General features: G+C 40.4%; 1 protein-coding gene across 3 annotated transcripts; it reads left to right on the top strand.

Moving 5' to 3' along the window:
• Nucleotides 1-10,269: 10,269 nt before the first annotated feature.
• Nucleotides 10,270-60,378, top strand: TMEM87B (transmembrane protein 87B). Of its 3 annotated transcripts, none has more exons than XM_030311140.1 (19): nt 10,270-10,549; nt 14,144-14,204; nt 19,147-19,238; nt 22,217-22,354; nt 23,553-23,606; nt 25,197-25,287; nt 26,679-26,740; nt 26,976-27,159; nt 31,329-31,428; nt 35,531-35,624; nt 41,163-41,234; nt 43,135-43,243; nt 43,331-43,389; nt 45,453-45,556; nt 46,913-46,986; nt 51,219-51,292; nt 52,969-53,021; nt 55,902-55,932; nt 57,093-60,378. In XM_030311140.1, exons 1-19 carry the CDS (start codon nt 10,358-10,360, stop codon nt 57,150-57,152), a joined length of 1,704 nt encoding a protein of 567 aa, XP_030167000.1. In that variant the 5' UTR covers nt 10,270-10,357; the 3' UTR covers nt 57,153-60,378. The 3 variants fall into 3 exon arrangements, with proteins under 3 accessions (XP_030167000.1, XP_030166998.1, XP_030166999.1); XM_030311138.1 differs by lacking the exon at nt 41,163-41,234 and adding an exon at nt 37,206-37,277; XM_030311139.1 differs by lacking the exons at nt 41,163-41,234; nt 51,219-51,292; nt 57,093-60,378 and adding an exon at nt 37,206-37,277.
• The last annotated feature ends 2,508 nt before the right edge of the window (nt 60,379-62,886 follow it).

The raw sequence follows: 62,886 nt of genomic DNA, 5'->3' as shown, positions 1-62,886 counted from the left end.
AATTAGAAGCTTCTCCCAATTTCATTTTTTATGCAGTACAAACTCACCATTTGTCATACTAGAAATCTTTTCCCTGATTATGTTATCAACTCCTTCCAAAATAACACAAACTAGCTCAAAAATAAAATAATTTCGTCATCGCCAGGGATGCACACAGTTGCGGAAGTTGGCAGAGTGAAGGAAGTTGGCCATCATCCCTCACCTCAAGTGGCTCTTGGGCTCAAAGGCAACTCTCTACATCCTGATGCCCAGAGGTTCCTCTTCTGTCCATCTCATCCTGGAGTTTGGTTACTTGTGAGCCTCGGTGCTCATCCCTCCCCATATATGAGTATGGCAAGCAGTAGTGGCCTTATGGACAAGATTTGGGGACCTGGGGTGGGTCCAAGTGCCCTCCGGGGATGGAGAGACTCTTCCTCAGCCTCCGTGACTCCAGACCAAGCAGAAGTTCCTGCTCAGGAAACAAGCCAAACCACAGTCTCTTATCCTGCAAATCAGAATGACTGTGGCCAGACTAATCCTGATTCATGAAAGTTAAGACCTTTGTGACTTCTGGTCAATGGCAAAAACAAGTAGGAACTTCTGCTGAGTCAATGGGAAAATAATTGGCCCAAAAGTAAACCAGCTATGACAGCAACTTAACTTCTCTAAAGACATTTAGTTACCTTGGATGACAAGTGGGAAAACGGGAAGTTTTGTTTTCGTTAACAAACATTTCAGTCATGCCCAGTGTTTCTATATGTAGGTTTTATCTTCTCTCTTTTAAAGCTCCCAGAACAGAAGTGAAACTGCCCATCATCTATTTAACTTAAGCATGTCTTAATTGCTTAAATTAATTGTATTTAAATGTAATGATTATTTCTAGAGGCTGTAACCCCAAGACCACTACTCAGAATATTTTCATGTACAATATCTTCTATTGAAATGGGATTCCATGTATAGATACTTGAAAGACCAACTTGAGAGTTCTATATATTAACCCTTCCTACCTCAAGGGTACAAGCATCTTAAATTAATTAGTGGATTTATTGAAACTGCATAATTATAAATTCTAACCAAGACTGTGTTCTCAAACAAGTGTCCGGTGAGGACGCATATAATAAATTCATCCATTTACTGATATTCACTGAGAAGAAGGCTCTTTTCTGGACATTGGGATTTGCAAGGAACAGCCTTGCTGTCTTGATAACAGTCCAGGGGAGGGAACGCATGGCTTCAAATGAATACTTTCTTTTAAAGAATATTCTTCAGAATGCTCTGACTTGCACATTTTGTTGAAGCCATGCCTGCAGATGTTGTTTGGGCTCTAACAAACCTAAGAACTAGAGAGCAAGGGCTTTCCCTGGAAGTAGGCTCTAAGGCCCTGCCCCTTAAAACTTAAAATTAAAGGGCCATCCATTGGAGTTTGAAAACCAAAATTCCATTATACCACAAATGGTCTGAGCAGTTCAAGGGAACGTAGGCTGCTTCTCTAATGCCATGAGTACTATGGCCTCTTTTAACATTGTTTCCCCAAAGATAGAAAATAATTTCTTGTGACATAATTTTGTAGTTCTCTAAATCTTTTTCTTCCTGTACTTCAGATTAGACTGTCTCTAATGATCTATCTTCAAATTTGCTGATTCTCTCTTCTGCCAGCTCACATCTGCTGTTGAGTCCTTCTAGAGAGTTTTTCATCTCAGTAACTGTACTTTTTATTTTATTTTATTTTTAAATGTTTATTTTTTTGAGAGAGAGAGAGACAGAGACAGAATGTGAGCGGGGGAGGGGCAGGGAGAGAGAGAGAGAGACAGAGAGAGAGAGAGAGAGAGAGAGGGAGGCACAGAATCTGAAACAGGCTCCAGGCTCTGAGCTGTAAGCACAGTACCTGATGTGGGGTTTGAACTCACTAACCATGAGATCATGACCTGAGCTGAAGTCAGAGTCTTAACCAACAGAACCACCCAGGTGCCCCTTATATTTTTGAAGTAAACCCTACCCCCAACGTGGGGCTCGAACTCACAATGACTCTGAGATCAAAAGTCACATGCTCTATAGACTAGGCCAGTGAGGCACCCCTCAGTAATCTACTTTTAACTCCGGAAGTGCCATTTGGTTCTTTTAATAACTTGTATTTCTTTGTTCATATTCTCTATTTGATTTTGAGTTTTATCTAAATAGACATTTTTTTTTAATTTTTTTTTTAACGTTTTTATTTATTTTTGAGACAGAGACAGAGCATGAATGGGGGAGGGGCAGAGAGAGAGGGAGACACAGAATCGGAAACAGGCTCCAGGCTCTGAGCCATCAGCCCAGAGCCCAACGCGGGGCTCGAACTCACGGACCGTGAGATCGTGACCTGAGCCGAAGTCGGACGCTTAACCGACTGAGCCACCCAGGCGCCCCTAAATAGACATTTTTTAAAATAATAAAGTGTCTGCTAAATTTTTTGTCTGGGTCTCTTTAGGGACAATTTCTATTGACTACTTTTTTTTTTCCTATGTATGAGCTAACTTTATTGTTTATTTTCATGTTTCACATATTTTTTATTGAAACTGGCTATTTCAGATCATATACTATAGCAACTATAGATTCTAATTTGTCCCTCCTTCCAGAAGTGATTGTCATCACTGTTTTCTTTTTTCTTTTTTTTTTTTTTTTTTTGATGTTTTATTTGTTTAAGTAATCTCTGCACCCAGTGTGGGGCTCAAACCCACAACCCTAAGATCAAGAGTCACATGCTCCTCCAACTGAGCCAACCAGGTGCCCCTGTTTGTTTTCTTATTTGTTTTTGGTTTTGTTTTTTTTTAGTGGCTTGCCTGAATTAATCCTGTAGACTGTATTTCTCCTGCAGTGTTTGACCACTGATGTCTCTGCTTATTTACTTTTTAAACATTATTCTTGTTTTCATTTTTAAGCCTGGCTTTTAAGAGATCACCTCTGAGTCAGCATGGCTTAGTAATAAGCCAGCCTTTGGTCAGTGTTGTACTTGAACATCTTGAGCCATTAAAGCCTCCACCTTTTGTTTATTGATTTGTGTGCAGCTTGGAGAATATATTCCAAGTTCAGGAAATTTATAAGTCTGCCCTGCATTCACAATGTTTCTTGTTTAGCCAGTGATAAGGAGTTCACTAAATGTGAATGGATTAAATATTCTGATTGAAAGACAGAGATCATTATGCTGGATAAAAAGGGACCTGTATCTAGAAATAGAAACAATTCTTATAATTCAACAATAAAAAAAAATTCTAACTTTTAAAAGGGAAAGAAAACAAGTTTTAAAGGGGCAAAGGATTTGAATATATATTTTTCCTAAGAAGATATATAATGATCAATGAGCACATGAAAAGATATTCAACATCTTTAGTCATGGAAATGCAAATCAAAACCACAGTGAGGGGTGCCTGGCTAGCCCTCTTGGTGGAGCATGTGATTCTTGATCTCAGGGTTGTGAGTTCAAACTCCACATCGGGTATAGAGATTACTTACAAATAAAATCTTTAAAAACAACAACAGTGAGATACCACCTTGCAGCCACTAGAATGGCTATAATCTAAAAGAAAGATAATAACAAGTGTTGGTAAGGATGTGGAGAAATTGGAACCCTCAAACATTGCTGATGAGATTACAAAATAGTACAGCTGCTTTAAAAAATAGTTTGGCAGTGCCTCAAAAAGTTAAAACATAGATTTACCATATAACCCATGAATTGCATTCCTAGGTGTATACCCAAGAGAATTGAAAACATGTTCACACAAAAACTTATACATAAATATTCATAGTAGTGCTATTCATGATAGCCAAAAGGTGGAAACAACCTAAATGTTCATCAGTGTATGATGAATGGATAAACAAAATGTGGGATATCTATACCATGGAATATTATTCAGCCATAGTATACTGATACATGATGCAGTGTGGATTAACTCTGAAAATATGCTAAGTGAAAGAAGCTAATTACAAAGAACCACATATTGTGTGATTCCATTTATGTAAAATATCCAGAATAGGCAAATCCATAGAGACAGAAAGTAGATTAATGTTTGTCAGGGGCTGGGGGAGGAGGAAACAAAAAGTGACTGCTAATGGATTCAGGGTTTCTTTTTTGGGATGACTATAATTATGGATTTTTATAGATTTCCAACTGGTTTTTCCTTCACTCATCTTATAACTCTGTTATTAGGTGCATAAGTATGTACAATTGTTGTGTCTTTCCAGTGAAGTGACCCCTTTATCATTATGAAATTACCTTCATTATATCCCTCATAATATGTTCTGCTGTGAAATCTACTTTGCCTGATGTTAATATAGTCATTCCAGCTTTCCTGGAATATCTTATAATTTTTCATTCTTTTCAATTTTAACCTATTTGTGTTTTTATATTTAAGGTGCCTCTCTTATAGGCAGCATATAGTTGGATTTTTTTCAACCAATCTGACATCACTATCTTTTAATTAAAATAATTAGACCATTAACATCTAATATGATTATTGATATGGTAGAGTTTCAATCAGCCATCTTGCAATTTGTTTTGTATTTGTCCTACCTGTTCTTTATTCCCTTTTTCTACTCTTTCTGCCTTCTTTTGGAATAATCAAACATTTTTTATGATTCCATTTTACCTCTCATCATGATTTATTAGCTATAACTTTTTATTCTTCTAGTAATTATTTTAAGATTGGTAGTTATATGTATAATTTATCACAGTCTCTGTTCAAGTGATATATCATTTAAAATATAGTATAGGGGCGCCCGGGTGGCTCAATCGGTTAAGCGTCCAACTTCGGCTCAGGTCACGATCTCATCGTCCGTGAGTTCGAGCCCCGCGTCGGGCTCTGGGCTGATGGCTCAGAGCCTGGAGCCTGCTTCCGATTGTGTGTCTCGCTCTCTCTCTGCCCCTCCCCTGTTCATGCTCTGTCTCTCTCTGTCTCAAAAATAAATAAACGTTAAAAAAAATTTTTTTTAAATAAAATAAAATAAAATATAGTATAGGGGCACTGGGTGGCTCAGTCGGTTAAGCGACCGACTTGGGTCAGGTCATGATCTCACAGTTTGTGATTTTGAGCCCCACATCAGGTTCTGTGCTGACAGCGCAGAGCCTGGAGCCTGCTTCAGATTCTGTATCTCCCTCTGTCTCTACCCCTCCCCCTCCCCTGCTAATGCTCTCTCTGTCTCTCTCAAAAATAAATAAACATTAAAAAAATTGTATTAATGTAGTGTAAAACCCATACAATAATATATTTCCATTTCTCCCTTCTTATGCTACTTTATGCTACTACTGCATGGATTTTATTTCACACATGTGATAAATCCAAGGTGACATTATTATATTTGTTTAAATAGTAAAATAACTGTTAAAGATATTCCAATAATACGAAAAGATCTTACATATTTACATGTTGTTACCATTTCCACTGCTCTTTATTCCTTTGTGTGAATCTAGTATTCTATCTGGAATCATCTTCTAGACATTTTTTCTCAGGCTGGTCTTCTCATGATGAATTTCTACAGCTTTTTAAATCTGAAAATGACTATTCCTCTTGTTTTTGAAAGATATTTCTGCTGAGTACTGACGTCTAGATTAAAAGATGTTTTTTCTTTCAATTCTTTTAAAAATGTTTCTCCATTGTCTTTTTGTTTTTATTGTTTCTACAAGAAATTTGTGTCATTCTTATCACTTTGTTTTTTGTATTTAACATGTCCTTTTTTTTCTGCTTTTAAGATTTTTTTTTATCACTGATTGTATGCAATTTGCTTATGATATGCTTTGGTGTCATCTTTGGATTTCTTTCGTTTGGCCTTAATTGATCTTCTTGGATCTGTGAGTTTATAGTTTTTACCAAGTTTGAGAAAACTTCAGCCATTATTTATTCAAAAATTTTTTCTGACTCTCCCTTCTTTTGGGATTCCAATCGCACATATATTGGGCCACTTGACTACTCACTGATGCTCACTGCTTACTGATGTTTAATTTTTTTTTCATTCTTTTTCTTTTCTGAGATTTTGATTCGTTTTTATTCCTGTGTCTTCGAGTTCACTAATATTCCCTTCTGCAGTAGTCAATATGCCATTAATCCCACCCAGTCTATTTTTTTTTATCTCACATGCTGTATTTTGCATTGCTAGAAACTTAATTTGGTCTTTTTTCTATTTTCCATGTCTCTACTTAACTTTTGAACATATGGAATTAAGTTACAATGACTTTTAATATTCTTTTCTGCTCATTCTGACATGTGTCAGTTCTAGGTCAGTTTCAATTGATTTTTTTTCTCCTTCTTACATCTTATATTTTCCTAATTCTTTGCCAAGAATTTAGTTGGATGACAGATATTGTGATTTGACCTTCTAGGGTGCTGGAGATTTTTATATACCTATAAATAATCCTTGAGCTTTGTTCTAGGATACAGTTACTTGGAAACTAACCTTTTGGGTCTTGCTTTTAAGATTTGTTAATTGGGCTGAAGAACCATGTTTAATCTAGGGCTAATTACTCCCCACCATTGGGGCAAAACACTTTTGAGTACTCTAGACAATTGCCCTATAAATTATAAAATTTCCGAGGTTAGCTGATCAGAACAGGCACTTTTCCCAGCCCTTTCTAGTACTGTTCCTTCTTATTCTTTTTGGTGAATCTTTCCTTGGCCTCAGGCAGTTTCTTCATGTGTAGAGCAGTTCTCTGCTGAAGATTTGAGGGAGGACCTTCTCTAGATCTCAAGATTCCCTCATTGTACAGCTGTCTCCTCACTATATTGAGTCCTGCCAACTAACTGCCTTACTCACATTGGACTCCTAGCTGAGTCTTCTAAACTCTGAGAATCTGCCAGGCTCTGCTTTAGTTTCTCCTCCCTGTATTGTGGCCTGGAAACTTTCTTAAGCTAGTAAGCCAAACCAATCATAGGGCCCACCTTTCTTTTTTTTTTCCTTAGGAATAATTGTCCATTGCCTGATGTCCAGAGTCTTGGAAACTGTTGTTTCATATATTTGGTCTGTTTGTTGTTGTTGTTTTAGGCAGGAATGTAAATTTGGTCCCTACTGCTCTAGCTAGCAGAGGTCTCTAATGTACCTTTTACAAAACGTTTTATTAGGGAAAATTTAAACTTACACAAAAGTAGGCAGGAGGGTCATGCATCATCTCCACGTTTTAGGAAATGGTCTACTCATGGCCAATCTTATTTTATCTGTATCCCCACTCATTTCTCTTCCTCTTGTATTATTTTAAAGCAAATCCCAGACATCATGTACACTGATGTTAGTATTTTAGGGTGAATTTCTGCAGTGATCCCTGTCAGTGCCCTCCCCATATTCCTCCTATCTTTTCACTTCAGTGTGCCTGAACTGACTCTAGCATCTCTTTGCTTAAAGGCTTTCCTCAAAAGTGGGGAAAACTGTGCCCCGCTCACAGCAGCCTGGAACTGCAGTCTCTTTGGTGCCCTCCCAGGGGCAGACCCTAACCAAAGACTAACAGGTGTAAATATGTAAATATCTCAGCTCCTTCATCCCTTGTGTGAGGTGATTCTGAGGCTTGTGCTTCACATCTTTGTCCCAAGTTTCTCAATGGGACTGTGTTCCCTTTGCCCACGGTAGTAGCTGATGTGATAATGCCCCATTTATTAACTATATCCCCTCCCTGGCAGATTTGCTCACTCCCTGTATCAGTTTTCCAGGGCTGCCATAACGAAGTACCACAGACTGGGCGACTTAATGTATTTTCTCATGATTCTAGAAGCTAGAAGTCTGACATCAAGGTGTCAGAGTTCAAGATGTCAGCAGGGTTAGTTTCTTCTGAATCTTTCTTCTGGGCTTATAAAAAAATTTTTTTTAATGTTTATTCATTTTTGAGAGACAGAGAGACAGAGCATGAGCGGGGAAGGGGCAGAGAGAGGGAGACAGAATCTGAAACTGGCTCCAGGCTCTGCACTGTCAGCACAGAGCCCGACACAGGGCTCTGACACGGGGTTCCGACACGGGGTTCCGACACGGGGTTCCGACACGGGGCTCAAACTCACAAACTGAGAGATCATGACCTGAGCCGAAGTCAGATGCTCAACCGACTGAGCCACCCAGGCGCCCCTCTCTTCTGGGCTTATAGATGGCTGTCTTCTCCCTGTGTCTTCACGTGGTCTCTGTGTGTGTGTGCGTGCGTGTGTGTGTGTGTGTGTGTGTGTGTGCTAATCTCTTCTTATAAGGACACCAATCATACTATAGTAGGGCCCACCTATACAACCTCATTTTTACCTTAATTACCTCTTTAAAGGCCCTATCTCCAAAGACAGTCACGTTCTGAGGTATTGGGGTTAAGACTTTAGCATATGAAATTTGGATGAAAAATTCAGCCCATAATACTCCCCTGCTGGTGCTGCACCTCCCAAATGAACTACTACTCATATTTTTATCTCAGGGTCTGCTTCTGGGCAAACTCGTATGAAGGAAATCGCTAAAAGATAAGGACTCTTGAAAAAAATAACCAACTTACCCCTGTACACCTTTGATATCCACAGTTCAAGGCTTTACCCATTCTGCCTTGTATTATTGGCTTTTTACATGTGCACATCTTTTTATATTTTTACAGCCTCACAGTGATGACAGAGACTATGCCGTACTGATCTTATCCCTGACCAGGTAATGCCTTGGATGTAGGAGATACCAGTGCTGCTTGATTTGCTCAAGTCAATGACAGTTCTAATCTGCCTTGGAAACTAGGTTTTAATAGAATAGCCACAAAATCTAAATGACAAATAAAAGTACTTGTTCTTTAATAATGTAAAATCCTTGCTAAGTCAATTGCCAGCAATCTGTACAAATGCACAATACCTAGCACTAAGGTACATAATATATGTTGCCTGAATTAAGGTTCTAATGATTTAAATTAGAGGTATCTATAGCATCATCAATTGGACACTAAAAACTCAGGATTACAAAGCCACGATTTTTATGTAAAATATCTTCAAAATGCTAGTGCCACCTACTGGTGAGGATTGGCTAGTGTTCTAGGAACCTATTTCTTAGGGCCCTTGAATTTTGATGGTTGTATAACAAGGGGTCTGTCTATACAAAGCATTAGTAAACAATAAAAATTTGACACAATAAAAACATATGACATATAATCACAAGATTCTTGTGAAAAGGAACTGTCATACATTCAATCTTCACATTTATCGTTTTTTTTTTTAATGTTTATTTATTTTTGAGACAGAGAGAGACAGAGCATGAACGGGGGAGGGTCAGAGAAACAGACACAGAATCTGAAGCAGGCTACAGGTTCCAGGCTCTGAGCCCGACGTGGGGCTCGAACTCACGGACCGTGAGACCATGACCTGAGCCGAAATCAGATGCTTAACCAACTGAGTTACCCAGGCGCCCCTCAATCTTCACATTTATAAATACACAAGACTCTCAACTCAAACCTCTCTAGACTAGACCCTCAATAATGATTGGCTGAATAAGTGACTAGGGTGAATGAGGGTGACTGATAAGGCAAACAGAACCTCTTGACTGTAAATCAGTCCTATTTTACATTAGAACAGTATTAATCGAGGATTGTATTCTCCCTCTAGACATTATTTACATTTGATAATAAAGCAGTTCTGACAGCAAGCTTTCAAAGGCGAAAATGCTAGGCAAAGTACACTGTAAGACAAATTGAAGTCCTTTTAGGTTTAAGTAATCAGGCGGCTGTATTTGTCTGAAAATTACTACTGTGCTACCAAGTTATGCTTACAACACAATGCCTTGGGTTCAATTGACCCTGACTTCAAAGTACTTTCCAGACCACTTTCCACGAATTAAGAGAACAGTTTGTTTCCCTTGAGCTGTGAGGACTGGGATAGGGGCACGTGTATAGGATACAAGAAACTGAAACACAAGGAGCAGAAAACTTAAGCACGAAACTCCATCCCATATTCTCCATTAAGCATCAGACCACAGCCATAGCGAAGTCTGGAACTTGACCTTTCACCCCGGGCCGGTCCCGCCCCCAATATGGTCCCGCCCACGCCCCGCCCGTTCTCCCGGCCCCACCTCCACACTCCGGCCCGTCCCCAAGCCCCGCCCCCACTCATATCTCCTCCCGCGCCCCTCCCCCCCCGATAGTCCCGCCCCCCAGCTCTTCTCCCGACCCCGCCTCCCGACTCCGGCCCGGCCCTGAAGCTCGCCTCCACGCTCTGGCCCGCCCACCCCTCCCACCCCTCCCACCCCCTACCCCCCCTTGCCGCGCTCTGTCTCCTTCTAGCTCCACTCCTGGGCTCCGCTTCCCGGGTCCGAACCGCGCCTCCCCGCCCAAGCCTAAACCCCGTCTCCACCTCCCTGTCGGAGCCACACCACACGACCCGAACCCGCCTCCCGGGGGCGGAGCCGTATCAGGTGTGGACCCGGGGCGTGGCGGATGTCCAGGAGCGCCAGGTGCGGCTTCCGTGTCAAGATGGCCGCCGCCTGCCGCATCGGAGCCTGGGTCCCGCCCGGCCGCCTCTTTGCCGGGACCCCGCTGCTTCGCGTCGCCCTCTGCCTCCTGTGCTGGGCCCCGGCGGCTGTGGTCGCCGTCCCCGAGCTCGGGCTCTGGGCAGCGACGATCAGCGACGTAAGTGGAATGTCGAAACAGAGGCGTGGCGCGTCTCGGGCCCTCAGGGTCCTCGCCGGGACTCCTTCAGACCCCGGTTCCCGGCCCTGGACTTGTTCATCTGGTCTTTGCCGGGCCTGCTCCGGGTCCCTGATACTCCCCCTGAGCCTTTCGTCTGTTAACGGGCGTGGAGACCTCCCTCCTCCGGCTGGACTTGGGCTGTGGGGAAGCTCAGTGAAGCTAGTGCACGGGGACGGTTCTCCCTTCTGCGCGCTGCTGCTGTTCCTCCGGATCGCCTTTCCCTAAGTCCTGGCCCCTGGCTGTGCTCTGACGCGCTCTGGTTAGATCAGGTCGTCGTTTATTCAGACCCGAGCCCCCCGATTCCTTGGCACTCCTGCCGGCATCTTTGCCTTTTGACCCCACCTGGGGCCGGGTGCAGCCAGAGGGCCACACCCGTGAGGCCACAGGAAGGACTTTCCCAGGCTTCGCTCTCAGCACAAATTTAAAAAGTGTGTGTGCGCCGCTTTCGTTTTCTTCTTTAAATGCGAGAGCTACCCCACCCCTCATTTCCCTCTTCTGCGGTTCCTGAATTTCTCGAAGGCTCCTGTCACAGTTGGGGAATGTGTGTGTGGAGATGGGGTGGGATGTGTGATTAAGGAGCGTTTGAAAGGCTAGGCTGGAGGCATGAGTGTGTGGAAACTTCCTTTCCAGGGCAGGATATTTGAGAACTTGGCATCTGGTAGTTGCATGAGATGATGTAGGAGCGAGGCAAGAGTAGCATTTTGGAAAATTTTGCTAAAGAGGGGCAGGAAATCAGGAAGAGGCCTTATCTCCTGCTTTTCTGGAGTCAGATGACTCACCCAGCTCTGTTTTGAGATGATTATTTTCCATATGCATTGAAATGATGTCTAAGTTCTAAAGGCAAAACTTATATTTTGATTTACTCAACCAGAAACATTTAGTACCAGAGGCTGCAAATACTTCCTACAGCATAGAAACTATACAGGAAGGAAAGTTGGTCTCTTTCTCAATTTTTAAGACCCAGTGCTACCATTTCTTCCAGGGTCCTTCATTATATGCACCAGTGATAATAGTGTGTGCATCTCTATTACTGAATTTCTCTGGACAGTAAACAGAAAACTCCAAGAGCTACACTCATGGGTTCATGCTGCTTCTCTGGTGAATGGATGACAGTATCATAGAGACTAAGAGTAGACAATATTGGAAGTGAATGAGCTGTGCACAGATTGTTCAACTCCTTGACCGTATCTGTAAAGATCTTTGCCAACTATACTTTAAACAGTGCAACTCCAAAGGGCCTGCAGAAAGAATGACTTTGCTTCCTGAATGAGGAAGGTAATTTTTTCCTTGGATCCCACGTGAGGTCGGTAGCAGTCTGTAAAGCCCTGCTTTGCAGGGAGTAGGCTGATTTTTCCCCCCATTGCAAGTTGTTGGAACTTGTCCTTCAGAACAAGAAAGGAGAGCAAGCCTTTCATTAATCTGTACTGCAGATGTCTCAAGCAGTGCTTCTTTTGATTGTAAAGGTCAACACATAGTTTGAGCACCTTCGGTATTAGACTGGCTGGCCACTGCTGTTGCAAAGATGAATTTTAGACAGCAGTCCCTTCTCTCGAGAAGCTCACACAGTAGTAGGAACAGCAGATTCATGAATAGTGATTACCTACACGGCAGCATTCTTAGGATATTGCTGGAGCACTGAGGGGGTCACCTAACCCCGCTTCCTAGAGTTGGTGCCTGGCTGGGTCTTAAAAGATGAGTAGATGTTACCTCAGTGAGGAAGAAGGAGGGAGCAGAGCAGCAGTGATGCAGGAAATTCTTAATGTTTCTGCCGAGTGAGGCTCTGGTAGGAGTGTTAGAGTGACTCAGGCCACCATAAACCTTCCAGAGCTTGCTTGGCCCTGGGCCTATGGCTAGAGGTCTAAACTCCAGGACCTGCAGGGTCTGAGGCCAGTGATATTTAGTGCAGTGAGCTAGATTTAGGACTGGAGGGGATGCTGGGGAGAGCGGTGGACTACAGATTACATGCTTCTTCTGAAGAGGGCAGCTACCATTCAGCTCCAGCAGGTGGATATTATATGGCGGTGTAGGCACAGAATTGCCAGGTCTCCTTTTTTGAAATGTGAAGCCAGAATCCATCTTTTTATCATGTCACCTAATTCAAAACTTTTTTCGAAAGGGTCCTGCTGATTCACAGAAACCCCATTTAAAGGTTGGAGTAGGCCACCAGGAACAAATTTTGGGTGTGAATGAGGGAGAGCCATTAAGGATTTTAGACATAAGTACCAGTCACTGCGGCTGCTATATCAGGATGAATTATAGGCTCAGATCTGGGGCAGAAATACCAGCTATTGCAGAACTGTAGGCAGAAGATGTTGAGAGCCTGAATTGGAGCAGTGGTGGCAGGGATGGAGAGGAAGAGCTACATTTGGGAAGTGTTTGTGAGATCAAGTAGGTGTGCTTTGGGGATTGGGCAATGGAGGTGAGAGACTGGAAGGAGCCAAGGCTGAGGTGACTGAAGATGGCATCACCTGCAGCCAACACGGGCAGTGTAGGAAGAGTTGGCGAGGAGCAGAGAGGACTGTATCTGGTTTAGGACAGGTTAGTGTGGAATGTCTGTTGAACATCCTCGTGGACATGACCTTGAGGCGGTTGGGTAGGCAGATCCGGAGCTCAGAGGAGGGGACCGGGCTGGGGGTTTTGTTGTTGAAACTGTGTTGGGGTGGGAGGCTATCAAGAAAGAGCTGTCTGTCATCAGCCTTTTTCTTTCGTTCCTAACCACTTGTTCATTGAACACAATCCCTTCTCTCAGCATTTTTATTCTTGGTGAGGGCATTCATTAAATAACTAAGTGATAGATCATTTCGTTTTAGTTGTGGCAAGGGTTGTGAAGGATGGGTCCTAGAGACTATGGAAGGGAAGGCCTGGCCTGGTGTGGAGGGAGCATCAAGGAAGACTTCCTGAGGAAGGGACTCTTGAACTGGGCTGAGAAGGGTAAGAAGTCACTAACAAGATGAGGAAAGTGACAGGGAAGGGTTTTTTCAGTCAATTTTCAGGTTCCTGAGGGCAGGAAGGAGTATCCTGCTTTTGAAGCACTGAGAGAAAGGTGCTAAAACAGGTGGGCAGGACTTTGACTATGCAGGGACCTATAAGTGGCAGTAAGAATCGGTCTGTTGTAAGACACACTTAGGGAGAAGCATGGTTGTTTTATCAAAAGTACATTCATACCAGTATCGCGAGAGCAACTGCAGATGCACAGGTAGGACCCCTGTCCGAGCGGCAGCGATGGTGCAGGCAGCAGCCCTGACCCTCTGTGTGATGCTGGCCCCCGCTGAGATGCTAGAGGCAGGGGCATTCCGGAGCCTAGTAGAGAGTTAGATACATGGAACAGGATTTTAAGCAAGTGGGTGATATGACCAGATTTTTAAAATTATTTTAATTTTTTAAAAATTACTTAAAAATTATTTTTAAAAAATCACTCTGGTCACAGGAGTGCAAGAGTTAGAACTGTATATTCTCCAGGGTAAAACTGTACTCCTGAATAGAGAAAAAAATTTTAACTAGATTATTCTGTATTTCCTTGTGTTTTCATTTTAGAAATCAGGACCTTTGATATTTAGGAAAACTGTGTTTAACTCTACAGAAATCAGGTTTTCTGGTAAGTACAATAAACTAGTAATATTAACATAACAGTACATTATAAATGAATAACCTCATGTAATATAACAGAAACTGATATGTTACTAAAACTAATATATATATTTAAACTAGGCTAAATACTTGTTTTTAAGTGGTTCTAAAATTTTCAGGGTTTCTTTTGTTTCAGTGAAGACTTGGTTATTTTCAAGAATGCATTTCTCTGATCCTGTCTCAAAAAATGTAATATGAATCGTTCTTTAAAAATTAAAATTAATGTGTAATAAAGTAGGCTTCTATGAAATTTGACTCTGAATCCCAGCTTTTAAAACTAGATGAATTCCTTTTATGAGTATATGAAATGTCATGATTGTGGTAAAGCCTTTATGCCCCTGAAATTTTTATAAATATATCCATCACCATAGAATACAGTAAAAATTACTACATACTAACATTTTAATTAGGATTTTAGAGCTTATGAAAGTGAACTTATTTGTTAGGGACTATGTTCTCTATGTAAATGCCAATGTGTGAGAACTGCCAGGTTCTCATACATCTTGAGGTTTTCAAAATATTTTTTTTAATTTTTATAGATTTTTTTTTTTTTTTTTTTTTTTTTTTTGTGTTTTATTTTGGGAGGAGCAAAGAGAGAAGAAGACAGAGGGTCCAAAGTGGGCTTTCAGCTGACAGCAGCAAGCCCGATGAGGGGCTCAAACTCACGAACCCTGAGATTATGACTTGAACCGAAGTCAGACACTTAACCAACTGAGCCACCCAAGGTTTTCAGTATTTTTGATGAATTTACAGCAGATCATATTTACTGTGGTCCAACTCCTCTTAGTGTTTCCAGTAACTTGACTAGGTAAATTGGCTGCCAAGGTTAAAATTTTGGCATAAGGAGTAGTTTTTTGTTGGGTAAAGCAAATTGGCTTCCTGGGGATCCAAAGCCATGCCCCTTTTCTCTATCACAGTACGCTCAGGTCATTTGTTGGGTGATTCTGCTGTATGTCCAGCCATTAGCTAGACAGCAGAGGTGGTTCAAAGCAGTTCATTGATATCCTAGATCATCAGTGGTGATAACAACTTGGTAAGAGGAAATTGAAGTCCAAGGTGGGTGAGGGGAAAAAAAATTGGCATCTAACTGCTTTAGTGAATTCAGATTTCAGTGGCTAGACAAGTAAGACTTAGGAGACTGTTGCAGACAAAAAAAAATTACATGAGGGGGAAAAAGTGATATGGACCAGTGAAACACATAATCTGATTTTAAAAAATCATACCTAATATCTGAGATCAGCTAAGAGTAGACCACACTCAAGACAGTGGTATTAATATATCTAAAGAAAGAATGAGGCAGAAGACAGTTAACAGTAAAAGCATAAAAAATATATATGTGAGGGTTTAGTTAAGTAAAGCAGACAGTGTCTAGTAGCACCGATGAGAGAGAGGTCTTCTTTTTTTTTTTTTAATGTTTATTTTTGAGAGAGAGAAAGAGAGATGGAGTATGAGCAGGGGAGGGGCAGAAAAAGAGGGAGACGCAGGTCTGAAGCAGGCTTCAGGCTCTGAGCTGTCACCACAAAGCCTGACATAGGTCTCGAACTCAGGAAGGGTGAGATCGTGACCTGAGCCGAAGTCGGACGCTTAATCGACTGAGCCACCCAGGTGCCCTGAGAGAGAGGTCTTCTTGAGCTGTGACTGTAGGTAGGACATGTGGCTGATAGATGTGGACGTAGTATCCATCTGAGCCTTCATTCTGGTGCCATGCTCATCAAGCAGCTTTCATCACCTTTGGGTATCCAGGAAGACATGCTGAAGGGAGAGAGTTAATCATTACACAACCACTTTACAGTTACTGTTCATTTGAAGCAGTAATTGGACATTCCAGATTATACATCTAAATTGGTGTTGTAATGAAGGAGTGAGAATGAGGCTCTGTGTTCTCACAGAACCAATTTTAATGCCTGCAAAAATCTAAGAATTAGTCCCTTGGATATGTGTCCCTGCCGTTTGGTAGATGAGACATCTGACTTTCCTTTAGGTGACCCCTCTTTTGGTATCCCATTCAAGAGGTAGTCTTGTGGAATTGCTGCTGAAAATCTCTCAATGTTATTCACCCCCTACACAGAATAAAAGAAATATTCTATATAGTCATCTCAATATGTACAGAAAAATATTTGAAAAAATTCAACACACATTCATGATAAAAACTCTTAGAAAACTAGAAATATTCGAAGGAACTTCCTTAAGCTGGTAAAGACATCTATGAAAACTCTGTAGCTACCGTTATACTGTCTGTTTTCCCCAGATTGGTCTATAAATTCAGCTAATTTCAATCAAAATCCAAGCTGACTTTTATGTAGAAATTGACTAGCTGTATCTAAAATTTATATGCAAGTGCAAAGAACCTAGAATAGCCAAAGCAATTTTAGAAAAAGAACAAAGTTGGAAGACTTTTACTATTTTATTTCAAAACCTACGTAAAGCTTCAGTAACTGTAGCAGTGTGGTACTAGCATAAGGATAGATACATAGAACAATGAAACAGATCAGAGGGGTGCCTGGGTGGCTCAGTGGGTTAGGCGTCCGACTTCTGCTCAGGTTATGTTCTCATGGCGCATGGGTTTGAACCCCATGTCAGGCTCTGTGCGGACCCCTCAAAGCCTGGAGTCTGCTTCAGATTCTGTCTCTGTCTCTCTCTGCCCCTCCTCCACTCATGCTTTGTCTCTCTCTTTCAAAAATAAATAAATATTTAAAAATTTAAAAAAAAAGATCAGAGAGCCCAGAAATAAACCCACATTTATGAGGTCAGTTGCTTCTCAACAAAGATGCCAAGATAATTCTTTAGAGAGAGAATAGTCTTTTCAATAAATGATGCTGGAACAACTGGATATCCACACTGAAAAAAATCTCATCTTTTACATTGGATTATGGATTTAGATACTCTGTCCCCACTTCCCTGTCCTCCCTCTCTGGGGCTCAATTTGCATGTATGTTAGACTGCTTTATATTGTCTCACGGATCACTGAGGCCTTGTTAATTTTTTTTCAGTCTCTTTCTGTGCTTCATTTTGAATCTTTCTATTGCTTTGTCTTCAAATTCAGTGATCTTTTCTTCTCCAGTATTTAATCTCCTGTTAGTCTCATAAAGTGAACTTCTTACTTGGATATTGTAATTTTTTTAATCTCTAGAAGTTTGTTTTTTAATATCTTCTTTCTCAATATTTTCATATTTTCCTTTACATCTTTCAGCATATGGAAAATATTTATAACAGCTTTAATATTCTTCTCTGCTAATCATCTTTGTCCCTTCCATTTTTATCATAATGACTAATCTATCATGATTATGAGTTAGTTTTTTCTTTTTCTGTCTAGGGTTTTGGTTGGATGGGGGATATCATGAATGTTAGCTTCTTAAGTGCTGTAATTGTATTGTATAGTTGTATTCCTTTGACTTTGTTCTGGCAGACAGCTGAGTTTCTTTTGGGTGAGTTTGATCTTTTCCAGTTTTGTGTTTAATTTCTTTCAGGATAGATCTGGAGTAGCTTTAACTGTAGGGCCAACTTAGCACCACTTCTAAGATGTGACCCTGCTACATTTCTCCTGAATGCTTGGTATATTTAATGAGGCCCCTCCACTCTTGCTAGTGGAAACTCAAACAGTTACGAGCCCTGTATGACCTCTGAGAGTGATTGGGCTTCTTTCTATGCATGGGCTGGCTGCCATGCAGGCAGGCTCAATAGTATCTCTGTCCAGATTTCTTTTACTCTCTCTCTGTGCAGGTTCCAGCTCTTGAGTATTCTCCCCCAGAAATTCTACCAGCCTCAGCTTCTTGAACTACAGTCTCGGGGCTCGGTTTGGATTCCTTCTGGTTACCAGTGGTTCCCTTCTGGTTCACAGTGATCCCAGCCTCCTGGTATTCATGTCCTTATGTAGTCTCCTACCATATTGTATCAAGGTTGGTCTAACCAAGAAATATGATAGAGCTAATGGCATATCACTTCTGAAACTAGGTCATAAAAGATACTGTGGCTTCTTCTTTGCTCTTTCTCTCTGATGGCCTATTCTGTGGGAAGCCAGCTGCCATGTTGTGATGACACTCCCAAAAGAGCTCTTCCTAATTCTAGACTTAATCCTTTTCAGTCTGTCTAATCATGTTACCCTCCTACCTGAAATATTTGGTGTTACTTTGTAACATTCAGAATAAAGGAAAACTCCTTAGCAAAGCATAGTACCCCTTATGACTTTTCTCCAGCACTCTACTCCAGCTTCAGCTCTTCCCTCTTTCCCCAATCTGTGTTCTGACCATAGCAAACTATTTTCAGGTGGTCATACTCATGCCTGCTCTCACATACCCTGCCCTGAGCATTTGCATATACTGTTTCCACCCTCCTCATCACCTAGCTAACTCCTGCTCTTCACATTAGAGGTCTCCTCCACCAGTAAGCCTGTCAGCACCCCTTCTTTATGCCCTCCTAGACTATGCTAGGTGCCCTGCTCAGGGCTCCTCTGACTCCCTGTTCTCAGCCCCTTATTCTGTCTAAGGTGCCTATTTAACTGTTATTCCTCCCCTGCCCAATACCTGTAATATCAAGGACAGGAGTTGTTTTCGTTTACCATTATGTCTCTTTCTGGCACACAAGGGGTGCTCACTCAGTATTTTTTGAATGAATAAGTTAGTGAAGAGAAGAGTTTAGAGTGCGGTGAGCAGTGACTTAGCATATTCCGTTACTCAGTTGATTTTAATGCTGGATTTAACGTACAGATTAAATGAATAGTATTTGGTTAACTATAATAATTTAATTTAATGAACTTATCTCATTTTGCAGTGATTTTGGGGAGAAATTAGGTAATATTTTATTCATTGTTTCATTATAGTAACCTATTTTAAGTTGCATTCTTGAAACCTGAAAGCTTACATAGGAGTACATATAGGATTGTTGTACAATAAGACTTTCTTTTTTCTAAACAGTTAAGTCATTCAGTTGTTCTGGGCCTGTGAAGTTTACCATCGAGTGGTATTTGAAGTATCATACCTGTCAGAATGAATATTCTAAGCTGGAGGTAAGTAAAATGCAAATTTTTAAGGTATGTAAAGGTATGAAGGAAAAAATTATGAGTATAAAGATTTATTAGCTCATCAGGTGAGGAGGCCAGAAATGTGGATTGTAGTTTTAAAAGTGCCACAGATTTATTTTGGGACTTAGGCAAGAAATGTTTGTTTGGTTTTTGTTTTGTTTTGTTTTTTTTTTTTCCAACGTTTTATTTATTTTTGGGACAGAGAGAGACAGAGCATGAACGGGGGAGGGGCAGAGAGAGAGGGAGACACAGAATCGGAAACAGGCTCCAGGCTCTGAGCCATCAGCCCAGAGCCTGACGCGGGGCTCAAACTCACGGACCGCGAGATCGTGACCTGGCTGAAGTCGGACGCTCAACCGACTGCGCCACCCAGGCGCCCCAAGAAATGTTTTAATTTTATCAAAGTATGTACCTCCTGAGAAGGAAACAAATCTTTTAGTTTCTTTTTTGTCTTGAGAGAAATGTTAGTAAATATTTAAATCAGTCATGTAGGAACTGTAGATAAAGATGTTGTGGGTCACATACAAATAAAAATCAACATAGTTTAAGAAAGAAATGTGAAAGTTTTACTTCATTCAAAAAATTAGTGACAGGACACCTAGAACTTTAGTGAAGTCAGGTAGCTTTAGTGAGTAGAAGTAAATCTCCCAAAGAGGTGAGGGGAAAGGAGACCCCTCCCCCCACCCGCCCCTGCCAAGGAAAGAAGGGGGAGGGTGTAAGAAGAGGAAAGAGGCCCCACTGGGTTTCTTCTTCCCCTGCAGGGTCCACTGGGCTCAGCAAGATGTTCTCCTGTGACAGGTCTCCTGATGGTTGCTCACAGTCATTTCCTTCACGGCTTATCTGTTGTTTGTGTGCTCCTAGCATGAATCGTGTGCATTTCCATACTTTTATCTGTATCGTCTTTCCATTTGGGGTGAAAGGTGCCATTGTCCTCAAATATTGCCTTTGTGACTTTATTCCCTGTTATTTTACCCCTACATACTAAATACTTCAGTGTGTCCTGGGATGCCTGGGTGACTCAGTTGGTTGAGCGTCTGACTTCAGCTCAGGTCGTGGTCTCGCAGTTCGTGAGTTTGAGCCCGCGTCAGGCTCTGTGCTGACAGCTCAGAGCCTGGAGCCTGCTTCAGATTCTGTGTCTCCCTCTCTCTCTCTCCCCCTCCCCTGCTCATGCTCTGCCTCTCTCTGTCTCTCAAAAATAAATAAATGTTAAAAAAAAAATTAAATACTTCAGTGTGTTTCCTAAGAACAAAGGTGTTCACTTAGCTTGCACAGTGCAGTGATAAAATTGAGGGAATTTAACATTGATACAAAATTATTATCTAACAAACAGATCTTATTAAAGTTTTGCCGGTGTTCCCAAAACATCCTTTTTGGCAGTTTGTTGTTATATTTTTTTTTCCTGGTACAAGATCCAATCTAGGGTCACAGTGCATTTCTATAGTGTTTTGTTTTGTTTTTGTTTTGTTTTTTGTCTTTCACGATATGACACTGATTGATATATTTGAAGTATACAAGCCACTTATTTTTATAAAATGTCCCTCAGTTCCAGCACTTCTGATGTTTCCTCTTGATTAGATTCTGGTTATATTTTTGGCAGGAGTACCAAAGAATTCGGGTTTGTCCCATTTTTGGTAATGATAACTTCTGATCTGTTGGTTAAGGACATTTCTGCCAGGTTTCTCCACTGTAGAGTTATGACTGTTCTCTTTGTTGTTAACAATAACTTGTAAAGAAGTACTTTTGTACTTGTGTGTGAATATCCTGATTTTTCATCAGTTCTTGTCTGAACATCCTTTGACTCTTGCCTGATGTATCAGCTATTGCTCTGATAATTGCTTAGTGGTGATTTTCTAATTCCATATTTCCTTCTGCTTTGTTAACATTCTTCCATGAAGATGAGCCTGTTCTTTTCCTCTTGTCTTACCTGTCAGTCAGTCACCTGAGCAGTCATCAGCATGGACTCATTGAATTTTACTTTGTTAGATGGGTTATAATCTGTTACTATTTTGTATTTATTTGGCTCAAACTGTTTCCTACTGGCCAGTCGAAGCCAACTTAACCTTTTATTGATGACTAGAAGCTGCCATTAGGAGCCTGGTTTTATTCATCTGTCTTTGGTTTATCTTTCCTTATTGTTAATTTTTTTTTAACGTTTATTTATTTTTGAGACAGAGAGAGACAGAGCATGAATGGGGGAGGGGCAGAGAGAGAGGGAGACACAGAATCAGAAGCAGGCTCCAGGCTCTGAGCCATCAGCCCAGAGCCCGACGCAGGGCTCAAACTCACGGACCGCGAGATCATGACCTGAGCTGAAGTCGGAGGTTTAACCGACTGAGCCACCCAGGCGCCCCTATCTTTCCTTATTGTTAAATGCTGCTTTTCTTTGTAAAATCTTTTTATACATGGGATAAAATGAAAGTAGCCTCAGGACAAAATATTTTTTATTTCTCCGTGAACCATCTCCTGCGATAATACCGTATCACCTTTCTTCCTGTAAGATTATGCTTGCATTATGTGTTACTGTATCTGAGCATATTGGAATGGCTAACATGTCATGATAACTTCATCATACTTAAAATTATATTTAAAACATTTTTCTTGGGACGCCTAAGTGGCACAGTCGGTTAAGCATCTGACTTTGGCTCAGGTCATGATCTCATAGTTCGTGAGTTTGAGCCTCGCGTGGGGCTCTGTGCTGACAGCTCCGAGTCTAGAGCCTGTTTCAGATTCTGTGTCTCCCTCTCTCTCTCTCTGCCCCTCCCCCACCCTCCCCCATCTCTCTCTCAAAAATAAACATTAAAAAAACACTTAAAAATGTTTTTCTTTTCAGTATTTTGTTCTGCGTGTTTTTAAGTGCTCCAAACTGAATAAATCTTTGATATCATTTAGATGTTAAGTTTTACTTATCTTCCTGAGTAAGAAGCGTGGAAACAAATTATAACCCAGAATTTTGCCTTGAGTAGGAGGAGCTATCACAAAAACATGAACCTAGCGTTGATGAAGACTTTTGTGGTCATTATTTCAAGAACGTTGAATGTTGGACAACAAAATATGAAAACGTAAATTGCAACAGTGACTTACAGGTGTTTCCCTCATTGAATGTGAGTATGTGTGTTGTCATGTCAAAGTAGAATTTACTGTACTCCCACTGAATACAAGTAGTAACTTACATTCTATTCTGTCAACATTTTGATAAAAGAAAGGTGCTTAATTAGTTATTTTTAGGTTAAGTTCTTTTGAATGTGTGGTAGTAGGTAATAAGTAAGGTACTGGCACCGTTGTTCCATTTCTTTGTACCCCTTTGCAGCAACACTCTTGAAAAAGAGCCCTTTTGTCTTCCTATCCTGATCTGTTGTCAGTTCATCTGTCACTCTCTCTTGTTTCCACTCCAGTCCTACCTTTGCCCCCATTACTCCATCAGAACAGCTAGTCAAGGTTTCCAGTGACCTCCATGTGAGATCTGGTGGTCTCTTAGTCTTACCAAAGGTCTGCCAGCCTTCTTGACTTATCACACTTAACCTACTTGAACACTGTCCCCTCCCTTATGCACTTACTTCCCTCCCTGTCTGGAATATTAGATCCCAAAATGTTGATAGCACTCATCCATGAGTTGTGAGGCTGTGGGTCATTTTATCTTATTTTTGTTCTGTAAATTCTGAAATGAAAATATATCTTTGGTAAAAATAGTAAAGGGTTCTTAAAATGTGTATTGAGGTGTGATAAATGTAAAGTGTACATATCAGAAGTGGATGGCTTGATGAATTTTCAGAACCTGAACACACCAGTATAGGCCCAGATCAAGTACAGAATATTTTAGCACCTAGACTCCCCTTTTAGTTCCTAATACCTTCCCCACCAAAGGTAGCCACTATCTTGATTTAAAAAATAATTTTTCAATGGGGCGCCTGGGTGGCTCAGTTGGTTGAGCGTCTGACTTCGGCTCAGGTCATGAACTTGAGGTTCATGAATTTTGAGCCCCATGTTGGGCTCTGTGCTGACAGTTCAGAGCCTGGAGTCTGTTTCAGATTCTGTGTCTCCCTCTCCCTCTGTTCCTCCCCCCACTTGCATCTGACTCTCTGTCTCTCAAAAATAAATAGATTAAAAAAACTTTTTTTAAAATTTTTTTCAAAAGCAGGATTTTGTTACTCATGTTTGGGCTACAAAGAGATGTGTTCTCTGGTGTTTAGCTTTCAAATCTTTACTTTTCTCATAACATATTTTTTTCTTGATTGTTAAGACAGCTTTTCCCCCATAGAAATGCAGCAATATAAAATGGAATTATGTTATTTGTTTTTCCAGAATAAGGAACTAATTACAAATATCAGAAATGTTTCCAACCAGGAAGGATCTACAGTAAGTCATTTTATTTGTCTTTAAATCAAATGTATACAAGTTCTAGTAAGCCTGAAAAGAATAGATACTTGGACGGTGATATACAGTAGGATTATTAGAAGTGGGGAAGAAAAAAAGAAGCGTTATATCAAATAGTATATTTTTGTGTGTGTCTATATGAATTTTGTGTGTATTTGTTTCTGTCTTTGTTTAAAAATTCCTTTTAGGTTGTAACTTAAGGTTAACTTCTTTGCAGCCTTTTTTCAAATGCCTAGCATAGCAATGGGCTGGTCTGGATCATCACTGAGGATGGAAATAAATAGATAGAGTCCATGAGTGTAGCACCGGGGAGGAGAGAATTTGGTATTTGGGGGAATTCTGAAAGTCACAAGACCAAGAGGTGGGGAGGGTTGGAAGCAGCTGTGTGTAGGGACTGAAGACAGGTTTAGGAGAGCTTACTTTGCTTTTATCTTGTCATCCTTCGTGTTTCCAGCTTTGCACAGGCTGTGTCTCAGGTGGAGGAGTAGGAAATGAAAGGGAAAGATAGGAAGTCTTCTGGAAGGATGTATGTGAAAAGTTTGATTCAGTTATGTGGGGGCATTGTGGCGTTCACAGGCATTACAATGAGCAGTGTCCTTTCCCGGCAGGACTGCTAGTAACATAGATCTTAATAAGTAATTGAACCTATGTACCAAATCTGTGCAGTCTCTCTAACAATGTTATCTGACTTCTAACTCCCCCAGTTCAGTTCAAAACCACACCCATTTAAAAACTGAATGCTTGAGGGGCGCCTGGGTGGCTCAGTCAGTTGAGCCTCCGACTTCAGCTCAGGTCACAATCTCAACGGTTCATGAGTTCAAGCCCCGCATCAGGCTCTGTGCTGATGGCTCAGAGTCTGGAGCCTGCTTTGGATTCTGTGTCTCCCTGTCTCTCTGACCCTCCCCCACTTGCACTCTGTCTCTCAAAAATAAATAAATGTAATAAAAATTAAAAACTGAATGCTTGATATTAGGATAAAATGTGGGAAGGGTAATATTAGGAAAAAATATTTGAATGGTAATATTAAGTAAAACGTAGAATGGTAACATTCAGGGGAAATTCTTTAGAAATACTGAAAGTAGAAAAATTGAAGAGTAGAAAAAGCTAAACTCTTCCATTGTTTTGGTTCTGAGAGGCCCATGGTGAGAAAACAGTGAGGGAAATCCTTCCAGTGTCCACTGTCCCTCCACTACCTACCATTTTTTTTCATTGTTTCAAAAGACTGAAAAGTGGGGCACCTGGGCAGCTCAGTCAGTTAAGCAACCGACTCTTGGTTTTTGGTCCAGGTCATGATCTCACGGTTTGTGAGTTTGAGCCCCATGTTGGGCTCTGTGCTGACAGCAAGGAGCCTGCTTAGGATTCTCTCTCTACCTGCCCCCCTCTGCCCCTCCCCTGCTCATTTTCTCTCTCTCTCTCTCAAAATAAATAAACTTAAAAAAAATTTAAAACAGTGAAAAGTAACTCAATTCAGTTACTAAAAGTTGTTTTAAAATGTGAACAATTGTTTAACTATATTTTCTACAGCAGTTTTTTAAAACAACATAAAGGATATATATTTTTTTCCTGTTTCAGGATGTGATAGCCAGAACACAGAGAGATGGGTTTCATATATTTATTGTTTCTGTGAAAACGGACAAAACAGATGCAAGATGGAATTTGAATGGTATATTTAAACTGCATGCATGTTTGCTGTCTGCTTTTACTGTATTCTGTGTTTTTGTCATTGACCCAAATCTACATTTTTTTGGTTAAAATACATCATTGCAAAACAAATCTCTGTGAATCACAAAAACAAACGACCTATTTATCTGGGGGACTTAAAACTTTTTGCTTATCTTACTATTATATGTTTTAATGGATTGGAAATTTAAAATTAAGATAAATTTTTAAAATTTCAAACTCCAGTGGGATATAATAAAATTCTTTATCCTTTCAGATTAAAAAAAAAATTCCTAATATAGAGATGGCTAGGCAACATTTTAATTGTATTTGAAGTAGATTATATTCTATATCAGGAAAATGGCCATCACCAGGCGTTTAAAATTCTCATTTTAAAGCATCTGTCTGTAGCTTAGGAGTAGAAGTAGCCTGTCTGGCAATGATAGCTTCTGTGGTCTGTGAGCTCTGCCCACTCCCCACCCCCAATGCAAGAGTGGGCTTACAATAAGCAATCTTCAAGGGAGCGAATGCTTTCACAGATCGTAGAATTGCTTCGGCTGTCATTTTGCAGAATAGCGTCTGTTGGACCAGTGGTAGCCAAACAGCATGTGACGATCCTGCTCTGATTCACCCACTGGGAACACAGGTGTGAAGCCAGGCTTTGCCTTTGAGAATTGCCCAGTCCAGCGGGGAGGCAGAAAGTACTGAGGGGACATAGGCGTTGCTTCAGAGGAGGCACAGAACTGGTGTACTACAGGGGAAGCTGGTGGAGGTGGGTGCTCTGGACAAGTGGGCCGTGGGGCTTCCTCCCACAGATGACATAGTGGGCCAGATAAGAGCCAAATAAGAGAGCTGCCACCTGGACTTGTGTGTCCCCCCACAACCCCCGGCTTCCCAGGTATTGCGTCTTTTCCCCTGATAGCAGCAGGCAGTTTTAAGGCCCTACTAGTTAGTAACAGAAGCAGTTACTGAGCTCTGCAAGTCTTGTACTTTATCTGGCACTCTGTTTATTATTGTCACCTTGGACAATGACCCAAACTAGATGCTTGAATTCAGTAATTTATCCCAAGTTACAGTAAGGAAGACAAAGTCCTCAGTGAGGTCAGCAACTCAACATGGGGCCAACCTAAGGCCGGTACTGCTTTACTGTCTGCATAAGATCAGATTTGGCCCAGGTTTTACAACAGCATGTATACAAGTAAAGGTATCTTGGTAAGATTACATGTTAATGACTGGTAATTAGCCAATACATTGTGTGTCTTAGGTAAAAATGCAGATTTGTCGGCTTGGTGTGTGTTCTTGGAACCTTCTGGGAAATGAGCTTACGTTTAAAAATATAAGAAAAGACTGATTGGTAATTTAATTCTTTGATGTCTTTATCTCCATCTTCACCAGTTTCTCTTTCTATGATCGGGCCTCATGGATATATTTCCGCATCAGATTGGCCACTAATGATTGTGAGTATTTCTCATCATTTTTTCCTTTTTTAAAAATGAATTTTATATCCTAATTGGAAAATCTAACAACTTAAAGAGCTCAGTGGTGGTATCCCTTAGTAGCTAATACTTTGGTATACCCTCTGTTTTTGGCTAGAGTGACAGGGAAATAAAAGACTGGATACTTGAATGAAGAAATGTCCATTTTCAAGCGATCATAAGCCTTAACTGACTAAAATTGCTCTTCTTCCTACAGTTTTACATGGTGATGTGTATCGTTTATATTTTATATGGCGTACTGTGGCTGATGTGGTCTGCCTGTTACTGGAAAGATATATTAAGAATTCAGTTCTGGATTGCAGCTGTTATTTTCCTGGGAATGCTTGAAAAAGCAGTTTTTTATACCGAATATCAAAACATCAGCAGCACTGGGCTATCAAGTAAGCTGTGACTCTCTCCATAAATACGATATGATCCAAGAGGCCCCTAGCATTTGTGAGCAGAGCTGCGGGAGGCCTCCTTTGTACAGTGATTTGGGAACACTTGTGTTATAGATGAAGACGACAAGAGCCAAGATGAGAACGTGAGAGTAGGACTCTGATCTAGGCTAGTGTCTGTATTGTCCTCATTTTCCATTTCCCTTCTTTCCCTCACTTTCCTCCTGGGGAAAAGAAAACTCCCACTTCAGTGATTGGATTAAATCAATAAAAGTTCCAGAGGGGGGCACTTTAGGTGCTACTGATCCTTTTAACATATTTCTCAGTCATTTTCCCATACTCTTCCTACTCCTTTCTCCTCCACAAGAGAAAAGAAGGAAAATCTGACCCCACGCAGTAAAATCAGTAGTTCTGGGATGGATGTGCCTGCAGCCTTCTTGTGTTCTGTCTCTTCGTTCTCACACAGAACTTCATGTGACCAGTGGAGGCCCCTCACGGTTTACACAGGGAAGTGTGTGAATCAGAAAGGGCAGGAAGGCGGGCATCCTCAGATGTGTGCCCCAGGTTTCTAGAAGGTGGAATGCAAAAAGGCCAGAGAGGTAAAGGTACAATCCCATCACCCAGCCTTTGAAAAGGGAGGTAGCTCCAAAGGGATGAAAGCACTCAGGAGTGATCAGTTCTGAGTGATCAGCTAAAATGATCTTTGTGCAGATTTTTATAGGGTGTGATTATGTCAGCTATTTATTTTTATAATACTCCAGAAAAAAAGAAGAGTGAGTTGGAATGTAGATGAAACAGATTTGCCCTAATGTTGATAATTATTGAAGCTGAGTATTGGGCACATGGGAGTTCACTATACTGCTTTTTCTGTGTTGGGGAATGTTTGTAATTTCCCAAAATAAAAGGGTAGGTACAAAAGAAGAAAGAAAAGACAAACATTCAAGGAGGCACATTAGAGGTATTATTATTCTATAAGAGGTTTTAGTGGTGTGTGTGTGTGTGTGTGTGCGCGTGCGCGCGTGCATGCGTGCACGTGTGTGCTCTAAATAAAATAATGAAGGAGGGGTGAGGCTGCTGCTCCTGGCTGGAGAGTAAAGCATTCTTGAATGTGAAATAAAGCAGTTCAGCTCCTTTGCTCTGAGTGGTGATCCTCTCTTGTCTAGGGAGCATTGAGGGTGGCTTGAACTTCAGTGGGGAGCCGCAGAAGCTCTTGCCATCCTCACGGACTTCAAGCCCTGTGTCTGAGATGACACGAGAAGGGCTTGGGAGAGAAGCCCCAGGCCGCTGTCAGCGTCTTTGAGGAGTCCTGTGAGAGGGACAGGTGTCGGACGACATGGCTGTTGCTCTTTCTGATTTTCCCAAGTGGGAATTCTGTAACCCAGGCTGTCTTGCTTAGCACTGATCCTGCAGGGACAGGAAACAGTGATTGTTAGGACCCAACACGGGGACCTTAAGAATAGGTCATACCAGATTGACTTCTTTTGTGCTTCTAAACTTAGTATACCTGGACTTCTTCAAGGTATTTGACAACTTAGATTTCTTGTGGACAAGATGGAGAAATGTGCACTGAAAACTGGCTGTGCAGCCATATCTAAAGAGCCCGTGCACATAAGCACCCATCAGTCTTGTCAGTATAGAGCTGTGTCGTCCAGTGTGGTGGCCATAAACCACATCTGGCTGTTTAAATTAAGTGAAGTTGGCAGTTTATTTCCTCAGTTGTACTAGCTGCATTTCACATGCTCAGTAGCCACATGTGACCATTGATTACTGTATTGGACAGCATGGATGTAGAACATCTCCATCATCCTGGAAACTTCTGTTGGACAGCACCGGAGCAGTGGTTCTCATCCCTGGCTGCACATAAGTGTCCCTTGAAGAACTTTCAAGCAATACCAGTGCCAGAGATTCTGGTTGAAGTAGGCCTAAGAATTGGTTCTGTTGAGAGGCTTCCCATATGATTCTAGTATGCATCTAGGATTGAGAACCACTGGGTTAGAAGGGGGTTTTGAATGACACCTGTCTCACAGGTTTTAGACCTTGTGGCTGGTTTATCCTAAATGTTATACCTAACATTTATTGCAGGCCTGTGCATATGTAGAGAGCATTCACTAAAATTCTGTGGATGATGTGAGGCTGGTGGAGTTGTTCATACTGGGGGTATAGAGAATAATTTTAGATGGACCCTTCTCACGTGAAGGTACTTGAAGGGGTACAGACAGATTTGATATCCCAAATGGAAAGGTAAAACCTAATAGGTAAGACCTTGAACTTGGGGTTCAAGTATAAATTGAAAAAATATAAATGGGAAACTTTTCTAAAGGATTTAAAGGTTGAAGCTGATGAATCAGCTCAACACAGACAGTTATAGGCAGTTGTGCCTCCCACTAGCTCCTACAGCGTTAGGTTACAGCAGGAGGGCTAGCAGTCAAGACATTGAGAAGGTCCACCTGCCAGGAAGGTTGTATTCACTTTATTCCAAGAGGGAAGTAGTCCAGACTGAGCAGCTCATGAAGGGATTTGAAAACACGCTACCCTTAAACATTTGTTATCCTAAACCTCTTCACATTCTGCATCCGCTCTTGGGGAGTTCATCCATTGTTTTCTTCTTAAAGCTCAACTTCCTGGCCAGATGTCTGTCCTGAGCTGCAGATCTAGTAACTAGTCACCTGCCAAACATCTTCTGAATGCCTTGCATTCATCTCTGTAGGGCATAAAAGAAACTCACCTTTCCCACCCTTGTACTTTTGACTCACTTTAGTCCCAACCTAATGCTCCTGCAGGTATTCCTGTTGGTGGATGGCCCTGCCACTTGACCTTGGTGCCATCCTTTTTGCCACCCTCTTCCTCTCCCTCTAGTTCCACATCTGTCTACAAGGCATTTGATGAGGTCTCTTGTGATTTCTTGTGGACAAGTTGGAAAATTGTGAGCTGAAAACAAGACTAATTAGGTGGATTCACTACTTGTTTCTGTATATCTTTCTGGTTCTCTCCATCTTCCCTGCCAGCACTGTGCTCTTATCGTCTCTTACCTGGATTTCTGGAATGACTTCCCGAGCATTTTCCTTGCTGGTAGTCTCGTTCCTCTCCAAGCCATTAAGTAGAGCAATCTTGATAAAATCAAGCTGTCCGTTTTATTCCAAGAGTCAGCAAACTTCTTGTGCAAAGGCCATATGGTAAATATTTTTGGCTTTACAGGCCATATGGTCTCTGTTGCTGCTACTCAACTCTGCCATTATAGCACAAAAGCAGCCACAGTCAACACGTCAACAAATGGGCGTGGCTCTCTTCCAATGAAGCTTTATTTACAAAGACAGATGTAGGGCCAAATTTGACCTGTGGGCTATAGTTTACCAATTCCTTTTTTACTCCCTTGTTTACAGTCATTGACTTCCCACTGCCCTTCACATAAAAGCCAGATTCATAACATGGCCTAACCACCCTGCGTGATTGTCCCTGCCTCTATCACCAGCCTCTTTTTTTGATATCCCCCATTACACTCTCTGCTACAGATACACTGAACTTTGATTTCTTGCAAAGTATTTTACTTTTCATCTTTTCTCCTCCATGCCTTTTCATGTGCCATTTATTTTGCTTTTCTCTTATTCCCCCCAAATGTTTAACTTTTACTAGGCCTTCAAATCCTGACTTAGATGTTGCTTCCTCTGCGAAGCTTTTCTGAACCCACTTGCACCTCCCTCAAGTGTGGATTCAGTTGGCTTCTTAATAGTCCTGGGAGATGCTGTGTTGCCTCTAGCACTCACCACACTGAGTTCTGTGTATTTACTTGTCCTCACCAGAGTAGCAGCTTCATGAGGGCAGGGATCATGGTGTCTCTTTTCCTATTGTAGCCACACAGTAGGAGCATAAATAAATGATCAAGGCATCCTGGAGAAAAGAAAATTCTAGAGGACCTTATTGTTTTCACATATTTGCAAGACAGAAAGTTCTTTATAACCTCAAGGAGAAGAACAAGAACAGAGGGAAGCTGGGGGAGATTTTAGATTGATACAAGACTGAGGTTTTCAAACATCAGTTGGATTAGATGACCTTTAAAGCAAATAAGGCTAATTCGTCTGGAGTCAGAATGTACTTAATACACAGTACATCTTTAGAATCTTGGTGGCAGGCCTCGAGATGTACACAGAATGAATTCTTTTCTTTCTTCCCCTCAGCCCAAGGTTTATTGATATTTGCGGAGTTGATATCTGCGGTTAAGAGGACATTGGCTCGCCTCCTTGTGATCATTGTGAGCTTGGGCTACGGCATTGTGAAGTAAGTATTGGCGTGTTGGAAAGATACCGAGCTTCCAGTCTTGTAACTCCTTCCACTACATTATGAGCTCTGTGAAACTGGACACTTCTTAGTACTGTGATACAAGCCCCGTGGGGAAATACCAGTGAGGACGTGTTTTCACGGGTCCTCCATGTACTGGCCACTTGACACTGTCCTCAAATAAAGATCTTGAATTTGAAGTCCAGTGTGGCTTTTCATAGTTAGATGAAGAAGTAATCAACTTTAAGGATAATGGAAAATTTTTAACGATTCTTAAAGTTTAAACCATTTTCTATTTCCTAGACACATGGTTCTGCTTTTACGATTGCACTCAAATATTGTAAAAGAGAGAGAGGATTAAGCACCAGGTCAGCAGGATTTCGGACTGAAACCTGGCTGTCCACTGAGGACCCTACTTCTTCCAGGCCCCCTCAGGCTGCCGATCTTTTCTCTCCCATGCTTGTGAGTCACTGCAAATGAACATGGAACAGCTTGTCCTCTTTATCCTTATCGCCTTTTTAAAAACTCTCTAATTCCCAGAAGCTCAAGCTTTTAGCCTGGATCACCTGCTATATCTTCTTACTACAGTCACCTTTTAAGTTCCAGACTTCTCCCTTCATCCCTTAACTCATGGAGTACTTGCTCCCTGACTTTCTCGACACTGCGTGTGTCAGAATTCCCAGTGATTTCAGTTTCTTTGTGGGCGATCCTGTAAGTAACCTGAACTCACCCCCTCACCTGCACTGCTCTTACCTGTCCCCTCACCTCAGTTGCTGATTCCCACTGCTATTTTCTAGACTTTATTGTCATGTATAACTGTACCCTCTTTACAACTGCAAATTTAAGCAATCCACTTTTCCACTGTCACCTTCTCTGTTTCCTGTTTACTTTTCCTAACACATCAGCCCACTTCATTCTTTGACCTTAGTATAGCCTCTGGCCTTTTGATCCTGCTACCTTCCATTGATCCTTCAGGGTGCTGAACATACGCCCATGCCCACAGCCACGCCATGTGCACCTGAAGCCCTCCGCCTTTCTCTTGGCCAGCCTCCCTTGACAAATCCAGCTTTCCATCTGCTTCAGGCTCCTACTGCAGAAGCAGAATCTGCCTGAGAAGAACACCCAACCATACTGCAGGCTCGTGTCGCTTCATGACCCGGAACTTTTAAGTGCGTCCTTAGTGTCCCTGGTAGTTCTTCTAGATCCCCTTGCCAGTCTCTGGCCCCTTTCCCACTGTGCAGAAGACTGTTATGACTGTTCTCTCCCCTCCAGCCTCAGATTCCCTACTCGTATCTGTCTTACCTGATCTTGGTTCTTTTCTCATTGAGGAAATAGAAGCCATCAGAAGGGAATCCCAATGCCTTCCTGCCCCCAAATCTGTACCATTCCTCCCATATCTGAACCATGTGCAGCGTTCTCCTCCTCTTGAAGGAAAGGTACATGGTTTAGTCCTTTCCCTGCTCCTGGGCTCCGGATCCTGTTACCTGTCATCTGCTAAAGAAGCTATTCCAGCAGCTGCTTCTGTTTGCTCCGGTCTCATCAGTTTTCCTCTGGTGGGTCACTGCCATCAGCATGCTGTTATTTCTGTCATCTTCAGGAACAACCCTCACTTGGTCCCAGCCGACGCTGTCCTCTGCTGCTCCTTCATTCCCTCACCCCTGTGCAGCATTATTTCTCAGATGCGTGCTCTGTACTTGCCACTCCAACGTCCTCATTTTCTCCTGATCGCACACAAGGAAGTTTTCCTTCCATTCCTCCCTTGAGACTGCTCTTGTCAATTACCTTGACCTCTGGTTGCCAGAACCACATGGCCTTGCTCAGCCTTTGTGCAGGGGCCCTGGCTGCTCCTTCCTAGCCTCCCCTGCTGGGCCCTCTTTGTCTTCCTGAGCTCCAGCATTGAAGCACCCCAGACCTCTGCTCACGCGACTCATATCCCTGGGGCGCACTCATCTAGTTTTTTGGCTCTAATGTCAGGACACATCCAGAGTGAACCTACCCCTCCCTTCCACAGCTACCACCCTGGGCCCGACCGCCATCTTCTCTCCCTAGATAACTTCAGTACCCTCCTAACTGGTTTCCCGGCATCTGCCCTGGTCTCCTGTCAGTCTTTTCAGACACAGCAGAGGCCAAGATGATCCTTTTAAAGTTTATTTTTATTTATTTGGAGAGAGAGATAGAGAGCAAGCGGGGGAGTGGCAGAGAGAGAGGGAGAGAGAATCCTAAGCCGGCTCCAGGCTGTCAGCGCAGAGCCCGACACAGGCCTTGAGCTCATGAACTGTGAGATCGTGACCTGAGCGGAAATCAAGAGTCGGACGCTTAACCGACGGAGCCACCCACGTGCCCCAAGATGATCCTTTTTATTTTTATTTTATTTTTTATTTTTTTTAAGATGATCCTTTTTAAATGTAACTCCTATCTCATTACTCTTCTGCTCGTCTCACTCAAAAAAACCCATTCCCTTTTTGTTTTTTCACATGGCCGACCGCACCTGCCACTCTCCCTTTTGAACACTCTGCTCCATCCTGCAGGCTTTCTTGCTGATTGCTCTTCCTTAAACGCAGCAGACACTTCCTCACTGTGCAGTAAATGCCTCTGTCCATAAGCATCTTGCCTGAGACCCCAGGAGTGGTTTGCTTCCTCACTCTCTTTTTTCTGCTCACCGTCCTCTCCCAGAGAGGCTGGCACTGTCAGGATTCCCGATGTGGTGCACACCTTCCATCACTCTGACCCTCACCCCATTTATAGCTCCAGTTGACACAGATGTTAGGATTTATTGTCTCGTTCCCCCACTTGAATGTGACTTCCATAGAGTAGGAGCTTTGCCTGCAGGTGTCCTGTTTTCTTAAGGCCCAGTGTAGTCCCTGGCACACAGTAGGCACTCGGCAAATACACACTGAATGTACACACATATGCTTGGGAGCTTGAGATTGTTGTAGTTAGCAAGGTTTTGGCCAAGACACCTTTTTTCCATTGGGTATTTATTGAGATTCCTTCTCAAATGCTTTTTGGGGGTTTTTCTTTTGGGGGGGGGGTTGTTTGTTTCTTTGTTTTTGGCCCTGTATAGTAGCCAGAACACAGAATCCCCATGTGGAATCTTGGGCCTCCCTTTTCTAGTTATGCACTTCAGAGCACTCGTACTTCTGGCCGTTGGAGGGTTCCAGTTAGCTGGCTGTAAGGAGTCAGAATTTTGATGAACTAAATTAGATACAGTCTTAAATATAAGCTATGGATATTAGTTTAATTTTCAGTTGGATTTTATCTTAAAGTGACTGCATGAAGTATTTTTCCAAAATCAGGGGTTTTTTTTCTTCTTCTAATTACTCCAGTAAGAGTGGTTTTGAGCTAAAATGTCTGTGCGATACGATTTGCAAATTTCATGAAGTTTCAGTTCTGTTTTCAAATTACTCATTGCCAAAATCACTGTCTTTGCATTTTCCCAAGTCATCTATATCTTTAGAGAATCAAAAATGTTATTTGAGTTCTTTTCCATGTAAAGAATGGAAACTGAAATGTCTTAGCACTCTTGTTTGGGCCACTGAGTGAAGAAAGGGGGTAGACTTCGATCTCCTCATACTCCTGTTCTTTTTCTACCCAAGTCAGAAAACTAGTGGATTATCTCTAATAAAATGTATCCCAGAACAGTTTCTAATTGCCGTTAATGACAGAATTAAGTTACTGTTTCTGTCAGTGACACAAGTAGGCCCGGACCCTCCTAGGCGTCACCAGTCTAACTGTTCCGCTCTGTGGAGTGAGCACCTGCACTCTGTCCCTTGGGGGGCTTGCATTTCAGCAGCAGAATCCTCTGGCACCTGTGTGGCCTCAGCATGTTGCTCCATGGGCATCTGTACCGCTTCAAGTCCTGGAGGAGACCCATTTTTTCTGAGGCTGTTTCTGCCTTGTTCCCTCCTGGGAAATACGCTGTTTCCTAAAACTGAGCAGAGGCAGGGGCAGGGCAGGCTGATTTGATTAGATAATGACTTCTCTCATATTGGAAAATTGGGCCAGTTATTGTATTCGGATGCATTTTACTTACCCATGCTTTTCCTTTTTTTTTTTTTTTTTTTTTTTTTTTTTTTTTTCTTTTTCCTCTTCTTCATTCCAGGCCTCGTTTAGGAACAGTCATGCACCGGGTGGTTGGACTGGGGATTCTTTACTTTATCTTCGCAGCTGTTGAAGGCGTGATGAGAGTTATTGGGGTAAAAACCACATAATTCCACTTCTATCCCTTTTTATTGTTGCTGTGAAATATGATTTAACTTTATATCTCCTGAGATGAATTTTTAAAGATAGGAAATGTATGAAAAAGGCCCAATTTGAGCTTTTTTTCCCCCTATGGAATATTTCCCTTTTTAAATAACTTCCTGAATGTAGTAAAAGAACTTCTTAAAATATGATCAATTATGAAGGAAAATATGATCGATTATGAAGGCACCATTTGATGTCATCCCAGAATGACATCCCCAGAATGTTCCATCCCAAAAACATTCGTGGTTATTCTTTATACAGAACATTTGTCTTTGTTATCATGCAGTCTGAACACGTTCATTTCTTCCTTAACCCTTGGTTTTAAACACGTGGAAGTGAACAGAATTAACCATACCCTTCACACATGCTGATATTACATCTCATCATGCTTGAGTCTCATTTGGTTATAACTGTTCTCTGACTCTTGTGGAGTCAGTGTTTGGGGATTCAACAGTCTCCACTCTTGGAAGACCCACAAGAAGGTAGTGTCCAGGGGGAAATGACTCAGGCGATGTGGGCGGCAATGCTTTACTCTCTAAGAAGAGGCAGAACATTTACATCTGGGAAGACCCCTCGATTTCTGGCTCTCAGTTTTCCTTAATAATACGGTTGACGACTGAGTGACTAAGCAGCTTATTATAGTTTACTCGATTCAAAGAACCTAGTAATTTTTACCCAGAATGTCTTTTGGATTGGATGTGTGAATCAGATCACTGGGCACAGAGTGAATGATCTTGTGTTGCCACGTAAGTTTGCTTCACATATTTTGATCTGAGCCTTACAGCAGGACATTTGTCCAGTAATGTTAAAAGCCTCATTCTTCTATTATCTTCGAAACATCTGCGTTCTGTATTAGACACACTTGCTCTTTTCATCTCTGACTCTCTGAAAGATACATTTATTTTTACTTTTACATAATAGCGAAGTACTGTGCATTTATATATATAATTTACAGGAGCTAGTCTTTGCTAGAAAGAGAAAAGATAAATATCCCGCATGTAGACATAGTATAAACATTGTTTTTCTTTAAGGTTTTACATAGACAACATCTTAGATATAACTTTTAAATATGATTTTCTGTCAACTTGTGATGAAAGTGTCTAATTTATGGTTTATTTTTACTCTTCCACAGTTCCTTTTCTTTGTTTTGTTTTGTTTTTTCATGTCCCTTCACAGATAGTAAGAAAGATCAGGAGTCCCATTTCATTAGTAGCCCTGGCTGTAGGTTGGTGTGGAGAGGGGAGAGATTGGAATGGTTTATCTCAGTGGAGCTGGAGACATGATATGTTTTATTTGCCATTGCGTAGTACAGTTTTACATTATCTTTGAATAGGTGGATGGCAGACTAACACCTGTTGCTGCCAAAACAAAAATTTCCAAGTGCATAGACACAATTTTGTTAGGAATAAAATTTTTCTGTGGCTTTTGTAAAATGATGAAATGAGCTAAATTGTTTTTCTTTATCACGTAATAATTTCTATAATGGAATGAAACTTTTACATTCAGATTTTTCCCCGTTTTTTATCTTCCAGGGTTCTAACCATTTAGCTGTCATTTTTGGTGACATTATTTTGGCAGTTATTGACTCCATTTTTGTATGGTTCATATCCTTTACTATGTCCTAAAGTAGTTTGTTGTGTCATTAAAATCAAGTTACTTTTAGTACTGTTCCGTTATAATAGAAGGAACTATAGTTAGGCATTATTATTTTTAACCTCAATACAGGAATTTAGTTGAAGGTGAAAAAGTAACAATTCCCCAAACAAACAATATCTTTCTTTTTCTATTAGTTCAGCAAACTTAAGTGCTCAATATGTGCCCCATACTGAGGAGACAGAAGAAAAAGGTATTGTTCCTGTGTTACTCTGGTAGGGAAGAAAAATACATAACTAGGAACAATAGAATGATACTAATTGCCATTGTAAAGAGGTGCTATGCAAATAGAGAAGAGAGAAAGCAATTCTAGTGCAAAACTCAAGACTTCACAGAGATGGTGACATTAAATTGAGACTGGGAGAACAGATAGAGGCTAACCAGGAAAAGAAGTGGGGAAGACGCATTCTGGGAATATTGAGGGGAATAAATAGTTGGAAGCGTGAAAATACAGGGACCGTGGTAGAATGTCCCAGAGTAGTTTGCCTATAAGGTATACATGTGTGGGAGAATCGTGGAAGGTGGGGCCAGAGGGAAAGGTAGAATGATGTGCTCAAGAGTCTAAAGTTCCTTCTTCAGGCGAGAGGAGACAGGAATCAAAGCCGTGCCGGCAAATACCATGATGAAATCTGTATTAGAAAGAACTCGAAAATAATAATTAAAAGTGACCCGGAAGAGACACCTGGCTGGCTCAGTTGGAAGAATGTGAGACTCTTGATCTTGGGGTGGTGAGTTTGAGCCCCGTGTTGGGTGTAGAGATTACTTAAAAACAAAATCTTTAAAAATTAAAAAAAAAAAAAAATGACCTGAAAAAGGAGGGTCTAGAGTATTGAGACAGGAAGTCTAGTAAAGAGTCGTTTGTAGCGGTCCAACAAAAAGATGGTAAGGGTTAGAAACAGGGCAGAGGGAATGGGAAGGAGACTCCAGATAACAGACTGAGTAGGAATGGGTGGGAAAAGAAGGGCAAGAGGTCAAGAGAAGTCTTGCATATCTCATTTGGGTGGCTAGGGCAGTTTTGCCACCCCACGGCCGTGAACCTAGGGAAGGGACCATCTTGGTGAAGTTTGAACTGACTTGGGCCATTCATGTTAAGTAGAGAGTTGGAAAGCCCAGCCTGGGTTTGTCAGAGGAATTGGAACTGGTGATGAAAGTTGGAGGTCATCTTCACATGAGACAAGGTTGTAGCCTGCAGAAGTGACCCAAGAACACGTAGACGAGTGAGAGAGGAGAGGACCAGGAGGGCGCCTAGTGGAGTGGAAACGTGCATGGAACACCAGCGTGGAAGGAGGCAGAGGAACCCAGAAATTGTCCTGGGGTGAAGACTGGGCGAGCTTGGGTAAGGTAGGGTGGTCCACAGGGGCCAGTACTACAGAGAGATGAGCTGCCAAGGTGTACCTGACTTAGGTCATTCCAGAGGTCACAGCGGGACAGCAGGAGAGCAGGTTCAGTGAAGCCGATGGGGCAGAAGCTACACTGTAGCAGCAGGAGAACTTTTTAGTGGCAAGGGGAGCCATCCTGGAGAACCCTCCTCACTGCTTCAGTGACTCCAGTAGAGTCTGGGAAATTCCATTCTCTTTAACTCCAAAGCAGAACCCTCTACTACACATTCTTGGAAATGGGAGGAATCCTAAAGAAAGCGTGAGCTGGGCAGAGCAGAGGGCAGTGCTGTGTGTATCCCAGAATATGACCTTTATGTTTCTTCTGCATTTATATCCTCTATGAAGCTCTTTTCTATAGATGGATTTGTTTTTTACCAAGTTTTGTTTTTGTGTTTCCACTGTCTTCAATACTTGTCTTTTTTACCTTTTCATGTTAAATGTTCTTTCATTTCCTTGTAATTTCTTTCCATTTTCTCATATTTGTCTCTCACAGGAAGGCCAGAGGGCTTGAGTTTGCCTGTGTTCCTCCTCTGCAGAGATCCCCCCTTTCTGTAGATGGGCAAACATGCATAGTGCTGCTAACTGCCTTTTCTGAGTCTCCCATGGGTGTTTTCTTCTCAATCCAGTCTGTCTGCCCCTTAAACTCCCTGTTTGCGAATTTTAGTATGCTTCCAAGTTAAAAACAAAACAAAACAAAAAAAAACCTTTGACTGTACTCTCCTTACTCTCTAAAGCAGCGGGTCTCAGCCTCCTTTGGGTGCCGGGATCAGAGAGGCCTTTGAAAATTGAATGAAAGCTGCCAAGCCTCTTGTCACAAGATTCATACACTCCATGGATGTTTTGCCTGCGTTAGGGCATTTAAAAACCTAAATTATATCAATGGATCCTCTAGTGTCTAAGGGGTGTCTCGTTAAGAAATAATACCTGATTTAAAGAGTTGTTTCTCACCGAACTTGCTTAAAAATCTGCTGTACTTCTGTTCAAAGCTACTAGTTTGGAATCCAAGTTTGTTGAAAGAATTTATAGTTAAATTTTATAGTTATCTTTTCAGAGAGTGCTATAAATCTTACTGTAGTGTCATTTTTATGTTTTCCACATGAAAACACATTTAACGACATTCAGCTATTAAGAAGGTGAAACACCTTGCTCAGTCCTGCCCAGGAACAGTGCCCTAACTATAAGTACTCCTCCCCAAGGGCTGTGCTTCCTTCTCGGCTACACTGCAGCTGCATTGCTTGTTGGGATGCTCACCTGACTTGAGGACAAGGGGTGGGCAGTGTAGACATACCTGGCACTGGGATCAGCAGAATTGCAGTGAAGATGAACCTAGCTTTTGGTCTCAGATCTTCTATTCTGTCATTTGTGCATTTAGAAAGTGAGCTTCAGATGTCTGCTGAATTTGGAATTGTCTTGTCTCCAAAATTGGATACGCTTGGAGCCTTTCATTAGTTAAGGAGTATGCTCTTCAATTAATTGAGCTGTGGACGCTGCATTTTAAAAAATCTGTATTATCTTTTTTCCTGGTAATTTACAAGATATGTATTTCAAAGATTTCTTGTTCTTAACCAACCATCCACAAAGTAGTTCACTAGGAAAAACAGTAATGCAACTTGGCAGAAAATTCCAAAGACAAGCAGCTCTAACAACCAAATTCCATCTGGATGTGAATGAGGGTAATTTATCACCTTTATGGACAGCATTGGCTTTGGTCCATTTTCAACACAATAATGAGCCAAATTGGAGTGGGGAGATAAGGAAAACAACGCAAAAGACTTAGTTTGCTTAATGATTAATATTTTTAATAAAGATGTTTGTGATAAAAGTCATGAAGAAATTCAGAAATTAAAATTATCTTGGTTAGTGTTTCATGGTGAGAGAAAGGACACTTAGTATCCATTTCAGCTTGAACCTGAATTTCCTATTTGCTTTTAGATGACTATTTGGCAGTTTTCTTGACGGAAGTGAAAAATCTGCATTTTCTGTACCGACAGAGAATACATTTCTTTTTAAAATTTTTTTTTAATGTTTATTCACTTTTGAGAGAGCACAAGTGGAGGTGGGACAGAGAGAGGAGGAGACACAGAATCTGAAGCAGGCCCCAGGCGCTGAGCTGTCAGCACAGAGCCTGAAGTGGGGCTTGAACTCATGAACTGTGATATCGTGACCTGAGCCGAAGTCCCACTGTTAACCCACTAAGCCACCCCAGCGTCCCAGGAGAGCAGATTTCCTAAATGATTACAAATGGCAGGCAAAAGAAGCAGATCTACATACATCACAGAATTGAGTGCTTGCATAATGACCCCGTTTCCTGTGCTTGGATGAACTTAACATAGCTATCCCCTGAGAATCTGATTCTAAAGTAAAATAGCTTGAAAAATTGAAAGCCATAGCTTTTCTCTTGAAGCCCTCTTCCGCTTTTTTTTATGCTTGTTTTAATTTTGTGCTGTTTTGCTGCAGGCAAATGACTCTGATCTTGTGCTTCTGGCCAGCCTCCCTCTCTCTCTCCTTGACTCTGGCTTGTGCTGGTGGATATCCTTTTCCTACCGCAGAGCACGTCCGCCTTCCCGTTGCTTCTAACTCCACGATAACCGGGCCTGTTTGCTTTCGTAACCACTTTCCTTTAATGGGAGAAATGATTTAAGCTTTGCCGAAATTTAAGTGTCTTGGTAAGTGGGGGTTTAAGCAGTTTTGAATTTGCTTTCGATCTTTTTATTCCTGGGCTTCGAAGAAGTACTTTAGAATTATTAAATGAGACCAGCTTGCTCACATAGAAAATTCATTTTATTCAGGAATTTTTTTTTTTTTCAACGTTTATTTATTTTTGGGACAGAGAGAGACAGAGCATGAACGGGGGAGGGGCAGAGAGAGAGGGAGACACAGAATCGGAAACAGGCTCCAGGCTCCGAGCCATCAGCCCAGAGCCTAACGCGGGGCTCGAACTCACGGGCCGCGCGAGATCGTGACCTGGCTGAAGTCGGACGCTTAACCGACTGCGCCACCCAGGCGCCCCTTATTCAGGAATTTTTAAAAAAGAATTTTTCTTGATAATGTTTAATGAATACAGCATATTTGCATTTTTGTAAATTCTAACCATAGCCTTCATTCGTTGAATTGCGTTATTTTAGAAATGGATCTTCTTGTGACTACTCCTTGGTCATTTAGGAAGATTGAGTCGCAGTTTTGAGTACTACACTGAAGTTTCTGACTAATGAAGAACTGGGAATTTAAAATAGGCAAAAATACAAAACGTGCCACTTCCATTCTTGGGCTTCGCTCTGTAGTTTTCAGCATACGGTTCATAAAAACAAAGCTTGGTGGTGTGCTCCAGAGGAAGCACCTTCCTCTTACGAAGAGAGAGCTGCCGCGGAGCTCAGTGGAGAAGCCTCTTTTTACTTCTCCCTACTTGTCAGTGTTGAGCTTCACCTGATCCCTGTACTCCTGGAAGACGGCCACGGTTAACAAAACCCCCACCCTTTCGTGTTAGGGAAAAGCCTTACTACAAAGCACCTCCTTTCTCCATAGGACTCACCTGAGACTCCCAGATGCCCCCTTGTCACCCATGACCAGGCCAGGCACAGACCTCCTGACCAGTCTGGGCAGAACGCCAGCCTGGACCAGACGAAGCGGTCTCCCTCCCCAGGGCCCTGAGCTTTCGTCCACCGCAGCCCTCCTCGGTGGCCTCTTCTGAGAATCTGCACACCTCAGGGAAAGTCTTTCCCCGATCAGCTGACCAGTCACGCCACCCACTTCCCCACACCGGCTTTCCAGTCTTGTTTACCTCTCCCCACAAAGGCAAAGCCCTGTCCAGCCTGACCTGTGGGACTCTTGCAGATCTTAGACTTGGAACATTCTCCCCATTGCAGTGAGCCTCCTCTGCTTGTCTCAGTAATCTTTTGAATGAAGTCTCCCCAGACTTAAGTCCAGATTTATTTGACATTTAAATTTTTTAATTTATAAATGGAATTGATAGATGACCTAATATGGTCATTCAGAGGATAAAACAAGAGGAGACTAGAAAGAACAAAATAAGAAAGAAACAGAGACAAAAGCACAAGCCAAAGGGCATGTCATAATGTGATCTGTAAGAGTATCTGGCCTAAGGGGGACTTCTTTCCTGCATATACCGGTCTTTCCTGTTCTGGGAGCTTGGCCTTGAAGGAGAACATCACAGGACTTCTTGCTTATTGTCTTCCTCAAAGTTTGTTTAGTTCAGACAATGGTAAATTGTAAAGCAAAATCTGTGATAAAATCAGTATCATGATCATACAGTATTGGCTAAAGTAATATTTTCTGTGTTTTTATTAGCTTTAAATTATAGGAACTATATTTAGCAGTACTAATTTTAGAAATGTAGTAGAGGATTATTATTTTGGTTTTTATTTTAACTGCTTGTTACTGTTTAAAATGGTTTTCCTTAACTTTTTTTCACATATTTATAAGTTTGGCCCAAACTATGAAGACTCTAAGGCTAAGAAAGAACACGGTGAAATTTTCTTTATACAGGCACTTTACAAATACTCTGATCTTTGCCGTACTGGGTAAGCTATTTGATTTTTCTTGTTATAATAAATTATTTCAGTTTTGCGTGTTCCTTCAAAGGTGACTTTTTTTTTGGTGTGTTTCAGCTTCTGTAGTATTTATGGTGTGGACGACTAAGACATTTAGAATTGCAAAATGTCAATCCGTAAGTATAATCTTCCTATTTAAACAGTTTTCATTTCTAATTATACTATTTTGGGTAATTTTGAGTACTTTAGTTTGTGTTTGTAAATAAAGGTAACTTTAGTGGAAATTGTCAGTTTAGTTTTTTTTTTTCTTTTTTAATTTTCTTTTTAATTTTTTTTAATTTACATCCAAATTAGTTAGCATAGAGTGCAACAATGATTTCAGGAGTAGATTCCTTAGTGCCCCTTCCCCATTTAGCCCATCCCCCCTCCCACACTCCCTCCAGGAACCCTCTGTTTGTTCTCCATATTTGAGTCTCTTCTGTTTTATCCCCCTCTCTGTTTTTATATTATTTTTGTTTCCCTTCCCTTATATTCATCTGTTTTGTCTCTTAAAGTCCTCATATGAGTGAAGTCATATGATTTTTGTCTTTCTCTGACTGACTAATTTCACTTAGTATAATACCCTCCGGTTCCATCCACGTAGTTGCAAATGGCAAGATTTCATTCTTTTTGATTGCTGAGTAATACTCCATTGTATGTATATGTGTGTGTATATATATATATATATATATATATATATATATATATATATATACACCACATCTTCTTTATCCATTCATCCATCGATGGACATTTGGGCTGTTTCCATACTTTGGCTATTGTCGATAGTGCTGCTTATAAACATGGGGGTGCAACGTGTCCCTTCGAAACAGTGCACCTGTATCCCTTGGATAAATACCTACTAGTGCAATTGCTGGGTCATAGGGTAGTTCTATTTTTAGTTTTTTGAGGACCCTCCATATTGTTTTCCAGAGTGGCTGCACCAGCTTGCATTCCCATTTTGTCAATTTAGTTTTAATTATTTTACTAGAATTATGTGAACTTTTGCTTCCTTTAAATGAATCTGGAAAAGTTCCTCCTAAATCCACTTTTCCAGTTATGCTCTTTTCTCAACTTCCCTTCATATATACTGTATATATTTTTAAATGTTTATTTATTTTGAAAGCGAGAGATTATGCAAGCATGAGCAGGGAAGGAGCAGACAAAGGGGGAGAGAGAAAATTGTAAGCAGGCTCTGCACTGTCAGCACAGCCTGACGCGGGGCTCGATCCCACAAACCGTGAGATCATGACCTGAGCCAAAATCAAGACTCAGACACTTAACAGACTGAGCCACTCAGCCACCCCCCCTTTATATATGTTGAAAAATAATTATCTTCCTTGTAATTTCAGGTAGCAGGAAATCTTTTTTGTCTTGCATACCATGAAATTGGGTTATTTTGTATCTAAATGGGACTGTAAACCTTGAGTCTGACAGGTTTCTAGGATGGTATTATGAATATTCAGGAGGTACTTTGGGTGGGTTCTGTAGGCAGAAATACATTTCTTAGACTTAAAAAATTTTAAAGGCCCTCTTGGGAGCTTCTTGATCTAGAGCTAGTCTCGATGTTCTAAACAAACAATTACAAACAACCCTCTGAATATCCTGGACTTCTGCCTCAGGGATAATTTAGTGAGAGAAGAAACTGAACTTTCTGGAATTTCTTTTTTCTCCTCCCCTTACCTTAGTGTTTTCACTTGAGAGTTCTAAGTTTATCTTTGGGATTTTTGTTTTTGTTTTCTAAATCTTTCTGTTGACCCGAAGATTTTATGGAAGGGAGTATTTATGATGTTAAACAGCCATTTAGAAATGTTTGAAACAATATGTAGTAAAATCTCCTGTCTTACTACAAGCAAAATAACCTACTGGGAAAAATCCTACATTGTGATCTTTGCATCAGAAATTCTAATGTCGTCAACGTCAAAAGTACCCATTGTCAACTTGCTTCTAACTCTCCTGTTAACCTGCCTCATGACTGTTCTTATCTAGAAAATAGATGAAATGACCTCTGAAACCCCTTTAAATTAAAATTCAAGATATAGCATTTCTTATTTTTATTTTCTTAAAAAAAATATGTGCTTATTTGGAAGACTCACTGCTCGGAAAGACTTCATTAGTGTTTGCCATTGTACACTATTTGGGAAACCTATGTTGTTTATCAGAAGATTGACATTTCGTGTTTGAATTGTCCTTGTTACAGGATTGGATGGAACGTTGGGTTGATGATGCATTCTGGAGCTTCCTTTTTTCGCTTATCCTTATTGTGATAATGTTTTTGTGGAGACCATCAGCAAACAACCAGAGGTACCTAACGTAGGAAAATTCAAGTTTGTCAAGCATTTGTGGATAACTGCTACTGTGTTCAAATAGAAACACATTTATGTAGAAACTGGAGAGGTAGTCCTTGCTTTTAAAGGAGAATACAGTCAAGTAGGGAGACAGACGTAATGCAAGAAAGTGAAATAAGAGATGTATAAACTAGAAGTCCAGGGGTAAGACTGAAGATGGATGAGGAAAACTCCATGAAAAGGCAGCACTTATGTTACACCTTAAGGAAAGGAGCAGAACAGTGAAAGACTGAGCCGGGAAAGAATGTACATTTTCTGAGGTAGTGGAGACAAACATGGTGTACTTTGGAGGTCACTGAGGCATGCGTTTTGGTGAATACTACTTACACTGGAAGGGAATAAAGCTGGAAAGGAAGGATGGGACCAAAATCATAAGGAGCTTAAATGGTAAGTTCAGGTTGCACCGTTGACTGCGTGTGATGGGAAGCCCCCCCTTCCCTTGCCCCCTCCTCTTCCCCAGGGAAAGTACTATGAGGTTTTTTGTATGCCCTTCCAGGGAAAAATGAAAAAGTATATTACCCATGTGTGTGTTTCTTCCTCTGTTTTTAAAAGCATACGATAATAATTATACATAGGTACTTATATACATGTATCACTGTTCTGCATCTTCTTGTCTGAGATCTATCTTTCCATATCAACCTGTATAGGTCTACCACATTTTTTTTTTAAGTAGGCTCCATGCCCAGTGTGGGGCTTGAACTCACAACCCTGGATCGAAAGTCGCATGCTCTACTGACTGAGCCAGCGAGGCACCCCAAGATCTACCACATTATTTTTAATGACTCTGTGGCATTTCATAAGATGAATGTAGCATAATTTATGGAAGCAGTCCCTAGTTTTTAGGCTCTTTGTTTCTAGGATTATTGTTATTATCACCAATGCTTTCTGAATGCTGTTGGACCTAGTAAATGTGGCTCAGTCAGTATGCTTTGTTTTCACCAGTCAGATTAGCAGTTTATCTTTTGTTAGGGGAGGAATTAACACATAGTGGGCAAGGAGGGTAACCTGACATGGAAAAAAATGTACAGAAAATTCCCTTCCCTGAACATTGTATGTTGCAGAACTGCTTTCCAGCAAGATCTTATCCAGTTATGCTTTTGTCAGCAGGGTTTGGGTGCTCCAGTTTCACTGTTTCATTGGTAGTAATCTTTCCTAATTTGAGAGTAAAATAATTAAATTTTTGTTATGTGAATTTATGAGAAATTGTAAAAATGTAGATATCTTTGTATGCAATGACACTGTTAGCTATAAACTGAAAACTGAACAGATTTAATTGCACTGATAACACTATTCCTTCTTGGTTTGGGTATAGATATGCCTTCATGCCATTAATAGATGATTCTGATGACGAAATTGAAGAATTCATGGTAACATCTGAGAATTTAAGTGAGTGATATGTTTTCTTATTAAATGACCATTGTATTGTACCTTTTACCTGTGAGGCAAAATCACATACACTATTTTCTATTAAAATAATTTTCAAACTATATCTGCAAAAACCTCTATTATGGTAGATAATCACAAAAGAAAAGTCAGTAATGAAAATGAATTTTTCTTTTTTTTTTTTAATTTTGTTAATGTTTATTTATTTTTAAGAGACAGAGCATGAGCGGGGTAGGGGCAAAGAGAGAGGGAGACACAGAATCTGAAGCAGGCTCCAGGCTCTGAGCTGTCGGCACAGAGCCCAATTCGGGGCTCAAACCCACGAACCACAAGGTAATGATCTGAGCCGAGGTCGGACGCTTAACCGACTGAGCCACCAAGGCACCCCAGTAGTGAAATTTTCAAGATTGTTAGTGCAGTGTGAGCTTTTGATACTTATTTGCTCTTAAGGCCTTAAGTATTAAAGTAAGTAAACTTTTTCACACTAATAATTTAGTTTATATTGTGCTTAGCTCCTAATAATCTTCTTAATGATAATTGCTAAATTTCCTTCAATCACCTCTTCTTGCTCTTGAGAAATATACAGATCTGTTAATTCCTGGTCATGCCCAAAGCATTTCTAGTTATAGTTTTAGTGCTACTTTTATCTTTCAATTAATTTCTCCATAGCATTTTATCATTTTATTAATTTTACCATAATACTTTAATCATTTGTTGAGGCAACATCAACACATAATTCAGTTGCTGAGAATAAGTATAGAGATGTAACGTTTACGAGTTAACAACTCTCAATATTATGAAGCAGTCAGTTCCACAAATTGATCAATAGAATCTGTACAATCCCAATCATAATTCTAACTGACCTAAAAAAAAAGAAAATACAAATGGTTAAAATGATTTTATAATGTATATGGAAAAAGCATAGGACCTAGAAGAGTCAAAACATTCTTGTAGTTAAACATGGACAAATCTGGAAAACATTATGCTAAGTGAAAGAAGCCAGTCATAAACATCACAAATTTTATGATTCCATTTATATGAAAAATCTACAAGGGGCTCCTGGGTGGCTCAGTCGGTTAAGCGTCTGACTTCGGCTCAGGTCATGATCTCACAGCTTGTGAGTTCGAGCCCCGTGTCGGGCTCTGTGCTGACAGCTCAGAGCCTGGAGCCTGCTTTGGATTCTGCGTCTCCCTCTCTCTCTGCCCCTAACCCACTTGCACTCTGTCTCTCTCTCTCTCTCTCAAAAATAAACAAACATTAAAAAAAATTTATGGGTGGGTGATGAGTATTGAGGAGAGCACCTTTTGGGATGAGCACTGGGTGTTGTATGGAAACCAATTTGACAATAAACTTCATATATTTAAATAAATAAATAAATAAATAAATAAATAAATAAATAAATAAATAAATTTTAAAAATAAATTAAAAAAAAAGAAATCTGATGTTCAAATCCCAGGCTCTTTGATTTTGAATTTTTTTCTCTCCCTCTCTCTCTCAAAATAAATAAATAAATAAACTTAAAATAAATTAAAAAAAATTTATATGAAAAATCCACAAAAGGTAAGTCCATAGAGACAGAAAATATATTGGTGATTGCCAGGGGTTGGTGGAAGGCATCAGTAGGGAGTGACTACTGATGGATATGGGGTTTCTTTTTAGGGTGATGAAAATTTGAAATTAGTGGTGATGGTTGTACAGTTCCGTGGCTATACTGGAATTCACTGAGCTGTACGCTTCAAAGTGGTGCATTTTATAGTGTGGGAATTATATCTCAATAAAATAAAATTAATGGGCTTACACTAATTTCAAGACATAAAAATTTCATGGGGTGCCTGAGTGGTTTAGTCGGGTAAGCCTCCAACTCTTGATCTCACCTCAGGTCATAATCTCACGGTTCCTGAGTTCGAGCCCCACATTGGGCTCCCTGCTGTCAGCGCAGAGCCCACTTTGGATCCTCTGTCCCCCTCTCTCTGCCCCTCCCCTATTCACACACACATGTGCGCGCTCTCTCTCTCTCTCCAAATAAATAAGTAAACATTAAAAAAAAAAAAATTAGTTCTTAAAAAGTTAAAAATATACCTGCCGTCCAACCCAGCCATTCCACACCAAGGTATTTACCCAGAAGAAATGATAGAAATGAAAGCAGATGTTCACAAAAAGACACTAATGTACATTATTATTTTCAGCAACTTTATTTTTTTTTAAGTTTATTTATTTATTTGGAGAGAGAGAGAGTGTGTGAGCAGGGGAGGGGCAGAGAGAGAGAGAGAATCCGAAGCAGGCTCCACACTGTCAGTGCAGAGCCCAATGTCGGGCTCAAACTCACAAACCGTTAGATCATGACTTGAGCCAAAACCAAGAATCAGACATTTTACTGAGCCACCCAAGCACCCTAGCGGCTTTATTCTTAATAGTTTAAAACTGGATGTAACCTAAAGTCCGTCAACAGATGAACAAAGTATTTGTGGTATACCCACACAGCCAACTACTGTTCAGTAATCAAAAGTAACCAACACTCTACAACATAAATAAATTTCAAAACCTTTATGTTGAGTGAAAGTAATCAAATCCAAAAGATGATAGACTCCATGGATTATGGTTCTATATATGAAGTTCTAGAACAGGCAGTACTAAGCTATGGTGATTATGTCAGTCAGAACAATGGTTGCTTCTGGTGGGAGTAGGATTGACCAGAAAGGGATTTAAAGAACCTTCTGTGATGATGGAAATGTTAAGTGTCTCGATTTAGACTATACACTTAAAATTTGTGTATTATATAGGGGTACCTGGGTGGCTCAGTTGGTTAAGTGTCCGACTTCAGCTCGGGTCATGATCTCGTGGTCCATGGGTTCAAGCCCCATGTTGGGCTCTGTGCTGACAGCTCGGAGGCTGGAGCCTGCTTTGGATTCTGTGTCTCCCTCTCTCTCTCTGCCCTTTCCCTGCTCACACCCTCAAAAATAAATAAACATTAAATTTGTGTATTATATATATTGTACTTAAGTTTTAAAAATCAGTGTTTGCCCTTTTAAAAGAATAGATCTCAAATGTTAGGATTTTAAATGCCCCATGGAAATATTTTTTGATCAAGGAACCTCATTTTCACTCATTATATCAACTTAATATATCATATATGTCATAATATATCAATTGTCCATGTCTATGGAGAAGCACTATTTGCAAATTATTATAATAACAATAGTACAATATTGTAATTATACTATATTACAAAGTGAATACTTATGGGACATAGATTAAGTGTCAGGCACCTTATATATGCTAACTTGTTTAATGCTCGTGAGAACCCTATGAAGTAGCTATCAGTATTATCCCATTGTGTTGCTGGGGACACTGAGTTGCAGAAAGGCGATTGCTTTGCCCAGGGTTGTCCAGGGAGAGCCAGAATCCTGGGTGAGGCAGTCTGGTTCCAGGACTCATGCTCTCAACCTCTGCTGTGCTGAAACTGCTCACAGAAAGGAGAGCCTTGGTCCAATAGGAAAGGAGAAAACCCTTCTCTTTCCTATTTTATACCATAGGCACATTCCAAAATGTATGTGTCAGTGAGGAAAAGGCATAGACAAAGATGTGATTTATTCCTAAATATGATACTGCAAATCATAGATTTTTAAATCCATAAACTTTAAAATATATTGAAACTAAGGAAATAGGTGTATATGTTTGTATGTTTGCTTGTTTGTTTAAACTCCTCTAAAATGGGAATTCAAACTAGCATCTTAAAAACCTGGTTGTTACTGCAAACATTTGAGAAATCTATTGATTTTTGCCATCCCTCCTACATTTCCAAGTGGTATGTTAAAGCCAACCCCCTGCCCGAAGCTTCCACTGTTACCTCTCCTTTAAGGAACACCTGGGTGGCTTAGTTGGTTAAGCGTCCAACTTTGGCTCGGGTCGTAATCTCATGGCTTGTGAGTTCGAGCCCCATGTTGGGCTCTGTGCTGACTGCTTGCAGCCTAGAGCCTGCTATGGATTCTGTGTCTCCCTCTCTCTCTGCCCCTTCCTGCTCACACTCTGTCTCTGTCTCTGTCTCTGTCTCTCTCTCTCTCTCTCAAAAATAAACATTAAAAAAATAAGAATAAATATATATAGTAAATATATAATTAATATTTATAAATCTATATATATATATGTATAGATATAAATCTTTGTTGAGTTATTAAACATGAAGGAAAATAATATTTTATAATTTTAGATATTTATCTCTATAATGTTTCTCGTAGCTGAAGGAATAAAATTAAGAGTCTCAAAAACGGTTTCCAATGGAACAGCTAAACCTGCTACTTCTGATAATTTTGTGAGTATAGTATATATTTAATAGAGTCTGTGTCACATTCATTGACCGTCAGGAAAACATTTTCTACCTTAGTATGAAAGCTTTTTGTATGAAAATCAGTTTTACCAATTAGTGATAGTAGTTAAGTCTGATGATTGTAACTACTGTAGATCTTTGCTTCTCAAGTGCTATTCTTGGACCAGAAGCATGAGCATCACCTGGGAACTTGCTAGAAATGTAGTCTCAGGCCCACCTCAGACGTACTGAATCTGAATCTACTTTTTAATAGGATCCCATAGATGACTCATATGTACATTAAATATCGAGAAGCTTTGTTATAGTAGAAGCTTGTTAATTTTTCAGCATTTTGAAGTGATTTTTGAAGCCATTTCAGATAACATTTAGTATCTATTAGGAAAGGATTTTATGTGTTGCCTGTGTAGTTGACAAAATTAGCATTTTTTATATAAAGCTGGAAGCTTGAATAAAATGGTTAAATAGAGGGTAGAGATGAGTTTTTAAATATTTTACGCATATTAAGCAAAGTGGAAATGCCTCTCACAGTTTTCTATTCTGCTTTCTTATAATTGTATATGTTGTGATTAATAGAATATAAAAATTTATGTGTGCTTGTAAGTTCTGACAGAACAGATGATATATGAGAATAGGTTAATCTGTTCAGTAAATCTTTTCATTGTTTGTTAATCAATAATTCTGTAAAATGTGTTCTTTGAGTAGTTTTATGGTGATTTAAACTTTAGAAAAATTACAACAGTTTTAATTATCTGGTGTTAGAGCTATTAAACTTCAAATTTTTAAAGATATTTTCCTTTTATTTTAGGGATATACAGTATATCCCACTTTATTTTAAAACTCAATGCTTACCAAAACATCAAAGGAATACTTTTTCATTTCCCAAAATTAAGTGCAGTCAGCTCTTGATCAGAAGCCTTATCTCATGAGAATTGGGGTTCCTGTTAATACTGGCTCAGCTGTTTTGTCTGTCTAGGTGAGCAAGATGTAATTGACACTTGAGTATTCCATGTAGCCAGGTAGATCACAAAGAAACATTTTTATTTATTTTATAGTATAAATCAAAATATTCAGTATACCTTTTATTTTTCTTTCTCCCAATGAGATAACTATAAGCAAGCATCTATTAAAAAACAGATTCCCCAACTGACCTGTTTTCCTTCTCTTGTCTCCTGCAGAGAGATGAGTGTAAATACAAGCATAGAAATAAATAGGCTTTTGTAAAATTAGAGTATTTGCACTGTCATCTTTTTCGGTTGAAAAATTATAAACTCATGATATAAAAACTTGAACAAATTAGGAGGCATAATGAATGCTGGGAGCAAAAAACCAATACAAATCAATATTCTTGCTATTTTCTCATTAATTGACTCTGTGTTTCTACTGTTTTTTCAGGGTAAAAAAAAACCCAAAATCAATACCTGTGCATCTAATGTAAAGAAAACCAAGAAGTAAAAAATTCTGAAATCCAAATTTTTGTTTGCCTGTTTAAGAGCATACTGGCATAATTTCTGTGTGGCATAAGTGCCAAGTTCTTAGGATATGTAGAAATGAAAAGAATCATGCATTTGAATTTAACTGCTTACATTTTATATACATTATATTTTACAATTCTTTCAGGTCATACTAAGCAAATGCTGATATATAAATATTTATTTCTACAGGATGAAGATTTGAAGTGGGTGGAAGAAAATATTCCCTCTTCATTCACAGATGTGTAAATATCTTTTGTTAAAGTTTGAGTCTAAAACGTAGTATATCGTATAAAGAGATAACTTTCATGTTCCGTCATGTGCTTTTCGAACCTCGTACCTCCATACGTTTTGATAGGCCCCCATCACTAGTGAATGACTAATGTCATGTCAGACTACAAGGAGAACACAGCCCTGCCTTGGTCTTTCCTTCTTTATTTTTCACTGTACAACAACCACGTGAATGCTTGTGGCCTACAACCAACTCCAGCCCTTTCTGATCTAAGTTTTTCAGGATTAGAATCACTTTATCTTGTTTCAACTTTCTATTATAGAAAAGTTCAAACATATGTAAAACTTTTTTTTTTAAACACATGGAACCCCAATACCATGTATGGTGGGGAAGCTTTTGGAGGAAAAACATGAGCTTCGGCAAAGTATAGACCAAGCCCCTCGGGAACTTTGAGCTAATCAGGATCAATGTTCTGTTTGACGCAATGTTCTGTTTGATAATGTGAAGCAGGAATTCCACGTAGCTGTTTCCACAACAGAAACCAGCAGGATAGGCAGAGAGGATAACATTTTCATATACTGTTCTTTCCTTTCCCTGCTCCCATTTACTTCCATGTAGACAGTTTCTGTTTAGTATGAAATTCTGCTTGCCTGTCTTAGGACAATTTGAACAGATTATCACTTTTCCTTATCTCTGATCAGCCATAAAGGACAGCTTAGCGGAGTTCACCTCCCTCTTCAATGCACTGAATACATCTTACTAAAGTTTTCAACAATCATTAACCTCACGGAGGAAGCATTTTTGAGATTGCTAGTGTTTACCTCCAAACAGTGCTGAGCATCCAACGACTGTCTTCTGGGTCTCTCAGGTTCTGGTTCCAGTTTCCCCGAAAGCAGTCCTCTCCCCTGGATTTTCCTTGATAGTAGTATTCCAGACAGTCTAACGTGGCCCCTTTCTCACACCTAGTTAGTCTCTTGCTTCTCTTTCTTCTGCCTTCACCGTAGACTGCTCTGTAAGTGGCGTTCTCTGGAGTCTCACAGGGAGGGGACTTGCATGTGGTAGCTCTGGCGTATGGACTTTCCCTTCAGGCTCGCTCTCCGTCTGTGAGGGAGATCTACCACACGGTGGGGCTCTACTCTCGGCTTTTCTTTTTTATCTGTGTTTTCTTTCCCAAGCAAAGTCTGTATTGTAGAACTCTCTCTAGCACCCCCCACCCCCAGTAGACACCCCATCAGTGGTAATGATGGTATGGGAATTAAGCAAGTACTTGATTCCATAAATACCTTTCCTAATATGTTTCCTTGTCCCTCTATTTAAAAAAATTTTTTAATCTTTATTTATTTTTGAGAGAGAGACAGACAAGAATGAGAGCAGGGGAGGAACAGAGAAAGACAGAGACACAGACTCTGAAACAGGTTCCAGGCTCTGAGCTGTCAGCATAGAGCCTGACACAGTGCTTGAACTCAAGATCTGCGAGTTCACGACCTGAGCCAAAGTTGGATGCTTAACCGACTGATCCACCTAGGTGCCCCTCTCTTTATTTTATTTATTTAGTTAGTTAGTTAGTTAGTTGGGTTTTTTTAATTTAATTTTTAATTTTTTTTAATTTACGTCCAAATTAGTTAGCATATAGTACAACAGTGATTTCAGGAGTAGATTGCTCAGTGCCCCTTACCCATTTGGCCCATCCCCCCTCCCACCACCCCTCCAGTAAGCCTCTGTTTGTTCTCTGTATTTATGAGTCTCTTCTGTCTTGTCCCCTTCCTGTTTTTATATTATTTTTGTTTCCCATCCCTTATGTTCATATGTTTTATATCTTAAAGTCCTCTTAGGAGTGAAGTCATATGATTTTTGTCTTTCTCTGACTGACTAATTTCACTTAGCATAATACCCTCCAGTTCCAGCCATGTAGTTGTAAATGGCAAGGTTTCATTCTTTTTGATTGCTGAGTAATACTCTATTGTGTATATATATATATATATATATATATATATATATATATATATACCACATCTTCTTTATGCATTCATCCATCGATGGACATTTGGGCTCTTTCCATACTTTGGCTATTGTTGATAGTGCTGCCATAAACATGGGCGTCCATGTGTCCCTTCGAAACAGCACACCTGTATCCCATGGATAAATGGCTAGTAGTGCAATTGCTGGGTCGTAGGGTTCTCTTTATTTTAATATACTGTATGTATTTAAGGTGTACATGACGATTTGATATACATATGGACACTGAAATGATTACTATAGTCAAGCTTATTCATCCCTCTTAAGTTCTCACAGGACAGAGCCTGATGCGGGGCTTGAACTCACGAACTGTGAGATCATGACCTAAGCAAAGTCAGATGCTTAACTGACTGAGCCACCCAGGTGCCCCTTAGCTGAAATTTTTTGAAGTATAGCACACATTCTGGAAAGTACAGAATCCTAAGCTCAATAAATTTGCAATATGAACACACTCATGTAACTAGTACCCAGATAAAAAATAAATAAAACATCACTAGTGTCCTAAAAACCCCTTTATTTTCCTCCTAAATCACAATCCCACTTTTTGAAAGGTGCTGCTGTCCTGATGTCTGTAACTGTCAATTATTTGTGTCAGATTTAAAAAATTCATCCCTCAGTAATCCATTCAGCTTCTTTGCTGTGTAGTATTCCATTGTGTGGATACACTACAGTTTACCCATTTGGTTATTTTCAGGTTGGGGGCTATTAAGAACAGTATGAAAATTCCTCTTTGTGTGTGTTGGTGAGCTTCGGTGTTTACTTCTGCCAGCTGTGTCCATCCAGGAATGAGAATTTACAGATCACAGGGATATGCCTGTACTCAGCCTTCATACACACACTAGCCTGTTAATAACATTGTTACCTGTTTTTGTTTCAGAGCTCTTCCAGTGTTAGTGGATTCAGATGAGGTAAAATACATTTTTTTGCTTATTTTCTTGGTGCTGTTATTTTCACAAAGTAGAAATATATTTCAGAAAGAAATTCTGAAAGTTACTTTGTAAAACAATTACAAATTGAGCAGCCTGGAAGACAGCACAGATTTGTCAATGAAACCTAAAGGAGCTAGATCCTCATTTAAAACAGGAGCAAGATAAATGCTTATTGGTATAAAAGGAGGGAGAATTGTTTCATGAGATTTTGAGTCTGTGATTTTCTAACATCTTCTATGGGGGTAAAGAGTTTAGGATACTTTAAGGTGGCAGTTTGTCTAAATTAATTTCTTCTACTTGGGATATTTTGCTAAGGTATTAGAGTTTCTACTCATTCTCATTTACTAAGCAGGAAATTTGAATCGAGGTTGTGGATTTGGGAAGGTTTGGAGGAGAAAACTGAGTTCTAGATCGTCTGGACATTGAAGGGTGGCCCAAAACAGGAAGAAGTCTGAGTAGTAGGAATTAAAGGATGGATATTGGGAACTCTAACTTATGGGCAGGAACAGTAGGGGAGGAAGTTAGTGGTAACTGAGGCGTAATTCAGGTGGTGGCTATAGAGCAGGAGAGCAGCTGCTGCTCTGTTCACTGAAGGGAAATGACTTTGGCCGTGGCACGTTGATCTGGCAGTAGCGGGAAGTTTTGAGGGGGCTGCCGTAGACATGCACCTGGCTACAAAGCAATTGAACTTCAGGATTTAGAATTCTACAGAAAGAGACATGATGGAGAATTACTTTGTAAAGGGAACTTAGAGGAATCATTTGGTAAATAGTTGTATAATTTCAAAATACATGAACTGTGTAAAGCGAGGCAAATCCATCCGTGGATGAACCATGCCTGAGAAAAACACGTGAGCCCCATCTCTGCCTCTCACTGGTAACTCTGAACTTGAAACATTTTCCAGCTAGCAGGATGTTAAAGTTTTCCGAACTTGTCAACAGATATTGGCCAGACATCACTAGAAGTGTGGATTATCCAGTGTTTATTTTCTGAATCTACTGTTTCTATGTATATCATGAAATATATGCAGTTCCCCACAAAATTGTGACTGTGAAAGATTAGAGAATTTTGTTATGTTCTGGAAGGAGCATCAACATTTGGAAGTATGTCATCTTTTTTTTTTTTTTTTTTTTTTAAAGGAAATCATGACCAGATCTGAAATGGCAGAAAAAATGTTCTCTTCAGAAAAGATAATGTGATTGGAACCCATATAAATGAAACCCAGTTAACGGTGAAGGACTTCCTCAAGACTGAAAGAGAGCTTTGTTTTGATCTAGTGCAACAAGTTTTTATTGCATTATCTTGGAAATCTATGTATTAAAATTAAGAATTCAGGTGGTAGGAGGGTTCTGCACCCCTTTTAAGCTACTTTAAATGTCAGCTTAATGTCCACCAAATTGCCTGGATTTGGAAATAATCTAAGAGAAGTATTATGATAAAGAAATATGCCCGAATGCTCTTAGCTAAAAGGAGGCAGGGATGTGGATTTGGGCTTTCTCTTTTCTCTGGAAAATATGACAATTCCAGATTTAAAAATATTTTTTACGTAAACACTTTTATTCTTCCACTCACTAACCTTTGAGGTAGAGGATGTGATTCTTCTGAAGTGTGGTAAAGCAGCATCTCCATCTCTTAGGTTTCTAGTTACTAGATGCAATAATAATATTCTTTGACTTTTATATGGAAGTGATTTGATATCAAGTGAAACTTGATTAACCATAGAACATAAGCATGTTTATAGGGTTAGTTTTGGTGTGTGTGTGTGTGTGTCTGTGTGTGTACACACATATGGGTCTGCACAAGGTCCTTGTTTGTAAATATCACCATGCACATCAAATCACAGAGGTAGGTCCTCTCTAAGCTCAGGGGAACAGAAGTACACAGGAATAAGGTCTTGAAGGTCACTTCCCAGGATTTGCCCTCCCACTATCCCCTCATTCAGGCCACGTGTTCACGTGCTGCTGCTCAATCTGTGTGGGGCAGGTGGTAATCACGTGGCCAGATGGGGAGCACTTTCTCCCCGGCAAGCTGGCAGATTCGTTACCAGTGAGCCTCATAGACCCTAGAACATCCTTTACATAATCTTGGTTTATTTGATTTTATAATAAAACATGTATTTGTCTGTACAGTACATCACTATTAATCTTGTAATTAATTTCTTGACCTTCGACCATGTTTTATACATCATTTTGTTACGTATTATATATGTAATGTATGATTTGAAATTTTTTTGTTTTAATATTTTTTTTTAATGCAGAACATTCTAAACTTGAAAGGTAGTTGAATGTAGTATGATGGAAATGTGAATGTTTTGCTGCTTTCATGACCAAAGATACAGGGCTCGCGGACATATAGGATAGGAATTAAAGTTAGAATTTTGCATATCTTTCTTTGAAGGAGTTCTAACCTTGGGAATTGAGAATGGCTTCAGAAAAGTTTGTGAAGCATTTAAAGTCTTAACCAGTACAAACACTTAAATATAACCTTTATTATTTTTTTTCATTATGAAGCCACAAAATTGTTTGTCCTTTCAAAAGCCTACTTTTTCAATTTACTTCTCATTTATTCATTTCATAGGGATTAGTAAGAAAGATCGCTAGTAGTAATATCTATTGAAAGATACTTTCAGATTTATTTTCCATAGGGAACACTGAACAGTTTGGGACATGCTTCCTAGGAAAAGAGTGGCTAACAGTGTGAGTTCCATTCCTTTTTTCTGTTTTTGACACGATAATGGGCCCCTACCTACTACATTTCCCAGCATTTGTGTCCATTCTGGTTTTGCTGTGTTTTACCCCGGGCCCAGTTGTTGCAGGGCTGGAGGCGACCCTGCCTTCTAGGTCCTGCTTTTATCTACCACTCCCAGAGTTACAGGCAGACCCCCCAACTCCTCAGATAGCTCCAGGTGAATTTTGAAATGCAGAGTCCTGGGCTTCCAGCCAGTAGGAGCTACAAATGTAGCGGAGCAGGAGTGGGGCATCGATGTGAAGTGTGTTAATAAGGGAGACTGCCTCTGGCATAACCTCAGTAGTGCGTACGAAAACACTGCTTTCAGCTATAGGCTGAAATGCAAACTTTTTTCATCTTCTAGAGAAAGTAGGATTCCCTCCTGACAACCTTATCAGAAATGTTTTTCAAAGGGCATATTCTCTGTCACTTTCAGTGACAATTGTGGCATCAGTTGGTGTTTATAATGACCTGAATTGAGTATTCCTACGGAGGGCCCTCTTAGCCCCCCCAACCCCCGTAAACAGAAGGGGGCGTCCTCAGGCTACAGCTGTGGTTCGTACGAAGGGCACTGGGGAGAAGTTACAACCAGGGCCATCGTACAGCTTGTCACCCCGCTTCTGCAACAAGTGTTAGGAACTGGTCACCAAAGCTTTTGAGGCTATCAGACCAGTTTATTCTTGGGGAGCCAACCAGAGGAAAGGATCTGAGGGTGAGTCCAGTTTTATGTGTTCCTAGACAAAATGCTTACGTGTTCTAATGCAACTCGTGTTAGATTTATACGATGTGTGAAATCTGCGTCAAAGGGAATTTTCATGATTTGAGTTAGATTAGGATTTAATTATCTGCTTTAAAGGACAGTATATTTATTTCAAAAATAAGGAAAAATAAATGAATGTATGAATTTTTTAAGCCTGAGAGATGATGTTCCCTTACTTTTCCTGTAAAGAAAATAATTTTTAAATCTTTCGTATCCTATAGAGAAAACCAACTTTTCCTCTGTGATACAGTACATTATGTTTGCACTACCATAATGTCAGGACTGAGAGTATGAAAAATGTACACATAAGACTGATTTTTGTATCTTTTTTTAAAAGGGGGTTTCAGGTGCCCAACTGGCTCAGTCAGTAAACATGCGGCTCTTTATCTTGGGGTCGTGAGTTTGAGCCCCACGATGGGGGCAGAGTTTCTTTTAAAACTAAATAAAAGGGGTTTGAGTCTATTGCACTAAGCTTTACAAGCTATACATGACTAACTTAAAGGGGAGAGCTGTTGTGCTAGATTTAAAACTCACTAGTTTTTTTGGTACTTGTGTCTCTGTAGGGTCAACAGCGTGCACCGAGCAATAGAGCACACCAAGCCTTATACTTACAAAGAGAAGTGTAACATACTAGGTAAAGTTCTAAACATATCAAATGTATATAAGTGACAAAAATAGGATTTTAAGGAAATGTACAGTATATACAGAAGCTCAGTACTTCGTTAAGAAACTAGGGAAACGTGTATTTGAGGAGAAAATTTAGGGGTTTGAAAAGTTATATTTTTCTATTTAAAAGGGTTAAATTATTGTATAATTTGGAAGAAGTTGCTTTGAATGTAGGACAAAACTGTTTCAAAGATTTTTGTCTTAAAAAGTTGATGTATTTTTGTGCCTTAATATTTGTTCTGACTTTTAATAAAATGCTTTCTGAAATTCTAGATGATTGATTCTAATATCTATTACTGCCAGATTATATATATAAATCTTCAGGAAATATAGACCCAAACAGATGGCAGGGCATAAACAAAGTCTTAAAAAAAGGAGATACAACTAATTAACAAACATGGAAAAGCGTTCAGCCTCAGAAGTGATCAGAGAAATACAAAGTGAAAGGGTAAATTTTTAAATTAACAAGTCTGTACTAATGTATTTATAAAACCTGTTTCAGCTTTCAAAGTCTGATGAACACACTCATTAATGATAGTAATGTAATTGATTCAGTCTTTGTGAAGAGAAGGGTATAACCTTTGAATGCTGCCGATTCTGGTGATATTTTTAAAAATTCAAATTATAGGGGTGCCTGGGTGGCTCAGTCAGTTGAGCATCCGACTTCGGCTCAGGTCATGATCTCACAATTCATTGAGTTCAAGCCCCGCGTCGGGCTCTGTGCTGACAGTTCAGAGTCTGGAGCCCACTTTGGATTCTGTGTGTTCCTGTCTCTCTGCCCCTCTCCTGCTCACATTCTGTCTCTCAAAAATGAATAAATAAAAAAAATTTTTTAATAAAAATAATAAAAATTCAAATTATAGAATAAGGCTTCTGCACAAAAAATGTTTATTATAGCATTATTTTTTTATTCAACATTTCAGAAGGTTAAGACAAAAAGAAGTTTATTTCTTGGCCATGCAACATGGGCCTAGAGGTGGGCGGGGTAACCTTCCTCCACACATCCCCTCAGGGACCCAAAGTTTATTTCTGCCTTGTGAGCCCTCCAGCTCCTAGGGCCTGTCATCTGTATGCAGCCATCAGGAAAAAGGACAGCCTGGGAAGTTTTGGGGGGCAAAACCCAGAAGTGTTGCTCGTACTTTGGCGAACAGTCACATGGCTACACAAACTGCCTGCCCGCTACTCTGTGAAGGAGAGGATGGCTTTGGGTGGACAGCTGATGGCTTCTGCCACAGATTATTTGGGAGCAGTGGAGAGGGAAGACAAAAGCTGCCTATTTTCTAATGTAAACATGGAGAGATATGTAAAAAACGGTGGTCCACAAGTAGGTTATACGATGTCAAAAAATCTAGAAGCAAGCATGGTCTCACATCATAGCTTAATCCATTAATAAATAAAATCCATCCTGCCCCAAGTAAATGGAACGTGGAGAATATTCTTGGAAATTCTCCCAGCCTTGGGGGCGGCCAAGATGAGTATTCCCCCCACAAGGAAAAGCAGGCCTGTTGTAATAACAGTGCTGACGGTTTAGGGAGGGCCTGGAATGCTCACGCAGTGGCAGTGGCGGGTTCTGTTAACCGTGTGGTCTCAGTAGCCATGAGGTAGGTCTAGCCAGTGAGTTTATAGAGGCGAAAACAGACTCAGCACGGCCAAATAACTTGCCCAAAGTCACCCTGCTCGCAAATGGAAGGCTAGTATTAACACTGGTGGGAAGCATCCTCGAAGGGTTTCCACAAAGTCCTGGGCAGGAAGGAGGTACATGTTTGCTTGTTAGGGGATTGAGGTCCGGAATCTAAAGTGCCTGGTGCTCAGGCCTTCTCTCTCTGTCTCTCCGCAAAGAGAGAGAGAGAGAGAGAGCTTCACGATACAGCGAAGTTACACAGAATGCATCAGAGGTTGTCAGAGGTGCTACTGAGAGACCCAGATGAAATAACCCCCCCCCCCCCCGACATGGAGTTGAAATTCTAAGATGCGTTTGCGTGTGTTCAAGTTTCCCAGGGCAAGTTATGCCCCTTCAGTGATAGTGGATTTGCAGCTAAATTCCCATTAACATAAGCTCGTATGGTACTCAATTCAGACACAAATAATTTTGACACTTCCTTTAAGTCATTGTGGAAAAGTAGTAAACTGCAATGGAAGTCTATGTACAGAGAAACTTTTAAAAGCTACCCAGCAGATGGTGCCAAAGTAATATCTCTGAAGAGTTCTGGTCTGGAATTCTTGCCTTTACAATTATTTTCTTTGATTAACTTACCAAATGCCATTAAACAAATTTAGAGATGAAATAAGAAACTTTTAAAAAATCCAGTAAGGGTTTCCCTTCCATAGATTGTGCCTTTCAGAAATGCTAAAGTAGGTTTTGCATTTCTTACCTGTGATGTGTCTTCCCCAGCACCTCTGGACACTCACCTTCGGGACCTTGATAAAGTTACTCACTTTATCAGTGTGTTCAATCTGTCTGATCACCCCAAAGAGCATGACTGATCTGCTACTAAAAACCTCTGGGATCTGTAAAACAACAACAACAAAAACCCCACCACTTAGCTACTAATGAAGCTCTTCCTTAAAAAAAAAAAAAAAAAAAAAAAAAAAAAAAAGTACACAAAGAGCACCACCAGTCCAGGAAAACAGTTATCCTTTTGGAATATTTCCAGTTCTCTCAGAATTAGAACTTGGGGGGTGTCTGGGTGGCTTAGTCGGTTCAGCATCCAACTCTTGATTTCGACTCAGGTCATGATCTCATGGTTTGTGAGATCGAGCCCTGCATCAGGCTCTGTGCT

The sequence above is a fragment of the Lynx canadensis genome, chromosome A3 (assembly GCF_007474595.2).
Source record: "Lynx canadensis isolate LIC74 chromosome A3, mLynCan4.pri.v2, whole genome shotgun sequence".
Taxonomy (NCBI): domain Eukaryota; kingdom Metazoa; phylum Chordata; class Mammalia; order Carnivora; family Felidae; genus Lynx; species Lynx canadensis.
This window is presented reverse-complemented; position numbering and strand designations above follow the sequence as displayed.

What these genes read in the sequence shown, in the direction of transcription:
- TMEM87B (XM_030311140.1), top strand. Translation starts at nt 10,358, where the DNA reads ATGTCCAGGAGCGCCAGGTGCGGCTTCCGTGTCAAGATGGCCGCCGCC. An exon ending in GGTAACATCTGAGAATTTAA is followed by an intron (nt 46,987 to 51,218) that starts GTGAGTGATATG and finishes TGTTTCTCGTAG; the next exon opens with CTGAAGGAATAAAATTAAGA. An exon ending in CTGCTACTTCTGATAATTTT is followed by an intron (nt 51,293 to 52,968) that starts GTGAGTATAGTA and finishes TTATTTCTACAG; the next exon opens with GATGAAGATTTGAAGTGGGT.